The 72,089-nt window shown below is 33.9% G+C and overlaps 2 protein-coding genes, 1 long non-coding RNA gene and 1 pseudogene across 11 annotated transcripts; 1 reads left to right on the top strand and 3 right to left on the bottom strand.

Annotated features, from left to right (window-relative positions):
- Window positions 1–29,624: 29,624 nt before the first annotated feature.
- On the bottom strand, window positions 29,625–30,337 carry LOC146915249 (uncharacterized). The gene has a single exon (XM_085717720.1). It carries the CDS (start codon window positions 30,335–30,337, stop codon window positions 29,759–29,761), a length of 579 nt encoding a protein of 192 aa, XP_085573846.1. The 3' UTR covers window positions 29,625–29,758.
- A 2,411-nt stretch (window positions 30,338–32,748) lies between these two features.
- On the bottom strand, window positions 32,749–33,393 carry LOC146915248 (uncharacterized). Its single transcript, XR_015013280.1, has 2 exons — window positions 33,131–33,393; window positions 32,749–32,973 (listed from the first exon to the last, which is right to left on the bottom strand). It is a non-coding gene; the product is annotated as an uncharacterized LOC146915248 (long non-coding RNA).
- Window positions 33,394–35,358: 1,965 nt separating this feature from the next.
- On the top strand, window positions 35,359–37,918 carry LOC146915247 (uncharacterized). Of its 9 annotated transcripts, none has more exons than XR_015014528.1 (8): window positions 35,359–35,776; window positions 36,376–36,433; window positions 36,532–36,590; window positions 36,815–36,942; window positions 37,041–37,085; window positions 37,214–37,256; window positions 37,395–37,469; window positions 37,555–37,918. XR_015014528.1 is itself a non-coding variant. In XM_085717715.1 (8 exons), exons 5-8 carry the CDS (start codon window positions 37,197–37,199, stop codon window positions 37,817–37,819), a joined length of 324 nt encoding a protein of 107 aa, XP_085573841.1. In that variant the 5' UTR covers window positions 35,359–35,776; window positions 36,376–36,433; window positions 36,532–36,581; window positions 36,815–36,942; window positions 37,075–37,196; the 3' UTR covers window positions 37,820–37,918. The 9 variants fall into 9 exon arrangements, 8 of the variants coding, with proteins under 8 accessions (XP_085573841.1, XP_085573842.1, XP_085573838.1 ...); XM_085717715.1 differs by having other exon boundaries at window positions 36,532–36,581; window positions 37,075–37,256; window positions 37,555–37,584; window positions 37,661–37,918; XM_085717716.1 differs by having other exon boundaries at window positions 36,532–36,581; window positions 37,041–37,256; window positions 37,555–37,584; window positions 37,661–37,918.
- Window positions 37,919–40,621: 2,703 nt separating this feature from the next.
- On the bottom strand, window positions 40,622–53,183 carry LOC146915246 (uncharacterized; annotated as a pseudogene).
- Window positions 53,184–72,089: the final 18,906 nt, after the last annotated feature.

Raw genomic sequence — 72,089 nt, 5'->3', positions numbered from 1 at the left:
ATTTCATTCAACAATGAATAGTCACATCAACATTATTCATCAAGTATAATGGCTTAATGAAACAACATATACAAGTCCACAATTCCACATTGTCACAACATTCACCAAATTTCACAATTGCACATAATCACCAAATCACATTGTCAAGTATGACACGTTTCACGAACTTCAAGTGCATGCAATGTTCTATAAACTTCTACATGCATGTGGTACCAAGTTTGGATTCAGAGATAACTATTATCGATATTTCACTAACGTAATAATCAACACCAATTATGTTCTTCACCAACTAACTTAATAATCACCACCAATTACATTCTTCACCAAAGACTCAACATGAATATGATGCATGGACTTTCAAGTAAAGACTCGACAATGAACATATCGCCAACACTATGTTATACAATTTTCACCATCATAAAATATCTTCACCAATTCAACATTGAATTATTATGGATTTAAATCCATACAATCAACAAGTCATAATCGACAAAAGAGTCATCAACATAAATCATCATCAACAATTATCACCTCAAGGAAACAACATCGTCTCGCAAAGCAAAATCAACATAATAGACGAACAATCAACCCCATCATGATAACCAATATATTATACACTCATCAATCATTGATTTATCATTATTTCATCACATTATCATGATTACAAAGTCAATTGCAAATTATAACATTATGTTCTATCATTTTACCAAAGATTGTCTATTTTCACCAAAATTCATATCACTTTACAAAATCGTCTATTTTCAAGTACTTCACCAAGATAAGATATCACACTCTTACACATCCACAAATCTTTTCTGTTTACCTCCTAACATCACTTTAGTTCAAGAATAGCATCACCATTTCACAAATTTCGTCTATTTTGCAAAATTTTCGAACCCGATCGCACCAAACATGTCCCAAACACTTAGACCATCAATACACACACAAAAACATAGTTTTCTAACTCAAAAAAACTAAATTCAAATCACCTAAAATGACTTATTTCACAAAAAATCTTAAGCATAATGTATATTTGATGGAAGAGACAAATAGAACATATTGATGTATTTAATGGATATTTTTTCATTTTCTTAATGTTAAGAAGAAGACAAACTTAATTAGATTAAGTAGAATGTTTTTGTGTGACCTTTTTTTAGCATGATGAAGAGACAAACACAACATTGATGTACTTAATGGGTATTTTCCAGTATTTGCAATGTTAAGAAGAAAGTGAGATCTATAAATTATAAAGTGATAAATACATATACTACAGACAAAGGAGGGATATATGGCTAAAATTGTCAATTTTGTTTATCGCATGATTATCTTTCTTTCGCTATTTCTGGTTGCAACGAACGTTGACCATAAGCCATTTCTAGCCATTTAAATTTTTCTTTTCTACTTCATACACAATATATCATCTTATTTTAGTTACACTTTTTATTCTTTTTTTTTAATCATAGGGTGTAATCCATGTGTCGTTACTTGTGCTGATGATCTACTAAATAGGTGTCCCCCTGGTACGGAACCGATATGTGTGTATGGAGTGATTAAATGTATTCCGACAGGGCAGCGAACAAATCGTGTGCTTAGATGATTCTTCATTTATTGTCAGACCCAAGATAGTACACAAATGTTCTGCTACAATATTCCACGAGCTGTCATTTAGTTATTCTCTCACCACCCAATAAATAATTTTTTTCCTTTTTATAATTTCAAGAATTTTTAGTTTTATATTTACACTATAAAATAATGATAACGAAATGAAATAAGACATCAACAAATATTATTTAGATGATCTTCTTCTCTCTTTATTTGGGTATATCCCGCGAACCTCAATTCATGCATATCACATTTTCTTTCCCAACATACCGCTTATTATAATATCTTTAATAGTTATGTTTACAAATTATTTTTCTAACTTATAAGCCTATGATTTTATATATTTGTCATAATACTGTTACATTTATGATTTTTCTCATACTTCAATTTATATTTAATTTACATTTTAGTACTTTGAATAACCTTTTAGAAGTTGTTCAATTTATATTTCTTGTCATAACCCTATGATGAAACTTTTTTTGGTGATTTAAGATTCTTTGTTAGGACTAAGATGTAAGTTTAAACTATTGATGTAACAATGGTATTAAGAATTGTCATGTTTATTATATACTTTCATTCAAAAGTGGATATTATTCTTATAATATTATTTAAATATGGGATAAACTCGTATGACTCTACGAATCACCTTCATCTAGACAAAATAGTTTGCTTAAACTCTTGATATTACCAACCTTAAACACCATTAATATATAGAGATAAAAATATTCACATACTTATATTGATTAATAACATGAAAAGCTTTCACAGGGCTCTCTTTAGCGTCTCTTTGTATTAATTTGATTACCATCATGTCATTAAATTTGTAACACTCTAAACCCCGAATGCAATAAATCATGCAACTAAATCAATTATTCAAAAAGCTTAGAGGCTACAACTTCAATTTCAGAAAACATGCATATACTGATTTTCATAAAAACTCGCAGCGGATAATAATATCATAAGATCTGGACAACATAAAACAGAATCTCAACAAATCATGTCTCATGTCTTATAATATGTCACCAACAATATCTAAAATCTCAGACATAAACAGACAATAAGTCTTAGCAACAACATAAGTACATAGCACAAGTGTAAAAATCCCAACACACCTAATCAGAGCCCTGTCTAAGACTCCAAGAAATAGACAAGAGGTTGATCCAAATCTAGTTCTCAAGCAATAAGAAGTCAATCCTGCGTGCCGTCTACCCATTCATACAAACAGGCAGGCGGTTAACCAAACGACCACTGAGGTTTAGATAATATTCCACATAATAAAAGATATCATGTAAAAAGCATTCAAGGATTTCAAGCATAACATGCAAACATACCCATCATTCCTAGAATACTAACTTGATGCGAATATTATCATATTTCAATCATAGCATATTAAGCATATTCATTGTCAAGGTGAAGTAAACAATTTCTTAGATCATTTCATTCAACAATGAATAGTCACATCAACATTATTCATCAAGTATAATGGCTTAATGAAACAACATATACAAGTCCACAATTCCACATTGTCACAACATTCACCAAATTTCACAATTGCACATAATCACCAAATCACATTGTCAAGTATGACACGTTTCACGAACTTCAAGTGCATGCAATGTTCTATAAACTTCTACATGCATGTGGTACCAAGTTTGGATTCAGAGATAATTATTATCGATATTTCACTAACGTAATAATCAACACCAATTATGTTCTTCACCAACTAACTTAATAATCACCACCAATTACATTCTTCACCAAAGACTCAACATGAATATGATGCATGGACTTTCAAGTAAAGACTCGACAATGAACATATCGCCAACACTATGTTATACAATTTTCACCATCATAAAATATCTTCACCAATTCAACATTGAATTATTATGGATTTAAATCCATACAATCAACAAGTCATAATCGACAAAAGAGTCATCAACATAAATCATCATCAACAATTATCACCTCAAGGAAACAACATCGTCTCGCAAAGCAAAATCAACATAATAGACGAACAATCAACCCCATCATGATAACCAATATATTATACACTCATCAATCATTGATTGATCATTATTTCATCACATTATCATGATTACAAAGGCAATTGCAAATTATAACATTATGTTCTATCATTTTACCAAAGATTGTCTATTTTCACCAAAATTCATATCACTTTACAAAATCGTCTATTTTCAAGTACTTCACCAAGATAAGATATCACACTCTTACACATCCACAAATCTTTTCTGTTTACCTCCTAACATCACTTTAGTTCAAGAATAGCATCACCATTTCACAAATTTCGTCTATTTTGCAAAATTTTCGAACCCGATCGCACCAAACATGTCCCAAACACTTAGACCATCAATACACACACAAAAACATAGTTTTCTAACTCAAAAAAACTAAATTCAAATCACCTAAAATGACTTATTTCACAAAAAATCTTAAGCATAATGTATATTTGATGGAAGAGACAAATAGAACATATTGATGTATTTAATGGATATTTTTTCATTTTCTTAATGTTAAGAAGAAGACAAACTTAATTAGATTAAGTAGAATCTTTTTGTGTGACCTTTTTTTAGCATGATGAAGAGACAAACACAACATTGATGTACTTAATGGGTATTTTCCAGTATTTGCAATGTTAAGAAGAAAGTGAGATCTATAAATTATAAAGTGATAAATACATATACTACAGACAAAGGAGGGATATATGGCTAAAATTGTCAATTTTGTTTATCGCATGATTATCTTTCTTTCGCTATTTCTGGTTGCAACGAACGTTGACCGTAAGCCATTTCTAGCCATTTAAATTTTTCTTTTCTACTTCATACACAATATATCATCTTATTTTAGTTACACTTTTTATTCTTTTTTTTTAATCATAGGGTGTAATCCATGTGTCGTTACTTGTGCTGATGATCTACTAAATAGGTGTCCCCCTGGTACGGAACCGATATGTGTGTATGGAGTGATTAAATGTATTCCGACAGGGCAGCGAACAAATCGTGTGCTTAGATGATTCTTCATTTATTGTCAGACCCAAGATAGTACACAAATGTTCTGCTACAATATTCCACGAGCTGTCATTTAGTTATTCTCTCACCACCCAATAAATAATTTTTTTCCTTTTTATAATTTCAAGAATTTTTAGTTTTATATTTACACTATAAAATAATGATAACGAAATGAAATAAGACATCAACAAATATTATTTAGATGATCTTCTTCTCTCTTTATTTGGGTATATCCCGCGAACCTCAATTCATGCATATCACATTTTCTTTCCCAACATACCGCTTATTATAATATCTTTAATAGTTATGTTTACAAATTATTTTTCTAACTTATAAGCCTATGATTTTATATATTTGTCATAATACTGTTACATTTATGATTTTTCTCATACTTCAATTTATATTTAATTTACATTTTAGTACTTTGAATAACCTTTTAGAAGTTGTTCAATTTATATTTCTTGTCATAACCCTATGATGAAACTTTTTTTGGTGATTTAAGATTCTTTGTTAGGACTAAGATGTAAGTTTAAACTATTGATGTAACAATGGTATTAAGAATTGTCATGTTTATTATATACTTTCATTCAAAAGTGGATATTATTCTTATAATATTATTTAAATATGGGATAAACTCGTATGACTCTACGAATCACCTTCATCTAGACAAAATAGTTTGCTTAAACTCTTGATATTACCAACCTTAAACACCATTAATGTATAGAGATAAAAATATTCACATACTTATATTGATTAATAACATGAAAAGCTTTCAAGGGCTCTCTTTAGCGTCTCTTTGTATTAATTTGATTACCATCATGTCATTAAATTTGTAACACTCTAAACCCCGAATGCAATAAATCATGCAACTAAATCAATTATTCAAAAAGTTTAGAGGCTACAACTTCAATTTCAGAAAACATGCATATACTGATTTTCATAAAAACTCGCAGCGGATAATAATATCATAAGATCTGGACAACATAAAACAGAATCTCAACAAATCATGTCTCATGTCTTATAATATGTCACCAACAATATCTAAAATCTCAGACATAAACAGACAATAAGTCTTAGCAACAACATAAGTACATAGCACAAGTGTAAAAATCCCAACACACCTAATCAGAGCCCTGTCTAAGACTCCAAGAAATAGATAAGAGGTTGATCCAAATCTAGTTCTCAAGCAATAAGAAGTCAATCCTGCGTGCCGTCTACCCATTCATACAAACAGGCAGGCGGTTAACCAAACGACCACTGAGGTTTAGATAATATTCCACATAATAAAAGATATCATGTAAAAAGCATTCAAGGATTTCAAGCATAACATGCAAACATACCCATCATTCCTAGAATACTAACTTCATGCGAATATTATCATATTTCAATCATAACATATTAAGCATATTCACTGTCAAGGTGAAGTAAACAATTTCTTAGATCATTTCATTCAACAATGAATAGTCACATCAACATTATTCATCAAGTATAATGGCTTAATGAAACAACATATACAAGTCCACAATTCCACATTGTCACAACATTCACCAAATTTCACAATTGCACATAATCACCAAATCACATTGTCAAGTATGACACGTTTCACGAACTTCAAGTGCATGCAATGTTCTATAAACTTCTACATGCATGTGGTACCAAGTTTGGATTCAGAGATAACTATTATCGATATTTCACTAACGTAATAATCAACACCAATTATGTTCTTCACCAACCAATTTAATAATCACCACCAATTACATTCTTCACCAAAGACTCAACATGCATATGATGCATGGACTTTCAAGTAAAGACTCGACAATGAACATATCGCCAACACTATGTTATACAATTTTCACCATCATAAAATATCTTCACCAATTCAACATTGAATTATTATGGATTTAAATCCATACAATCAACAAGTCATAATCGACAAAAGAGTCATCAACATAAATCATCATCAACAATTATCACCTCAAGGAAACAACATCGTCTCGCAAAGCAAAATCAACATAATAGACGAACAATCAACCCCATCATGATAACCAATATATTATACACTCATCAATCATTGATTGATCATTATTTCATCACATTATCATGATTACAAAGGCAATTGCAAATTATAACATTATGTTCTATCATTTTACCAAAGATTGTCTATTTTCACCAAAATTCATATCACTTTACAAAATCGTCTATTTTCAAGTACTTCACCAAGATAAGATATCACACTCTTACACATCCACAAATCTTTTCTGTTTACCTCCTAACATCACTTTAGTTCAAGAATAGCATCACCATTTCACAAATTTCGTCTATTTTGCAAAATTTTCGAACCCGATCGCACCAAACATGTCCCAAACACTTAGACCATCAATACACACACAAAAACATAGTTTTCTAACTCAAAAAAACTAAATTCAAATCACCTAAAATGACTTATTTCACAAAAAATCTTAAGCATAATGTATATTTGATGGAAGAGACAAATAGAACATATTGATGTATTTAATGGATATTTTTTCATTTTCTTAATGTTAAGAAGAAGACAAACTTAATTAGATTAAGTAGAATCTTTTTGTGTGACCTTTTTTTAGCATGATGAAGAGACAAACACAACATTGATGTACTTAATGGGTATTTTCCAGTATTTGCAATGTTAAGAAGAAAGTGAGATCTATAAATTATAAAGTGATAAATACATATACTACAGACAAAGGAGGGATATATGGCTAAAATTGTCAATTTTGTTTATCGCATGATTATCTTTCTTTCGCTATTTCTGGTTGCAACGAACGTTGACCGTAAGCCATTTCTAGCCATTTAAATTTTTCTTTTCTACTTCATACACAATATATCATCTTATTTTAGTTACACTTTTTATTCTTTTTTTTTAATCATAGGGTGTAATCCATGTGTCGTTACTTGTGCTGATGATCTACTAAATAGGTGTCCCCCTGGTACGGAACCGATATGTGTGTATGGAGTGATTAAATGTATTCCGACAGGGCAGCGAACAAATCGTGTGCTTAGATGATTCTTCATTTATTGTCAGACCCAAGATAGTACACAAATGTTCTGCTACAATATTCCACGAGCTGTCATTTAGTTATTCTCTCACCACCCAATAAATAATTTTTTTCCTTTTTATAATTTCAAGAATTTTTAGTTTTATATTTACACTATAAAATAATGATAACGAAATGAAATAAGACATCAACAAATATTATTTAGATGATCTTCTTCTCTCTTTATTTGGGTATATCCCGCGAACCTCAATTCATGCATATCACATTTTCTTTCCCAACATACCGCTTATTATAATATCTTTAATAGTTATGTTTACAAATTATTTTTCTAACTTATAAGCCTATGATTTTATATATTTGTCATAATACTGTTACATTTATGATTTTTCTCATACTTCAATTTATATTTAATTTACATTTTAGTACTTTGAATAACCTTTTAGAAGTTGTTCAATTTATATTTCTTGTCATAACCCTATGATGAAACTTTTTTTGGTGATTTAAGATTCTTTGTTAGGACTAAGATGTAAGTTTAAACTATTGATGTAACAATGGTATTAAGAATTGTCATGTTTATTATATACTTTCATTCAAAAGTGGATATTATTCTTATAATATTATTTAAATATGGGATAAACTCGTATGACTCTACGAATCACCTTCATCTAGACAAAATAGTTTGCTTAAACTCTTGATATTACCAACCTTAAACACCATTAATGTATAGAGATAAAAATATTCACATACTTATATTGATTAATAACATGAAAAGCTTTCAAGGGCTCTCTTTAGCGTCTCTTTGTATTAATTTGATTACCATCATGTCATTAAATTTGTAACACTCTAAACCCCGAATGCAATAAATCATGCAACTAAATCAATTATTCAAAAAGTTTAGAGGCTACAACTTCAATTTCAGAAAACATGCATATACTGATTTTCATAAAAACTCGCAGCGGATAATAATATCATAAGATCTGGACAACATAAAACAGAATCTCAACAAATCATGTCTCATGTCTTATAATATGTCACCAACAATATCTAAAATCTCAGACATAAACAGACAATAAGTCTTAGCAACAACATAAGTACATAGCACAAGTGTAAAAATCCCAACACACCTAATCAGAGCCCTGTCTAAGACTCCAAGAAATAGATAAGAGGTTGATCCAAATCTAGTTCTCAAGCAATAAGAAGTCAATCCTGCGTGCCGTCTACCCATTCATACAAACAGGCAGGCGGTTAACCAAACGACCACTGAGGTTTAGATAATATTCCACATAATAAAAGATATCATGTAAAAAGCATTCAAGGATTTCAAGCATAACATGCAAACATACCCATCATTCCTAGAATACTAACTTCATGCGAATATTATCATATTTCAATCATAACATATTAAGCATATTCACTGTCAAGGTGAAGTAAACAATTTCTTAGATCATTTCATTCAACAATGAATAGTCACATCAACATTATTCATCAAGTATAATGGCTTAATGAAACAACATATACAAGTCCACAATTCCACATTGTCACAACATTCACCAAATTTCACAATTGCACATAATCACCAAATCACATTGTCAAGTATGACACGTTTCACGAACTTCAAGTGCATGCAATGTTCTATAAACTTCTACATGCATGTGGTACCAAGTTTGGATTCAGAGATAACTATTATCGATATTTCACTAACGTAATAATCAACACCAATTATGTTCTTCACCAACCAATTTAATAATCACCACCAATTACATTCTTCACCAAAGACTCAACATGCATATGATGCATGGACTTTCAAGTAAAGACTCGACAATGAACATATCGCCAACACTATGTTATACAATTTTCACCATCATAAAATATCTTCACCAATTCAACATTGAATTATTATGGATTTAAATCCATACAATCAACAAGTCATAATCGACAAAAGAGTCATCAACATAAATCATCATCAACAATTATCACCTCAAGGAAACAACATCGTCTGGCAAAGCAAAATCAACATAATAGACGAACAATCAACCCCATCATGATAACCAATATATTATACACTCATCAATCATTGATTCATCATTATTTCATCACATTATCATGATTACAAAGTCAATTGCAAATTATAACATTATGTTCTATCATTTTACCAAAGATTGTCTATTTTCACCAAAATTCATATCACTTTACAAAATCGTCTATTTTCAAGTACTTCACCAAGATAAGATATCACACTCTTACACATCCACAAATCTTTTCTGTTTACCTCCTAACATCACTTTAGTTCAAGAATAGCATCACCATTTCACAAATTTCGTCTATTTTGCAAAATTTTCGAACCCGATCGCACCAAACATGTCCCAAACACTTAGACCATCAATACACACACAAAAACATAGTTTTCTAACTCAAAAAAACTAAATTCAAATCACCTAAAATGACTTATTTCACAAAAAATCTTAAGCATAATGTATATTTGATGGAAGAGACAAATAGAACATATTGATGTATTTAATGGATATTTTTTCATTTTCTTAATGTTAAGAAGAAGACAAACTTAATTAGATTAAGTAGAATCTTTTTGTGTGACCTTTTTTTAGCATGATGAAGAGACAAACACAACATTGATGTACTTAATGGGTATTTTCCAGTATTTGCAATGTTAAGAAGAAAGTGAGATCTATAAATTATAAAGTGATAAATACATATACTACAGACAAAGGAGGGATATATGGCTAAAATTGTCAATTTTGTTTATCGCATGATTATCTTTCTTTCGCTATTTCTGGTTGCAACGAACGTTGACCGTAAGCCATTTCTAGCCATTTAAATTTTTCTTTTCTACTTCATACACAATATATCATCTTATTTTAGTTACACTTTTTATTCTTTTTTTTTAATCATAGGGTGTAATCCATGTGTCGTTACTTGTGCTGATGATCTACTAAATAGGTGTCCCCCTGGTACGGAACCGATATGTGTGTATGGAGTGATTAAATGTATTCCGACAGGGCAGCGAACAAATCGTGTGCTTAGATGATTCTTCATTTATTGTCAGACCCAAGATAGTACACAAATGTTCTGCTACAATATTCCACGAGCTGTCATTTAGTTATTCTCTCACCACCCAATAAATAATTTTTTTCCTTTTTATAATTTCAAGAATTTTTAGTTTTATATTTACACTATAAAATAATGATAACGAAATGAAATAAGACATCAACAAATATTATTTAGATGATCTTCTTCTCTCTTTATTTGGGTATATCCCGCGAACCTCAATTCATGCATATCACATTTTCTTTCCCAACATACCGCTTATTATAATATCTTTAATAGTTATGTTTACAAATTATTTTTCTAACTTATAAGCCTATGATTTTATATATTTGTCATAATACTGTTACATTTATGATTTTTCTCATACTTCAATTTATATTTAATTTACATTTTAGTACTTTGAATAACCTTTTAGAAGTTGTTCAATTTATATTTCTTGTCATAACCCTATGATGAAACTTTTTTTGGTGATTTAAGATTCTTTGTTAGGACTAAGATGTAAGTTTAAACTATTGATGTAACAATGGTATTAAGAATTGTCATGTTTATTATATACTTTCATTCAAAAGTGGATATTATTCTTATAATATTATTTAAATATGGGATAAACTCGTATGACTCTACGAATCACCTTCATCTAGACAAAATAGTTTGCTTAAACTCTTGATATTACCAACCTTAAACACCATTAATGTATAGAGATAAAAATATTCACATACTTATATTGATTAATAACATGAAAAGCTTTCAAGGGCTCTCTTTAGCGTCTCTTTGTATTAATTTGATTACCATCATGTCATTAAATTTGTAACACTCTAAACCCCGAATGCAATAAATCATGCAACTAAATCAATTATTCAAAAAGTTTAGAGGCTACAACTTCAATTTCAGAAAACATGCATATACTGATTTTCATAAAAACTCGCAGCGGATAATAATATCATAAGATCTGGACAACATAAAACAGAATCTCAACAAATCATGTCTCATGTCTTATAATATGTCACCAACAATATCTAAAATCTCAGACATAAACAGACAATAAGTCTTAGCAACAACATAAGTACATAGCACAAGTGTAAAAATCCCAACACACCTAATCAGAGCCCTGTCTAAGACTCCAAGAAATAGATAAGAGGTTGATCCAAATCTAGTTCTCAAGCAATAAGAAGTCAATCCTGCGTGCCGTCTACCCATTCATACAAACAGGCAGGCGGTTAACCAAACGACCACTGAGGTTTAGATAATATTCCACATAATAAAAGATATCATGTAAAAAGCATTCAAGGATTTCAAGCATAACATGCAAACATACCCATCATTCCTAGAATACTAACTTCATGCGAATATTATCATATTTCAATCATAACATATTAAGCATATTCACTGTCAAGGTGAAGTAAACAATTTCTTAGATCATTTCATTCAACAATGAATAGTCACATCAACATTATTCATCAAGTATAATGGCTTAATGAAACAACATATACAAGTCCACAATTCCACATTGTCACAACATTCACCAAATTTCACAATTGCACATAATCACCAAATCACATTGTCAAGTATGACACGTTTCACGAACTTCAAGTGCATGCAATGTTCTATAAACTTCTACATGCATGTGGTACCAAGTTTGGATTCAGAGATAACTATTATCGATATTTCACTAACGTAATAATCAACACCAATTATGTTCTTCACCAACTAATTTAATAATCACCACCAATTACATTCTTCACCAAAGACTCAACATGAATATGATGCATGGACTTTCAAGTAAAGACTCGACAATGAACATATCGCCAACACTATGTTATACAATTTTCACCATCATAAAATATCTTCACCAATTCAACATTGAATTATTATGGATTTAAATCCATACAATCAACAAGTCATAATCGACAAAAGAGTCATCAACATAAATCATCATCAACAATTATCACCTCAAGGAAACAACATCGTCTGGCAAAGCAAAATCAACATAATAGACGAACAATCAACCCCATCATGATAACCAATATATTATACACTCATCAATCATTGATTCATCATTATTTCATCACATTATCATGATTACAAAGTCAATTGCAAATTATAACATTATGTTCTATCATTTTACCAAAGATTGTCTATTTTCACCAAAATTCATATCACTTTACAAAATCGTCTATTTTCAAGTACTTCACCAAGATAAGATATCACACTCTTACACATCCACAAATCATTTCTATTTACCTCCTAACATCACTTTAGTTCAAGCATAGCATCACCATTTCACAAATTTCGTCTATTTTGCAAAATTTTCGAACCCGATCGCACCAAACACGTCCCAAACACTTAGACCATCAATACACACACAAAAACATAGTTTTCTAACTCAAAAAAACTAAATTCAAATCACCTAAAATGACTTATTTCACAAAAAATCTTAAACATAATGTATATTTGATGGAAGAGACAAATAGAATATATTGATGTATTTAATGGATATTTTTTCATTTTCTTAATGTTAAGAAGACAAACTTAATTAGATTAAGTAGAATCTTTTTGTGTGACCTTTTTTTAGCATGATGAAGAGACAAACACAACATTGATGTACTTAATGGGTATTTTCCAGTATTTGCAATGTTAAGAAGAAAGTGAGATCTATAAATTATAAAGTGATAAATACATATACTACAGACAAAGGAGGGATATATGGCTAAAATTGTCAATTTTGTTTATCGCATGATTATCTTTCTTTCGCTATTTCTGGTTGCAACGAAAGCTGACTGTAAGCCATTTCTAGCCATTTAAATTTTTCTTTTCTACTTCATACACAATATATTATCTTATTTTAGTTACACTTTTTATTCTTTTTTTTTTTAATCATAGGGTGTAATCCATGTGTCATTACTTGTGCTGATGATCTACTAAATAGGTGTCCCCCTGGTACGGAACCGATATGTGTGTATGGAGTGATTAAATGTATTCCGACAGGGCGGCGAACAAATCGTGTGCTTAGATGATTCTTCATTTATTGTCAGACCCAAGATAGTACACAAATGTTCTGCTACAATATTCCACGAGCTGTCATTTAGTTATTCTCTCACCACCCAATAAATAATTTTTTTCCTTTTTATAATTTCAAGAATTTTTAGTTTTATATTTACACTATAAAATAATGATAACGAAATGAAATAAGACATCAACAAATATTATTTAGATGATCTTCTTCTCTCTTTATTTGGGTATATCCCGCGAACCTCAATTCATGCATATCACATTTTCTTTCCCACCATACCGCTTATTATAATATCTTTAATAGTGATGTTTACAAATTATTTTTCTAACTTATAAGCCTATGATTTTATTTATTTGTCATAATACTGTTACATTTATGATTTTTCTCATACTTCAATTTATATTTAATTTACATTTTAGTACTTTGAATAACCTTTTAGAAGTTGTTCAATTTATATTTCTTGTCATAACCCTATGATAAAACTTTTTTTGGTGATTTAAGATTCTTTGTTAGGACTAAGATGTAAGTTTAAACTATTGATGTAACAATGGTATTAAGAATTGTCATGTTTATTATATACTTTCATTCAAAAGTGGATATTATTCTTATAATATTATTTAAATATGGGATAAACTCGTATGACTCTACGAATCACCTTCATCTAGACAAAATAGTTTGCTTAAACTCTTGATATTACCAACCTTAAACACCATTAATGTATAGAGATAAAAATATTCACATACTTATATTGATTAATAACATGAAAAGCTTTCAAGGGCTCTCTTTAGCGTCTCTTTGTATTAATTTGATTACCATCATGTCATTAAATTTGTAACACTCTAAACCCCGAATGCAATAAATCATGCAATTAAATCAATTATTCAAAAAGTTTAGAGGCTACAACTTCAATTTCAGAAAACATGCATATACTGATTTTCATAAAAACTCGCAGCGGATAATAATATCATAAGATCTGGACAACATAAAACAGAATCTCAACAAATCATGTCTCATGTCTTATAATATGTCACCAACAATATCTAAAATCTCAGACATAAACAGACAATAAGTCTTAGCAACAACATAAGTACATAGCACAAGTGTAAAAATCCCAACACACCTAATCAGAGCCCTGTCTAAGACTCCAAGAAATAGATAAGAGGTTGATCCAAATCTAGTTCTCAAGCAATAAGAAGTCAATCCTGCGTGCCGTCTACCCATTCATACAAACAGGCAGGCGGTTAACCAAACGACCACTGAGGTTTAGATAATATTCCACATAATAAAAGATATCATGTAAAAAGCATTCAAGGATTTCAAGCATAACATGCAAACATACCCATCATTCCTAGAATACTAACTTCATGCGAATATTATCATATTTCAATCATAACATATTAAGCATATTCACTGTCAAGGTGAAGTAAACAATTTCTTAGATCATTTCATTCAACAATGAATAGTCACATCAACATTATTCATCAAGTATAATGGCTTAATGAAACAACATATACAAGTCCACAATTCCACATTGTCACAACATTCACCAAATTTCACAATTGCACATAATCACCAAATCACATTGTCAAGTATGACACGTTTCACGAACTTCAAGTGCATGCAATGTTCTATAAACTTCTACATGCATGTGGTACCAAGTTTGGATTCAGAGATAACTATTATCGATATTTCACTAACGTAATAATCAACACCAATTATGTTCTTCACCAACTAATTTAATAATCACCACCAATTACATTCTTCACCAAAGACTCAACATGAATATGATGCATGGACTTTCAAGTAAAGACTCGACAATGAACATATCGCCAACACTATGTTATACAATTTTCACCATCATAAAATATCTTCACCAATTCAACATTGAATTATTATGGATTTAAATCCATACAATCAACAAGTCATAATCGACAAAAGAGTCATCAACATAAATCATCATCAACAATTATCACCTCAAGGAAACAACATCGTCTGGCAAAGCAAAATCAACATAATAGACGAACAATCAACCCCATCATGATAACCAATATATTATACACTCATCAATCATTGATTCATCATTATTTCATCACATTATCATGATTACAAAGTCAATTGCAAATTATAACATTATGTTCTATCATTTTACCAAAGATTGTCTATTTTCACCAAAATTCATATCACTTTACAAAATCGTCTATTTTCAAGTACTTCACCAAGATAAGATATCACACTCTTACACATCCACAAATCATTTCTATTTACCTCCTAACATCACTTTAGTTCAAGCATAGCATCACCATTTCACAAATTTCGTCTATTTTGCAAAATTTTCGAACTCGATCGCACCAAACACGTCCCAAACACTTAGACCATCAATACACACACAAAAACATAGTTTTCTAACTCAAAAAAACTAAATTCAAATCACCTAAAATGACTTATTTCACAAAAAATCTTAAACATAATGTATATTTGATGGAAGAGACAAATAGAATATATTGATGTATTTAATGGATATTTTTTCATTTTCTTAATGTTAAGAAGACAAACTTAATTAGATTAAGTAGAATCTTTTTGTGTGACCTTTTTTTAGCATGATGAAGAGACAAACACAACATTGATGTACTTAATGGGTATTTTCCAGTATTTGCAATGTTAAGAAGAAAGTGAGATCTATAAATTATAAAGTGATAAATACATATACTACAGACAAAGGAGGGATATATGGCTAAAATTGTCAATTTTGTTTATCGCATGATTATCTTTCTTTCGCTATTTCTGGTTGCAACGAAAGCTGACTGTAAGCCATTTCTAGCCATTTAAATATTTCTTTTCTACTTCATACACAATATATTATCTTATTTTAGTTACACTTTTTATTCTTTTTTTTTTTAATCATAGGGTGTAATCCATGTGTCATTACTTGTGCTGATGATCTACTAAATAGGTGTCCCCCTGGTACGGAACCGATATGTGTGTATGGAGTGATTAAATGTATTCCGACAGGGCGGCGAACAAATCGTGTGCTTAGATGATTCTTCATTTATTGTCAGACCCAAGATAGTACACAAATGTTCTGCTACAATATTCCACGAGCTGTCATTTAGTTATTCTCTCACCACCCAATAAATAATTTTTTTCCTTTTTATAATTTCAAGAATTTTTAGTTTTATATTTACACTATAAAATAATGATAACGAAATGAAATAAGACATCAACAAATATTATTTAGATGATCTTCTTCTCTCTTTATTTGGGTATATCCCGCGAACCTCAATTCATGCATATCACATTTTCTTTCCCACCATACCGCTTATTATAATATCTTTAATAGTGATGTTTACAAATTATTTTTCTAACTTATAAGCCTATGATTTTATTTATTTGTCATAATACTGTTACATTTATGATTTTTCTCATACTTCAATTTATATTTAATTTACATTTTAGTACTTTGAATAACCTTTTAGAAGTTGTTCAATTTATATTTCTTGTCATAACCCTATGATAAAACTTTTTTTGGTGATTTAAGATTCTTTGTTAGGACTAAGATGTAAGTTTAAACTATTGATGTAACAATGGTATTAAGAATTGTCATGTTTATTATATACTTTCATTCAAAAGTGGATATTATTCTTATAATATTATTTAAATATGGGATAAACTCGTATGACTCTACGAATCACCTTCATCTAGACAAAATAGTTTGCTTAAACTCTTGATATTACCAACCTTAAACACCATTAATGTATAGAGATAAAAATATTCACATACTTATATTGATTAATAACATGAAAAGCTTTCAAGGGCTCTCTTTAGCGTCTCTTTGTATTAATTTGATTACCATCATGTCATTAAATTTGTAACACTCTAAACCCCGAATGCAATAAATCATGCAATTAAATCAATTATTCAAAAAGTTTAGAGGCTACAACTTCAATTTCAGAAAACATGCATATACTGATTTTCATAAAAACTCGCAGCGGATAATAATATCATAAGATCTGGACAACATAAAACAGAATCTGAACAAACCATGTCTCATGTTTATAATATGTCACCAACAATATCTAAAATCTCAGACATAAACAGACAATAAGTCTTAGCAACAACATAAGTACATAGCACAAGTGTAAAAATCCCAACACACCTAATCAGAGCCCTGTCTAAGACTCCAAGAAATAGATAAGAGGTTGATCCAAATCTAGTTCTCAAGCAATAAGAAGTCAATCCTGCGTGCCGTCTACCCATTCATACAAACAGGCAGGCGGTTAACCAAACGACCACTGAGGTTTAGATAATATTCCACATAATAAAAGATATCATGTAAAAAGCATTCAAGGATTTCAAGCATAACATGCAAACATACCCATCATTCCTAGAATACTAACTTGATGCGAATATTATCATATTTCAATCATAGCATATTAAGCATATTCACTGTCAAGGTGAAGTAAACAATTTCTTAGATCATTTCATTCAACAATGAATAGTCACATCAACATTATTCATCAAGTATAATGGCTTAATGAAACAACATATACAAGTCCACAATTCCACATTGTCACAACATTCACCAAATTTCACAATTGCACATAATCACCAAATCACATTGTCAAGTATGACACGTTTCACGAACTTCAAGTGCATGCAATGTTCTATAAACTTCTACATGCATGTGGTACCAAGTTTGGATTCAGAGATAACTATTATCGATATTTCACTAACGTAATAATCAACACCAATTATGTTCTTCACCAACTAATTTAATAATCACCACCAATTACATTCTTCACCAAAGACTCAACATGAATATGATGCATGGACTTTCAAGTAAAGACTCGACAATGAACATATCGCCAACACTATGTTATACAATTTTCACCATCATAAAATATCTTCACCAATTCAACATTGAATTATTATGGATTTAAATCCATACAATCAACAAGTCATAATCGACAAAAGAGTCATCAACATAAATCATCATCAACAATTATCACCTCAAGGAAACAACATCGTCTGGCAAAGCAAAATCAACATAATAGACGAACAATCAACCCCATCATGATAACCAATATATTATACACTCATCAATCATTGATTCATCATTATTTCATCACATTATCATGATTACAAAGTCAATTGCAAATTATAACATTATGTTCTATCATTTTACCAAAGATTGTCTATTTTCACCAAAATTCATATCACTTTACAAAATCGTCTATTTTCAAGTACTTCACCAAGATAAGATATCACACTCTTACACATCCACAAATCATTTCTATTTACCTCCTAACATCACTTTAGTTCAAGCATAGCATCACCATTTCACAAATTTCGTCTATTTTGCAAAATTTTCGAACCCGATCGTACCAAACACGTCCCAAACACTTAGACCATCAATACACACACAAAAACATAGTTTTCTAACTCAAAAAAACTAAATTCAAATCACCTAAAATGACTTATTTCACAAAAAATCTTAAACATAATGTATATTTGATGGAAGAGACAAATAGAATATATTGATGTATTTAATGGATATTTTTTCATTTTCTTAATGTTAAGAAGACAAACTTAATTAGATTAAGTAGAATCTTTTTGTGTGACCTTTTTTTAGCATGATGAAGAGACAAACACAACATTGATGTACTTAATGGGTATTTTCCAGTATTTGCAATGTTAAGAAGAAAGTGAGATCTATAAATTATAAAGTGATAAATACATATACTACAGACAAAGGAGGGATATATGGCTAAAATTGTCAATTTTGTTTATCGCATGATTATCTTTCTTTCGCTATTTCTGGTTGCAACGAAAGCTGACTGTAAGCCATTTCTAGCCATTTAAATTTTTCTTTTCTACTTCATACACAATATATTATCTTATTTTAGTTACACTTTTTATTCTTTTTTTTAATCATAGGGTGTAATCCATGTGTCGTTACTTGTGCTGATGATCTACTAAATAGGTGTCCCCCTGGTACGGAACCGATATGTGTGTATGGAGTGATTAAATGTATTCCGACAGGGCGGCGAACAAATAGCGTGCTTAGATGATTCTTCATTTATTGTCAGACCCAAGATAGTACACAAATGTTCTGCTACAATATTCCACGAGCTGTCATTTAGTTATTCTCTCACCACCCAATAAATAATTTTTTTCCTTTTTATAATTTCAAGAATTTTTAGTTTTATATTTACACTATAAAATAATGATAACGAAATGAAATAAGACATCAACAAATATTATTTAGATGATCTTCTTCTCTCTTTATTTGGGTATATCCCGCGAACCTCAATTCATGCATATCACATTTTCTTTCCCAACATACCGCTTATTATAATATCTTTAATAGTTATGTTTACAAATTATTTTTCTAACTTATAAGCCTATGATTTTATTTATTTGTCATAATACTGTTACATTTATGATTTTTCTCATACTTCAATTTATATTTAATTTACATTTTAGTACTTTGAATAACCTTTTAGAAGTTGTTCAATTTATATTTCTTGTCATAACCCTATGATGAAACTTTTTTTGGTGATTTAAGATTCTTTGTTAGGACTAAGATGTAAGTTTAAACTATTGATGTAACAATGGTATTAAGAATTGTCATGTTTATTATATACTTTCATTCAAAAGTGCATATTATTCTTATAATATTATTTAAATATGGGATAAACTCGTATGACTCTACGAATCACCTTCATCTAGACAAAATAGTTTGCTTAAACTCTTGATATTACCAACCTTAAACACCATTAATATATAGAGATAAAAATATTCACATACTTATATTGATTAATAACATGAAAAGCTTTCACAGGGCTCTCTTTAGCGTCTCTTTGTATTAATTTGATTACCATCATGTCATTAAATTTGTAACACTCTAAACCCCGAATGCAATAAATCATGCAATTAAATCAATTATTCAAAAAGTTTAGAGGCTACGACTTCAATTTCAGAAAACATGCATATACTGATTTTCATAAAAACTCGCAGCGGATAATAATATCATAAGATCTGGACAACATAAAACAGAATCTGAACAAATCATGTCTCATGTCTTATAATATGTCACCAACAATATCTAAAATCTCAGACATAAACAGACAATAAGTCTTAGCAACAACATAAGTACATAGCACAAGTGTAAAAATCCCAACACACCTAATCAGAGCCCTGTCTAAGACTCCAAGAAATAGATAAGAGGTTGATCCAAATCTAGTTCTCAAGCAATAAGAAGTCAATCCTGCGTGCCGTCTACCCATTCATACAAACAGGCAGGCGGTTAACCAAACGACCACTGAGGTTTAGATAATATTCCACATAATAAAAGATATCATGTAAAAAGCATTCAAGGATTTCAAGCATAACATGCAAACATACCCATCATTCCTAGAATACTAACTTGATGCGAATATTATCATATTTCAATCATAGCATATTAAGCATATTCATTGTCAAGGTGAAGTAAACAATTTCTTAGATCATTTCATTCAACAATGAATAGTCACATCAACATTATTCATCAAGTATAATGGCTTAATGAAACAACATATACAAGTCCACAATTCCACATTGTCACAACATTCACCAAATTTCACAATTGCACATAATCACCAAATCACATTGTCAAGTATGACACGTTTCACGAACTTCAAGTGCATGCAATGTTCTATAAACTTCTACATGCATGTGGTACCAAGTTTGGATTCAGAGATAACTATTATCGATATTTCACTAACGTAATAATCAACACCAATTATGTTCTTCACCAACTAATTTAATAATCACCACCAATTACATTCTTCACCAAAGACTCAACATGAATATGATGCATGGACTTTCAAGTAAAGACTCGACAATGAACATATCGCCAACACTATGTTATACAATTTTCACCATCATAAAATATCTTCACCAATTCAACATTGAATTATTATGGATTTAAATCCATACAATCATCAAGTCATAATCGACAAAAGAGTCATCAACATACACTCATCAATCATTGATTCATCATTATTTCATCACATTATCATGATTACAAAGTCAATTGCAAATTATAACATTATGTTCTATCATTTTACCAAAGATTGTCTATTTTCACCAAAATTCATATCACTTTACAAAATCGTCTATTTTCAAGTACTTCACCAAGATAAGATATTACACTCTTACACATCCACAAATCATTTCTATTTACCTCCTAACATCACTTTAGTTCAAGCATAGCATCACCATTTCACAAATTTCGTCTATTTTGCAAAATTTTCGAACCCGATCGCACCAAACATGTCCCAAACACTTAGAGCATCAATACACACACAAAAACATAGTTTTCTAACTCAAAAAAACGAAATTCTAATCACCTAAAATGACTTATTTCACAAAAAATCTTAAACATAATGTATATTTGATGGAAGAGACAAATAGAACATATTGATGTATTTAATGGATATTTTTTCATTTTCTTAATGTTAAGAAGAAGACAAACTTAATTAGAATAAGTAGAATCTTTTTGTGTGACCTTTTTTTAGCATGATGAAGAGACAAACACAACATTGATGTACTTAATGGGTATTTTCCAGTATTTGCAATGTTAAGAAGAAAGTGAGATCTATAAATTATAAAGTAATAAATACATATACTACAGACAAAGGAGGGATATATGGCTAAAATTGTCAATTTTGTTTATCGCATGATTATCTTTCTTTCGCTATTTCTGGTTGCAACGAACGCTGACCGTAAGCCATTTCTAGCCATTTAAATTTTTCTTTTCTACTTCATACACAATATATTATCTTATTTTGGTTACACTTTTTATTCTTTTTTTTTTATCATAGGGTGTAATCCATGTGTCGTTACTTGTGCTGATGATCTACTAAATAGGTGTCCCCCTGGTACAGAACCGATATGTGTGTATGGAGTGATTAAATGTATTCCGACAGGGCAGCGAACAAATCGTGTGCTTAGATGATTCTTCATTTATTGTCAGACCCAAGATAGTACACAAATGTTCTGCTACAATATTCCACGAGCTGTCATTTAGTTATTCTCTCACCACCCAATAAATAATTTTTTTCCTTTTTATAATTTCAAGAATTTTTAGTTTTATATTTACACTATAAAATAATGATAACGAAATGAAATAAGACATCAACAAATATTATTTAGATGATCTTCTTCTCTCTTTATTTGGATATATCCCGCGAACCTCAATTCATGCATATCACATTTTCTTTCCCACCATACCGCTTATTATAATATCTTTAATAGTTATGTTTACAAATTATTTTTTTAACTTATAAGCCTATGATTTTATATATTTGTCATAATACTGTTACATTTATGATTTTTCTCATACTTCAATTTATAGTTGATTTCACATAGATCTGAATTCTTTTCTTTGTAATTTCGTCGTCTCAGTTTAGTGTTGTGTTGTTTGTCATCTTGTGCGGCGTTGTTTGATTTTCCATATTGTTGCGTTGTTCGTTTGATTTCTAAGATCAACTATTCAAACAATGATTTTGACGTCAAAAATTGCAGACCGGGATGCATGAATATCTCTCAGTCACTTTAATTTTATTACATTATTTGTAGGCATTTTGCTGTTGGATGTTATTAACTTGAATGTTGAACTTTATTCGCAGTTTCATCTTTTAAGTTGTTAGCGATGTTGAAGGATGTATTATATCAATTTAAATGAATGAATATCGCTTTGTTTTATAAATGATGGATTTCATTGTGTCATGAGATTACATTTGTCTTATAAATATATATAACCAAAAAAAAAAAAACAAGACAATTATTTGTTATTTATACATAAAAGAGTGAAGACCCAAATCCATCTCTCACAATTTTCTTCCGGGACAATTTAGTCCTGAATAATAATAAACCCAAATAATTCCTTACCATTGACAATTAGTCCCTTTGATTCATTTACATCTAACACACACATATTCGATATACCTACCATTTGTATTCTGTTATCAATAAAATTCAATCAATTGGACATATCATTTGTAATTCTCATATCACAATAAAGGTCATATTAAGTTAGGTTGTAAGAGACTCTAACCCCGATCTTAACATTAGTTCAAACCAATTTTTGGACCTAGACCCGATCAAATTCGATGAGGTTGAGGTTTAATAAACACGTAAACATGAACTAACACATCACTAATACATAAACTTTTTTTTAAAAGAATTCATCAACAATTCTTTTTTAATCATAGAACAACATCAATCAATATTAATTCCATTTCTTATATATTGTTCAAGTAAAAAAACCTGACCACACATATACCCAATATAAAAAAATTCATCTATCAATGGCAATAAACATGAATTGGAAATTCGTCTTATAAAAGTATCCGAACTTGGGTGTCTCTGAAAGAAAGTAATACCATGTAATTAGAATGAGTAATGATATTTTGACATCCATTTTGTAGAAACTCAGGAAAACTCAGGAAAAGACATGGAAAAATATGTTTGTATATTTTCTGAATAATGTCAATTACAATAAGGTGCTCCTATATATATTGTAGGATAGGAGACAAGAAATCAAGGAAAATAATTACACATAAAACTAATTGATCCTACTATAATTGAGATATTAATTACAATAATGAGAATATCATATAATATCGTAACATCCCCCCTCAAACTCAAGTAGGTGGAGTTGTGACCAACTTGAGTTTGGATACTAAAACGCGGAAGCGACTAGGAGAATGAGGTTTTGTAAACAAATCAGTTGGCTGGTCAAGAGTGCCAATGGAGACAAGGCGTAGTTCATGACGAAGAAGATGTTGACGAATGAAGTGACAATCAATCTCTATATGCTTGGTGCGCTCATGGAAAACATCATTGTGAGCAATTTGAATGGCACTGCGATTGTCACAATAAAGATCAACAGGTGAAGACTGAGATGTCTCTAAATCAGCAAGAAGCCAACGAAGCCACAATATCTCAGATGTAGTATCAGCAAGGGCACGATATTCAGCTTCTGTGCTAGAGCGGGCTGTCAAAGTTTGTTTCTTGCTACGCCAAGAAATAAGAGAGTCTCCAAGAAAAATACAAAAACCGGTAGTAGAGCGACGATCACTGGGATCACCTGCCCAATCTGCATCAGAGTAGGCTCTAAGAATCAAGGGAGATGTGACTGAATAGTGAAGACCATGAAACATAGTACCCTTGATATACCGAATGATTCGAAGAACAGCAGCATAATGGGTGCTCCGTGGGGCATTCATGAATTGACTAACTAAATGAACAGCATAAGAGATATCTGGTCGAGTAACTGTGAGGTAAATCAAGCTGCCTACAAGTTGACGATAAAGAGTTGCATCGTCAAGTAAAGTACCATCTTGTGGAGAAAATCGAACATTGGGTTCAAGAGGAGTGTGTTCAATTTTACAATCAGTTAGGCTGCTCGAGAGACAAGATCAGAAGCATACTTAGCCTGTGAGAGAAACAAACCATCAATGGAAGATAAAACTTCAAGCCCCAAAAAATAACTTAATGGTCCCAAATCCTTCATCTCAAAATGTTGAAACAAGAATTGCTTAAGCTCGACAATTCCAACAGAGTCATTACCAGTAATAATCATGTCATCAACATAAAGTAGCAATACTACAGTACCATTTTCTGTTTTTCGAGTAAAAAGAGCAGAATCATGAGGACTTGAAGAGAAACCAAACTGACTAATAGTACTGTGAAATTTAGCAAACCAAGCCCGAGGTGCTTGCTTAAGACCATAAAGTGCCTTACGAAGACGACAAACTTTGTTTTCCTGACAAGTATAACCTGGAGGAGGACGCATATAAACCTCTTCTTCTAATTCACCGTTCAGAAATGCATTTTTAACATCCATTTGTGTAAGTTCCCATTGGCGAGAGGCTGCAATGGCTAAAAGAGTTCGAACTGAGGTAATGCGCGCCACAGGAGCAAAAGTTTCTTCATAATCAATACCATACTCTTGAGTGAAGCCTTTGGCCACTAGACGAGCTTTGTATCGCTCAATTGAACCATCTGAATGTGTCTTGATTTTGTATACCCACTTGCATCCAACTAGAGGCTTATTAGATGGAGGATCAACAAGGTCCCATGTGTGGGTATTCTCTAATGCCTGTAATTCTTCCGTCATAGCTTGCTGCCAATGAGGATCTGCAGAGGCTTCCTTATAGGACTGCGGTTCATGAAGGTGAAGCATAGTAGAATAACAATGGTAATCACGAAGGTAAGAAGGTGGATTTCTTACCCTTTCAGGAAGCTCAGTAGTGGATGGTGCAGGATCAACAGTTGGAACACCATCATTTGAAGTGGATGGAACATCGGAAGGGGAAGCGAGCTCACTAGAAGAACCTGCATATGTGTCGCTATAAAAATAGTCAACATCTGGGTTAGTAAATAAAGGAGTGGATGTGGACGGGATTGAAACAAAATTTGACAAGGAAGAGAACATTTTATGTTCCCAAAAGACAACATGACGGGAGGTGCGAATGCGTTGAGAAATTGGATCCCAACATCGATAACCCTTATGTTCAATACCATAACCAAGAAAACAACAAAGACGGGCACGAGGCTCAAGTTTTGTATGTTCATGGGGTTGGAGGAGGACAAAACAAGCACAACCAAACACCTTGAGTGAACTATAATCAGGTGTAGTGTGGTAAAGACGCTCAAAAGGAGAGATATTACCAAAGACAGATGAAGGAAGACGATTGATAATGTGGACAGCGGTAAGAGAAGCTTCACCCCAAGCACGTTCAGGACAAGAGGATGAGATAAGCATGGCACGGACAGAGTCAAGGATGTGACGGTGTTTTCTCTCGGCACGACCATTTTGTTGAGATGTATATGGACAAGAGAATTCAGACAAGGTACCCTGCTCACCAAGGAAATCTAAGAGTTTAGAATCACGATATTCCATGGCATTATCTCGGCGAAAAACTTTAATGATTTTAGAAAATTGTGTTTGAATCATTTTTGCAAACTTAATGTAAATTTGAGGAAGCTCGTGACGATTTTTCATCAAGTATATCCAAGTAAAACGAGAATAATCATCAATAAACAAAACAAAATACCGAGAACCTCCCATTGTAGGAGTGGGAGCAGGTCCCCAAATATCAGAGTGGACAAGATCAAATGGTGAAGATGAAATATTAGTACTTTTATTAAATGACAAAGCTGGTTGTTTAGCCGTTTGACATGCAGTACAATCGAAAGACTCATTAGTTACCGATCCTAAATGACCTTGAGACACTAGAGGACGCAATTTTCCAATGGAGCTATGAGCAAGACGTTGATGCCAAAGCTGGATGGAAGAATCCGTGGAAGCAGCACAAATATTTTTGGAGACACGAGGAACATGTAGTTGAGTGAGCTCAAATAACCTTCCGATCTTACATCCAGTCCCTATGAGTTGTCCCGTCTGCTTGTCCTGCACACGACAACCGGAGGAAGAGAAAGTAAGTTCATAACCAAGATCACATAATTGGCCAACAGAGATAAGATTAAAGTTTAGTTTTGGAATGAGATATGTGTCAGGAAAGCTTAGATTAGATAAGGATATAGAACCCTTATGACTTACAGGCATAAGAGACCCATCAGCTGTGTGGATAGAGTGAGCAGTAATATTTTCAGATAAGGACGAAAAAAGATGGGATGAAGATGTCATGTGGTTACAACAGGCAGAATCTAAATACCATTTAGAATTACCTGGTGTGGTGGAAAGAGCTGCATGAGTATTACCGTTACCAGAAGGAAGAAGTTGTCTAAGGATGGACTCAAGGTCAGTGGCAGAGAAAGCACGTTGAGAGGCTTCTGAAGATTCATTGGCAGAGGAAACAGTTGCAAGCACCGGCCTAGAAGAATTAGGACGAGGTTGATTTTTGTTCTGATTAGGTCGTGGAGGACGAGTGGGGCAATTTTGAATCAAGTGCCCTGGAGTCTTGCAGTACCGACAACAGTTTGAAGCAATGTGACCTTTTTGCATACAATTACGACATTCAATAGTTGGGCAATCAGAGAAGGAATGACCAGATTTCTGACAGTTGCGGCAAGGCTTGGTTGTGTTGTTTGTAACTGCGAAGGCTAGATCAGCTTTGGGGCGGACAAGCTCCAACCTGGTTTCTTCAGACTTGAGACAAGGAAGAGCATTCTCAAGTGTAGGCAAAGGATTCTGGTGTAACAAGGATGCTCGGACTGGTTCATATTCATCCGTGAGAGCCATTAAAAATTGAATAAGGCGAACACGATCACGATGAGTCTCATATGTTTTCACATCAGTTGCATCTTTTAATGAAGGCTCACATGATGTCAATTGATTCCATATAACTTCCATCTGTGCTAAGAACTCATAAACAGGTTGACCAGTTTGTTGTTTCAAATTACTAAGATCCTTTAACAATTGATATTGATGAGATAAATCAGAAATAGTGTACCTTTGTTTCAAATGATCCCATACCTCTTTTGCGTTCTCAAAGCGCCCAAATTGCAGATGAATACTAGGAATGGAGGTATTGCGAAACCAGGTAATAATTTGATGGTTCTTGCTATCCCATTCCTCTAATTTATCAGCAAAGGCATCTGCAGTATCATCTTTACCTTTGGTGGGGCACTTTTTATCACCGGTTACATAACGCCAAAGCCTGCGACCTTTCAAGAATCCGCACATAGATTCAGCCCAATGGCTATAATTAGAGCCATTGAGAATAACTGAAATAGGAGGTGTGACTTCAAGTTTCTCCATTATAGAACAATATGATTCAATATGAATTGGGGAAAATTGACCGACAAAAAGAAATTGAAAAGATCTCACCAAAAATCCTTTCAATGTTGTTTTGATTAAAATTGGCCAAGTTGGAATTAGCCAAATTACTTTAGGACAAACTAACAATTGTTGTCGCAAACTAACAATTGTTAAAAGTGGAAAAGAAACTCAACAAAGTGGAACTTGTGAGGAAATAGAAACGTGAGCATATAAACAAACGAGACGGTGGCGGCGGTAATTTTTTTTTTTTTTTTTTTTTTTTTTTTTTTAATAAAGAAAAAAATGATGATGAGATAATATGTGGCACGGTGAAAAACAAATAACTTAAACACCACAGGAAAAAAATAGTGAATCGAAAGCCTAAGCTCTTGATACCATGTAGAAACTCAGGAAAACTCAGGAAAAGACATGGAAAAATATGTTTGTATATTTTCTGAATAATGTCAATTATAATAAGGTGCTCCTATATATATTGTAGGATAGGAGACAAGAAATCAAGGAAAATAATTACACATAAAACTAATTGATCCTACTATAATTGAGATATTAATTACAATAATGAGAATATCATATAATATCGTAACACATTTGATGACCACTTTGTTGACAACCTTGTTTTTTTCACTTCTTATTGGTCAAAAACAACGGAGAGAGAAAAAGGAAGAGAGAGGATAACAACATCATGTGAGTATGACAGAGAAAGTTGTCCAAAAGTTGTCAAAATATCATTTCTCAATTAGAATATGGTTTCAACATAAGAGATGACAACACATTTTAACACATATTTTCCAACACACTTTATTCAGTTGGTTAAACTTCACATAGAATCCACCAAATTCATATCGGCCCCTTTAATTTTGGTAGATCCCGGTGTGTGTTGAAAAATAAAAAATGTGTGTTAAAATCAATTTATCGAATTGTCTCCACATATAAATTTATGTTCAAGGCTTACATCTTCCTATATAGATCAACTCTTCAACAAAATAACCAAGACATAACTATAATTTAAATCCTTTAAATTATTGCGATACAAGCCAGCACCTCGATGATTAGCTCTTTGAATTACAAATAAAGCTATCAGCAACCCAGAAAAAATATAGTCAGTAAAAGAAATGAATTGAAAGGCATAGGAAACATAAACAACAAATCGGAAACAACAAATTACAAAAAAATAAATAAAGGAAACATGAATGGAAAAAGCTAAAACAAAATTAACCCATCTGATTTTATTTTATTTTTTGTGTTGAAAATTGATTAACCTACCCCAAACACACCACATCCACAAAATCCATTTTGCAACTAAACATAAAAACTTTGTCACTAACCCTAGTTTTTCTTCATTTTCAGCAACACCGACATTATTACTACTACTACTTCTCTCCGTCATCGTCACCGATTCCAACTTAAAGCGAGTCGATTCAGACAGTTTGTTGTTGTTAGAACCGTTCTTATTTTTCTTCTCTTTTCTTTTATTGGTTGTTTGAGAGACGAAATCTTCAAAATCATCGATGATGTTGTGAATGACTCGGTGATTGGAAGAAGAGTTCCAACAAACCCAGTAACTCTTGTAGCAACGGAAACAGTTGCAATGGAAGAGATGAGGGAAATGGTCACCGACATCGTTGATTTTCTGGCTGCCGTTTCCATTGAAAGAAGAAGAAGGGCATGAAATGAGGTAAGCTAAGATTTCTTGGTCCTCTGGTGATAGAGCAAGGGTGAGAGTGAGTATGGCTGATGGAAGGAATGATAGTTTTTCAGGTATTGTTGGCGGCGATGAATAAATCATTCCCTTTTGGTATGATTTCTTCATTTTTTGTTTACCTTTTCTTTTGATTTTAGTTTTTCAAATCAGAGTTTTGACGATGAAGAAAAGAAGGTTGTTGTAGAAATGAAATTTGTAAGGGGTGTTTTTGTGGAATGCGGCACTTGGTGAGTTCCTTCACCTCTTGATTATTAGGGTTTTGTTTACGTGGGAAGCATGCTAAGGTATTGTAATAATTATTTTACTAGACTTTTGACCCGTGCGACGCACGGGTCTTGTTGACTATAATAAAGACCAATGAATAATCTTTATCCTGTAAGATCATTAGATCGATCAATAAACGCAAATTAAAATATTAGTGATACCATATTACGATCAAATTTGTCTTACTATGTCCTTCAATGACACTTGAATCTTATCAAATTTTACATTTTAGTTTTGAAAAACTAATCAATTAAAGAATGTAATTTTATTTTATCACAATATATTATTGGGGGATTATCTTCTCATTTTTATTTTAAAAAATTATAAAGAAAAGGATAAAAAAAATACAATATTATATTGTTGCACATGTCAATTTTATTTATTACTTTTATAGTTAAACATCAAAATTGACTTGTGATAATTGTTTTAAATTTCTACTAACATGAAAAACAAAGTCACTTCAATTAATAGAATTTCTAAATTACACATACAACTCTAAAAAAAATAATTACACTTTAATATTTACTGAAAATAATAATATATTTTTCCAACCAAATACATATCATATCCAACCAAATAGAAGAGATCTTATACAATTGATTAATTATTTTGAAGATGTGTGCTTGGTTGAAGAGCTATGTATTTTCCAAAGGGTATTGCAATAGATGTAATTTAATGCAATTCATGGCTCCTAACAAAATTTTTTGAATTTCAAATTGAAGAAGTGTTGGAAGGAAATAATACATAATTAGGGTTAACACTTAGCAATTAATGTGAATCATTTGGAGGGAATTTTCTAGGTTTAGTTGTTGGAAAAATTAGGGTAGCTGAGTTTGCATGGAAATTAGGGTATTCTATTTGTAAACATATTAAATAAGTGAAACAATATATATATATATATATATATATATATATATATATATATATATATATATATATATATATATACAAACGATGACACAACATGATAGAAATGAAAAACTCATAAGTGAGGAGAAATATTAGGGATTGCTGCATTTTAGATGGAATTTGTTAGGTTAAATTGTTGCTAACCTAATGCAGCATTTTAGAGGGAAATTATTAGGTTAAGTTGTTGCAGACCTAATAAAATTAATAAATAAAGATTTCTTTCAAAAAATAAAGTGTACAAAATATTGTCAAAAAAAGGCATGAAATTGGTGCGATGCATTTTTTTAGTATTAAATAAATATACAAAATATTTCTTTCAAAAAAAAAGTGTACAAAATATTGTCAAAAAAAAACACATGAAATTGGTGCGATGTTTTTTTTTAGTATTAAATAAGTGTACAAAATATTGTCAAAAAAAGGCAAGAGGATATGAATGAAATTGGTGAGATGCATTTTTTTAGATGGAATTTGTTAGGTTAAATTACTGCTAACCTAATACAACAAATGAGCGGGAAAATATTAGGTTAAATTGATGCAGACTTAACAAAATTAATAAAAAAGGATTTTATTTTATTTTGAGAAATTGTCATAACTATTTAGAGTTTTTACGGTACTCTTTTGAGAAATTGTAATAATTATTTAGTGTTTTTATGCTACACTCACAAATTGAAATATATCAGTTATTTCGAACCTCAGACCTTGCATATGTTATGCATTGTCTTACCAACTGAGCTAACACTACTAGAAATGTTGCAATTAGCCAGGGAATTATGCCAGGAGCAGGAAGCCCTGGTAAATTTGCCAGGAGCATGACCCTCGCATAACCCCTGGCTACATTTGCCAGGAGCAACTTGTCATAACCCCTGGGAACACTACTACAAAAATGGGCTTATATAGCGCTTTATTTTTTGCTTTAGATAGCGCTTTTGAAGCGCTACTGTAAATGGCGCTGGTAAAAGTAATATAGCGCTTTTTTTTTCTGTACAAAGCGCTAGCTAAAGCATGGTTTATATAGCGCTTTATGTCAAAAAGCGTTAGCTAAGAATCTCCTTAGATAGCGCTTTCTATAAAAAAACGCCATCTAATACAGGTTTAAAGACAGCGTTTTTGTTTTAAAAGCGCTATGTAACAATATGTTTAGATAACGCTTTATAAAGAAAAAAAAAGCGCTAGGAGAAGCATTTATTTTATTTTATTTTGTTGTCAATTTTTTTTTCCTTTGCAGATAGCGTTTTTTTATTAATTTAAAGTAAAATATATATAAAGTCAGAAATTTAAAGGGAAATATATATAATTTTGGCACATTATAATTGGGACTATTATTTATCAAATAAAACTTAATCATATCATAAAAAATGTATGTATATATATCATAAAAGTCAGAAATGTATAGCCTCTAATATGGTAACATAGATATCTCTAGGAGTTACAACTAATTAGTTAACATAAAGATCAAAATCTTCTATGGTATCATGCAGTCTTCATCTATCTTCTTGATCTTATCAACATTTTTATCCAAAACAAGCAGGCAAATCATCATTCATTTCCAAATTTCGTTCACTCTCCTCTACCTGAATATATACCAGAAAACACCATTAAGCAATAACACTATATTATATTAAAGATAAATTCAAAGTACTACCGATCATGTGTACAAATTAAAGCAATATTATAAATTAAAACAACTACCACTTCTATTGCAAATATATTTAGAAACATGAAACCCACCTTATCATAAAAATATCATATCACTTTTAGGCTGAGCATGAACTGACACTATTCTTCTTGGATTTCTTAGTTTATCTTTTGAGTATGTCACACACTTGAAATCATCAATGTACTGCATATATTATAACAGAAAATATATGGAGCACATAGCTCATCTGGGTAAGTAATTGTGGAGTACAAGACTCATCCATATGAAGCACATAGCTCATCTAAAGCACATTTGATAATAATGAGAATAATTTTCATTATAACTTCCATCTTAAAATCACATTGAATATTAAATTCTATTAATTTGCTCTATAATTCCTCAAGAATATATACCTACAGTACATAAATTCATGATGCATATAATAATTTGTTTATAATCCTACATCAATAATCATGCATCGTGTGTATAGTATATAAGCTTATAATGATGAATTAGCAATAACTAGCAAATGATGAATATGCCTCCTATATACGGTACTTTCAACGAGAAAAAGAAGTATACATATACACAGTGCATGGACCTTAATACTAGGCTAGATAGCAGCGAGGGCATAGGTAGGTATATCATATCGTATAAACAACAAAACCGAAGAACATATTCATAAGGACAGCAACCTAAATCGAATAGCATGTATATAACCAATTCATGGTTCATCATCTAAAATAATATATCAACACCTCATCAAAATAATTGTATTTCATAAAATCCTCCAACTAATAGGGTTAGGTTTTCATCAAATAAATTATACCAATAAATTGTAACTCTTTCAAAAATCGATATATACCATGGAAGAGTTAAAGGGTGTGATTACTCACCTGTTAAAATCTAGAATGAATTGAAACTAGCGGCTGATTTTCTCGACACCGACCAAAGCATATTTTCCTCTTGTTTCTCTTCTTTTTCTTCTACGTGTTTTGATAGCCAAGTAACATGTCTTTGGTTTTATTTATAAGAGTTCTTTTTTTTTTTATAAGAGTGCTTTATATAAATCCCAATAGATCCAATTTACATAATACTAGGTAACTAACTTCCTTTGATATTAATTTTAATTTTTATAGTATAACAACTATAGTTATCCATCCCTATTAGATAGTTGATTCAGTTTCCCAATTAAACGATATGCTTCAAATTGGATTTCAAATGATCATTTCCTATAGTCTAGCTTCTACTATTTATTTTATTTATAGAACCGATTCTAAAATATAGCTATAAAATAATAAAATGTAAACTTAAATTATCTTTTTCTTTTTTTTGAAAGAAAAAACTTAAATTATCATACATTGTCTCATGTTAATTAAAATCATCAATATAATTAAATTTGAACTGTTAAATTACTATCTTAATTTTTTCAAAGTTTAATAATTTCTACTCCTTGGTTTTGGGATGTTACACAATTCGTACGTTTTCCGGCCAGCAAGGTAGAGAGAGCTGTGAGGGAGAGAGTGATGGAAGGGGATTAAGGCCAGCGATTTTTGGAAAAAGGGAGTTGATTTATGGAACGTGAAAACGTGAGGAACGTGAAAAAGCTGTGTGAGAACTTGAAGCCAATTTTTTTTTTTTGACGATATGATTTATGGAAAAGTAGGATTTAGTGGGACCAGGACATTTGATTTGTTTTTTTAGTTTGGATTTGTTTTTTGGAAAAAGTTTGGATTTTTTTTTTTTTTTTGTAAAGTTTGGATTTAGTTTGTTATATATATATTTTTTTGGTACATTTGATTTAGTTTGTTATATATATATGATAAAAGAATTAAATAAAGGTTTGTACCAAAAAAAAAATTAAAAAAGGTGTGTTTTGTTACTGCAATTCATTTTTCATAAAAATTCAAAAAATATTTGAAATATGCTATGCAGGGGATCGAACAGGGACCTGTTAGTTAATGTACATTAAATCACTTTATAAAATGGCGCTTTTTTTAACCTATAAGCGCTATCTTTCTCAAGCATACAATGGCGCTTTTTTTAACCTATAAGCGCTATTTAAGGTTGATTTATATATAGCGCTTTTCATAAAAAGCGCCATATACGATTAATCATGTTTTTTATTTAAATAACTATTATTTTTATTTAACCTATACTGACGCTTTCAATACAAAGCGCTATATATACTTAAAATGATAGATAACACTTTTTCAAAAAAGTGCTAGCTAAGACCTCCGTGTTTTAATTTATAGCGCTTTAGTGTTAAAAGCGCTATTTATGAGGCGCTATATTTTCCCAATTTTGTAGTAGTGGAAATTGAAAGGGCCCACACATAATGATTCTTTTCTCTCATTTTTCTAGTGGTCACATGGACCACATAACCTTTCCCTTGTCTCTCTCTCTCTCTCTCGTCAGACTCCCCTTCCCCCTTCTAATTCATTTTTCATTTTTACTCTCTCTCTCTCTCTCTCTCCTCTATTGAAATAAGAACAAAGCCTCCTCCATTAAACCACCACCACCCTCATCTTTCCGGTGCTGTTTCGGCTGCCGTTTTCACCAATCGAACAAAGTAATACCATTTTCTTCATCTCCTCGACGAGAGCTTTCTATTGGTCCAATTAGTTTCACCAAAAGAGAAACTTTTCGCGTCACCCATTTTTCTCCCGCCGCCGTGCTGTCATCAACAGCCACCGCGCCGGAGTTGCAGCTTCATTGTTGTATTCTCTTTTTTCATGGTAAGCCACCTCTTCTTTAACATACTCACTTAATTCTTTAATTTATCTTTTTTGTTGATTGAAGGTCAAACTTTATTCTCCTTGTTTAAGTTGAGAAATCTTTTATTTTGATATAGATTGAACTACCTTGTTGTTAATTTCATCTTCATGCTCAATTTGTACACTTAAAAGCAAAAAGCCTGAATTTGTATTGAACCCTAATTTTCCTCCCTCTTTCAAATACGAATTTTTGCATTAAATTGTGTTGATATTGATCATAAATATTGTTTCAGGTGGTTTTAATTATGTTTTTCTTGTAGAAAGTTCTAGGCCACATTTTCGAAAGAAAACTCTAAACTATTTCTCTGTTGAAGTGTGATTTTTGTAGTAGCGTTGACATAAATGTTATAATTGTTTAAATTCAGTTTGATTGCATTTTTAACCTTCCTGTGTATTCTGTTATGTGTTGTCTTCTTCCTCCTCCTTTCATGTAAGTTTCGGTGATCAAAATTGTTTGAATCTGTTCTATGCGTTATCATTTCTCATTTAGCGTAACGGATTTGATGCGGTGAAGTTCGATTTGATTCTGATTGGAGTTACGTTTTTTTGTTGATTTTTAGGTCTGAGTTCAGAGAAATGTTCAAGAAGGATAATCCTAGCAATAAATCTGTTATTGTGGTGTGTTTTGTTATCTAATGTTATTGTTCTTGAGTATTTTTGTGAAATTTGAACGTTGTTTGAGTTTTCTTATGTGATTTTCTGTGAATTTCAATTAGGTTTGGCAAAGCTAGTGGAAAATAATGGAAATCAATGCTTGATGCTGCGAGTAATTTGGGTCTGTTTCACTGGAAATTTTTTATATAAATACTAAATCGTGTTTTTTGATTTTAATATCAATTTATGATTATGTGTTTAGATTTTGATAATTGGTAAGATTTAGAGTAAATTTAGGAAACAATATTGGATGCTTTCTAATTGCAGCAATATATCATCTTGTTCTTCATGTATATGAATTGTATTGAGTTGATACATGTTCTATGTACATTGTGATAATTATAGGACTCCTTGAACTGTGCAAATGACTTGTTCAATTATCAAGTTCTTTGGAAAACTGTTCTGAAGATATGAAGTTTGTTCGCGTTAATGATGATAAAACTGGTGCGGCATTTGACCTTGTTGTCCCAAAGGTATGACCAATTGTTACTGCTTGTGTGTGGATTGTTTACAATGTGGCACAGCTTTGTACGTCATTCTTGAGTGTTGAAGTTTTGAAAAATCATTGCAGGTCGAAGTTATTGATACCGTGAAATCGTTTGCAGTTTCAATGCAGGTACTTGTTAATATCTGAAGTCTAGGAATGACATAGGAAGCATTGAAAGCTATTTTGTCCAATACGTATAGATTACCCAATTTGTTGCTCTGTGCCAAATGTCAAGAATGCATGGTTTATCTTGTCAGGAAAGTTGGGCCAGATGATTTCAAAGAGCAGGAAGCTGTTCAGGTGAGTATTTCTTCTAATTCTTTTTTGAATTGACTCAAATTATATAGTGTGATTTGTGATTTGTAATATATCTTAATGATTGCCAAATAATTATGCAATGATTTCTTATTGTGCTAATTTTTCTTGTAACATTTGAAGGTGGTGGAATCTCTAATATCACTTGATGGAAAATTGAGCAATACAGAATACTTGACAAAATGTATCATTTTAAAGGTATATTTTGAAATCAATGATAGGCCATTTATCATTATAACGCTAGTTGAAACTTAACATTGTTGACTGAATGAATATTGTGCAGGCTTTGGATCAAATCTGTCAATGCCCAAAAGTGAGTGTTGACAAATTTATAGATAAAATTATGCCAATGTTGATTGCATGCGCTCAGCCGCTTCTTGACTTAACAGGCGAGGAGACCAATGATGATAGGTTTGCCATTATATTTTAATGACACTAAAAGAGATACAACTTTCATCATTGTGCAAGCTCTGACTCAAGTGCTGAAGACGGTATTTGGTTATCGTTCTTACTTCTTAATTTATCAGTTTATACATGTAGGAAACTGATTTCTTGCCAATGTGAAACACATGCAAGAAACTGATAGGGATTTGTCTACATTAATATTGAGGTTAATTGTTTCAGTACTATCAAGATTCAGGATTCTACATCACTGATTAATAATATTTGCAGTTCTAATTTTTTTTGAGTTTTACTTGAACTCAACATTAAATTTTCACCCCTTTCTCCACACTTTTCACGCTATACTTTTGCTTGAAATTTTCACCTAATGGGTTAAAATTGATTCTTGGATGCCCAAATGATTTTCTAAAACATAGCATTCTGTTGCACAAATCTCTCTCTAAAACATAGCATTTGGCCAACTGTTTAATTATTTTTCGAAAAAAAATTAAAACTTTTTTTAAAATTATTTTAATTATTAAATTTTAATATTTTAATTTTTTAAACAAATAAAAAACATTTTTTTTTTAAAAAAAAATCGTACACAATTTGCCAGGGGTTAACCCCTCGCAATGTCCCTGGCATGTTTTGAAGATGACTGATGTGATGTCTGCAAAAGCCTGCATTGACCAGAATGTGTCATAAAAGCCTGCAATCATGCAGACACAATTTGCCAGGGGTTGTGCCAGGGCCTATGCCAGGAGCGCATTTTGCCAGGAGCTAAACCCCTGGCAGGACAATTTGCGATGAGCAGATTTGCTGGTGATTCTGCTCCTGGCAAAACCCCTGGCAAACGTCCAATTGCCAAGGCTTTTAGCATTTTACCAGGGCTTCTGCCCCTGGCAAAATGCAACATTTCTTGTAGTGTAAGCTCACGGGGACACATTAATGATCATTTTTATGAATAATAACTATTCGTCGATTTTTATTTTATTACGACATATCATTTTATTAAAAAAAATATCATTTCATTGTTTATAAATATTGTGATAGTCAAACGGTCAAGGCAGTCCATATGCTTTTTTCCACTAAAAATATTAAAAGTATCATATTAAATTTTTCATTTTTTTGTTAAAAAAATTCAGTATTCACTATCATAAATGATAAGAAAAATGAAAAAAAAAATTTACTACAATTTTTTATAAACAAGATTTAGTTATTATAATTGTTAAGGATAGAAAATAAAGATCGGCCGGTGCACCAAGTACCAACTCACTCAAATTTTGAGTGTAGTGTAGAAATTGTCTAATTATTATTATTGTTGTTGTTAAATATTTTGTGAAATTATTATAATAAATTGAATCAAAGGCCCACAACTATGTAAAATAATATATTGAATGTAGACTTAAATATGCAAATGATCCTTGCAAATATCACTCATTTTGAATTTAGCCGGTATATGAAAAAAATAAAATGGATCATTATTGTTTCCTAATTTAATAAATTATGGATCATTTTTTTGAATAAAAGTTATTCGTCGATTTTGTAAAAAAAAAAAATCTATTTGTGGATCTTTTTTATTTTAGGAAAGGCTAAAATGCACTTTTGGCCCCCTAAGTTTCGCCCGGTAGCAATTTTGGCCCCTATTAAAAAAAATGACTTTCCAGCCCCCTAACTTCACCCCCTTTTGCAACTCGGTGGCCCCCGTCAATTTTTACTGGGTCAATGGCCATGTGGCGGACAGATCAGTAAGTCAGTGCCCACGTGGATTTTTGAAAATTTAAAATTAAAAAAAAAATGAATTAAGAAAAAAGGTGGCACGTGAGGAGAGAGGAGAGGGATAACTGTAAGATTTTAGGGTTATTAAACCCCAAAGTCCATTGTTCTTCTCCGATCCATTGTTCTTCTCCGCTCCTCCATCACTCTTGTTCCATCTCCTTCATCTCCTTCATACTCGTTTCATCGATCCATCCTTCATCTCCTTCTAGCCATATCATACTCGTTTTCTTCACCATCCTTTCCTTCGCCCTTAATCTTGTCCAGAAAAAACGAAAATGGGTGGTGAATATGAATATTCTTCTTCGTCTGGTACCACAACTCCATTGAAACGCAGAACAAGCTTGGTATGTGACTGTGGTTCTGAAGCTCCATTAGTGACTGGTTGGACTTATGATAACCCAGGTAGGAGATTCTATTGTTGTGGGAGGTATTTTCAGAGAAGAGAATGCAACTTTTTCAGATGGTATGACCCTGAAGTGTCTGAAAGACAAAAGAAGATTATTCGAGCTTTGTTGAAGAAGAATGATGAATTGCAGGAAAAATTGAAGAAAAATACTGAAATGCAGGAAAAATTGAAGAAGAATGATGAATTGCAGGAAAAAGAAAGAAAGCTTGCAATTGCGAAGGCTGCCATAGTTGTTTTAGGAGTTATGTTGTTGATCTCTGTTTGTTGTAACGTGTTTAAGTTGGTTTGATGTAGTGATGAAAGTTTGTTGTAATGTGTTTATGTTGGTTTGATGTTGTAATCGTGTTATGAACAAAGTTACACTTTAGTTTAATGTGTAATGATCTACAATATGTAATCATCTGTGTTGGAAAATGAATGGATTGATTAATGTTGGTTAATATTTGTTGTTTGAAATTTGTTTTTCATCTATCTATACCAGAAGAATAACTTAGCATATAAAGCAAGCATAATAATATAGCACCATGATATAAGTGACCAAAGTGGGCTTAATCATAACATAAGAAGTCACCATAACAAACTAAGAAGTAACCATAGTGTACTTAGGCATACAAGCAAAAGATGTAGCAGTAGTGTACTTAATAGCAGTAGTCACCATAACAGGTTAAGAAGTAACCATAGTGTACTTAATGATACAAACTTAATACCAAACCAAAATAAGTAACCAAATTGTATTGTTAAAGATTACAATCCAAAATAAAACCATAATAAGCAAACTTCCTCTTCACACTTTGTTAACTGACTGCTGAGTCCCAATTGGTTCCACATCATCAAGCTTCCTCTTCACACCAACTGTCCTAACCTTCCTAGGCACAAGAAGTGTAGCATCTCCCACAATGTGTTTTGCTATTTTGAATGGTGAGGCTTTCTGAACTGAGTTGCTTGCAGCCTCTACTGATATGCTTGCAGAAGATACAAAAGGTGCAGATGCAGGTGCAGAAAATGCAGGTGCAGAAGATGCATGAAATGCAGAAGTAGATGCAGTAATGTGAGCATTTTCAGAAGTGTGAATTGTAGCAGCAGGTGCAGCAGATGTTTGTGCAGTTGTTGTTGATGCAGGCTGAGATGTCTGTCCATTAGCAGCTTGTGAGGTTGAAGCAGCCTTGGCTTTTTTCTTTGCAACAGGCTTCTTTTTGGGCCTCTGAGTATTGTTATCTCCAGCATCAGGCTGCTCAACTTGGGGATTGTCCTATAAACATACAAACAAATATATATTTATACATATATATCCATATCAGACAACAAATATACAGACATAAACATCAACCCCATTTTTTTACCTTATTTCCACCTGCTTGTATCATCCTCTCAGCAGCAATTTTCCCTTTGCAAGTTCTCTGATTATGCCCAAGCTCTTTACATCTTTTACACCTAACAGTATCCTGGTTCCTCTTTGCCAATCTAGTACCTGAAGCTGATGGCACCTCATCATTGTTCTTCCTTCTTAGTTTTTTTGGTCTGCCAGCAGATCTTCTCACATAAGGGGGTAAAATAGGCTCACTGTCTACTATTGGCCATAATTTTGGACCATTTGAAGGAAGGATGAGATTGTCATAGGTACCTAAGAAAGTTGATTTTCTGTTACAACAATGAGACATATCAGATAAACAACATAACATATTGAAAAATCAATTGCTAACATAACATATTGAGACATTATACTTACCTATACCAATGTGCAACATAGTCATCAGGATTTTGATTGTTAAAGCACATACAAGCAATGGCATGAGGGCATGGTATCCCAGTAAGTTCCCATCTTCTACAAGCACAAGTCTTCTTACTAAGCTCAACTACATAACTATCAATACCATTGGAGACAGTGAAATTTGAATAATCTCTATCTCCACACCAATGTGGGGACCATCCATCGGCCTCTTATTTCAACACATCCAGTCTCTTCACTATCATTGGACAGATTTCACCAGGATACCTAAGCATATAGTCTCTAAGTCTGACTATACTATTACTTAGGTAGAATTTCAGACCCTCAACTAAAGAAATGATGGGCATCTCTCTATACTCTAAGATAGAACTATTAAAAGCTTCACACATGTTGTTAACCTGTAAGTCACAAAATGCATATTCACTATACCCTGCCCTTGACCACATACCTGGAGCATACTGATTCATTTCTGCCCAAGCAGGTTCACTAAGCTTCTTCAAATTTTCTGAAATTCTGGGAGGCTAGCTTTCATGTGTTTTATACGATGTTATGATCAGAATGTCGAGTAAAATGTTTTAACATCGAGCTAGCATAAAACAGACAGATCAAGGTAAATATAACAGATATAGAATTTTAGCACGTTATTTATAAGCTGTTTTTATGTGATGTTTCAGTTCCAGATCCGCAGAAAGCAGATGTTCCGTTTAATGTTTAACATCATTCTGGCAGTAAGCATAAACAAACAGCAAAATAAACGACAGGGAAGTAAAAGGCACAGTGAGTTTGTTGACCCAGTTCAGCACAACACGCTTACATCTGGGGGCTACCACGCCAGGAAGGAAATCCACTAGTGTAGTCCATATTCAATAGCTCTCAGCAAACTCCTCGTTTACACTATATGACCTAGGATCTACCCGTATAGACTTCAACCTAGGAACTCCTAGATCTGAGATCCCATCTCACTATCCTAATGGTCAGTCACTGCCCCAGTGACCTATCAGACCTCAAACACAACAAAATGTAGAAGTTACCTTCCAACACAATCTACCTAACACCTTGTTTCACAACTTTGGTGTAGTACACAATCTACCTAGCTCCTTGCTTCACAGCTTCAGAGTAGTGAACACAGTAACCAGTCCTAGACTTGCATCACAAACGATACAAGAGAAGAACACACAGGGAAGACTACTCAAAACCCTAAAAATCTATTCTTTTACAAATCGATGATTTTGATACATTACAACTCAACTAAAGGTCCATCTCGATGCATCAAGGTGATACAAAGAGAGGCTCACAAATAAAGCACGAGTTGAAACCCTAACAGACTCAATCCATAATTCTTGAATTGGTGAGTAAACTAGGGTACAAGTCTTCCTTATATAGCCTCTCAAAGCATGGGTATTTTCGTAATAGGCTAAACATATATTTGTATCAAATATTCTCATCAGAAATATGTTGAAACAAATATTCTTCAGAAAATATATTTTCTAAAATCTGTTTTGAAAATATATTTTACAAGTATGGTAACTCCTAAAAAGTAGGAACATTTTTAGGAACTTCCATATACACCACCAAGGAAATCTAAAATATTGTTTATATTTTAGAAACAAATCTTCCAGTTTATTCTGGACAATAACGCGCTGCTTGGTGAACAAGAAATAAGGCGTGGTTTCCTTACTGAGATAAGGATTGCGTGAACCAAACCACATGAACCGGACACACTGAACCATGCCAAGATGTTGGAACATTGTATCCAACATACACGAGTATTTGTTTTAGCAACTATGTAGCCAATACCGAAATACTCAACAATCTCCCCCGTTGGATTTATTTGTTGTTAAAACAAATCTTAGACCATTCAGACAAGGTAGAGAGATACCACAAATACATTTCTTCATCCGCAACCATGAAGAAAAGTAACTGCAAAATGGACATGTTAAATCATCATCCAGCACATTTATCCAGCATCTTGCAGAGATGCCTAACCTCATGTTAGAACATTGGTTCTAACTTACAGAATATGGATATTTGTTTTAGCAATAATGCAGCCAACACAAATACCCAACAATCTCCCTATTTGGCAAATTTTTGGCTAAAACAAATTAAGGCCAATACTTATGAAATAGAGGGATACAAAGATACCATTCCTCCAAGAGCATGAGAACACACCAATGAAGAAACAACTAGCACACAGAATCCAAAGAGACACCATAGATACACTTCCTCAAGTCATCACGAACACATATTCAAGAAGAAGAAGTAGCAGACAGTATCACTCTAGAAAAAGCAAAAGTGTGCATACATAGAATACCTCACGAATCTTCAATCACAGCTTCAGCTGGCAGATGTATTACACTGGATCAGAGACATGCAGCAGTGGATCAGATCAGTAGCATCGTCTCCAGAGCTAAGGAAAAATAAATTCCTAAGCTACAACTAGGGAACATAAGTTCTTGTACAGAAAGAGAAACAAGTTCTCTCAAGAGCAGAGGAAAAATAAATTCCTATGCTACAGTCAAGGAAGATAACATCCAACACAGAAGTGGAGAGAAGCAAGATCTCTCAAGAGCAGAGGAAAGAAACTAAGTTTCCAATGCTACAGACATAGGATGTTCCAACATCCTTTAGCACATCAGACAGGAGTACCTGCTACACATAGAAGCAAGGGAAAAAATAAATTTCCCATACCTACAGAGTACTGTCACCAACCAACCATAGAAGCACAGAAAACTAAATTCCTATACTCACATGTGACAATCTTGGATGCCTTCAGAGAACTATCACCAACAGCATATAGAAGTCATGAAACACAAATTCCTTAACTTACAAGTGATAAACACAGATGTTTAAATTTCCGACTCAACATCCTTCACCCAGCTTGGTCTAGCACAAGCACACATAGAAGTATCACTCCCCCTAAATATATGAATTTATGAGTGACTCCTTACAGGAATATTCCATTACTCCCCCTGAATACATGCATACAGATGCATAGACAGATAAGATTCAGGATCTGGACATAAAACAATCAAGGAATATTCACAAACTAGCAAACTATCAGCAGATATATGCTAGCAGACCTATCAAAGATCACACACACAACCTAGACTTTAAGAAGTCATCCAGACATGTTCCATAGTATAAAGAAGTAGCAGGGAACATGTACACTTAGAATTCTAAAAAAAATTCTCAGAATTACATTAAGATGTTGCAACTTAAGTGCCAACATCTGCACAGAGTCTCACAGACATGTTCCAACCTTTGATTGAGAAGTTGCAGGGAACATGTACATCTAGAATTCTATGAAAAATAAATTCTCAGAATTACATCAAGATGTTGCAGCTTCAGTGCCAACATCTGCACAGGGTCTCATAGATATGTTCCATCCTTCTATTGATCAGCTTCAGGGAACATGTACATCATCTGAGAAAAATAAATTCTCAGAAGCATCATAGAGATGTTGTAGCACAAGTGCTAACATCTACACCAGTCTTCTTAGACATGTTCCAGTATTATAGAGAACATCAGCAGGGAACATGTACAACAGAAATTCTGAGAAAAGAGAATTCTCATAGCAGAACTTCAAGATGTTTCAGCTACAGTGACAACATCTTCACAAACTCTCAGAGACATGTTCCAACTTTATAGTGAACATGTACAATATAAAAGTACTGAGAACAGATTCTCAGAATCATTAAGATTATCAAGATATTGCAACATGAGTGCCAACATCTACACACCATCTGCCTGAAATAGTTGCAAAATAAATGCAACACCAAAGAATACTAGAGAATACAGGCATAACTGACATACAACCAAAGACATAGATACATGCAGAATAGCATATATACAGGTATACAACCAAATACAGGCATACAACCATACCATTTTTCTCCCCCTTTTTAGCCACAAAATATGCCAACAAGAAAATAAAGTACTTTCTCTGTCATCTGCACTGTCTGCCTAGTCAGCATCACAATATCCAATTAATTTGGAATTTTCACTGTCAGAGTATAGAATGTCATAGTCACTAGTCCCATTGATGTGCTTCAGAATCCTTTTCACTTGAGTCAGATGACTCATCTTTCAGCTCAGCTTGCTATCTGGCACAAACCTCTACAGCAAAGGTTATATCAGGTCTGCTTGCAGTAAGATATAACAGACTTTTAATCATGCTTCAGTACATGATTTGATGCTTGAAGTGAGATATAACAGACTTCCAATCATGCTTCAGTACATGATTTGATGCTTGACATGAGATATGACAGACTTCCAATCATGCTTCAGTACATGATTTGATCAACATCAACCCCTTTTTCATCTTTTAACAACTCCAAGTGAGTGGCGGCTGGTGTTCTCTTATGACATGTATCGTCCATGCCAAACTTCTTTACTATCTTTGCATACTTACTCTAGGAAATAATTATGGTGTCTTCCATCTGTTTGACTTGTATACCAAGACAGTAAGTCAGTTCTCCCATAAGTCTCATTCCAAATTCAGATTGCATTTGATGAACAAAATGTTGGACCATCTGGTTCGACATTCCTCCAAACACAATATCATCTACATATATCGGGGTTATCATAAGTCTCCCCTTTTCTTCTTTGAAAAACAAAGTCTTGTCATTCCCTTCTTTTCTGTATCCTTCATTGATCAAGAATTTTGTAAGTCCTTCTTAAGTTCTTCATGCATATATACTTCAGGAGGTACCAGAAGTCCACAAATTAGAATAATACCATATCGTCCAAGAAATGCACAGAACCAGAAGGCCAATCAAAGTACAGAATACGGTAAGGAATATAGACAAAGGATGTGTTACAGGAAGAACTTCATGAGCCAAAATGAAATTTAGACAGATGAGATGTTTCAACTTCATTGGGCACATCAGTATGGCATCAGGAAAAATATGAATGTTCCAGAGTGCATACAGATAGAATACTACCTTGCAACATAAATGTAGAATTGACAGAACATAATACTTTCAACAATCTACTGCCTAAAGATATCAGACCTGCCCCATCTCACTATCCTAATGGTCAGTCACTGCCCCAATGACTTATCAGACCTTAAACACAACAAAAAGTAGAAGTTACCTTCCAACACAATCTACCTAACACCTTGTTTCACAACTTTGGTGTAGTACACAATCTACCTAGCTCCTTGCTTCACAGCTTCAGAGTAGTGAACACAGTAACCAGTCCTAGACTTGCATCACAAACGATACAAGAGAAGAACACACAAGGAAGACGACTCAAAACCCTAAAAATCTATTCTTTTACAAATCGATGGTTTTGATACATTACAACTCAACTAAAGGTCCATCTCGATGCATCAAGGTGATACAAAGAGAGGCTCACAAATAAAGCACGAGTTGAAACCCTAACAGACTCAATCCAAAATTCTTGAATTGGTGAGTAAACTAGGGTACAAATCTTCCTTATATAGCCTTTCAAAGCATGGGTATTTTTGTAATAGGCTAAACATATATTTGTATCAAATATTCTCATCAGAAATATGTTGAAACAAATATTCTTCAGAAAATATATTTTCTAAAATCTGTTTTGAAAATATATTTTACAAGTATGGTAACTCCTAAAAAGTAGGAACATTTTTAGGAACTTCCATATACACCACCAAGGAAATCTAAAATATTGTTTATATTTTAGAAACAAATCTTCCAGTTTATTCTGGACAATAACGCGCTGCTTGGTGAACAAGAAATAAGGTGTGGTTTCCTTACTGAGATAAGGATTGCGTGAACCAAGCCACATGAACCGGGCACACTGAACCGTGCCAAGATGTTGGAACATTGTATCCAACATACACGAGTATTTGTTTTAGCAACAATGAAGCCAATACCCAAATACTCAACATTTTCCATAGCTCTCTTGAACTCAGTCATTGTGGTTGACCTAGCACATTTCCATAATGCTTCCTTTAACTGTTCACCAACATGTCTTTTCTTAAAATTCCCATACAAGTGTTTAACACAAACCCTGTGATCCACATGTTCAGAAAACCCAGCAATTGTATTCACCAACCCCTTCAACATTAATAAACAGCAATCAATCTCTAACTAACAGTAAACAACATATAACATAAGCATAAAACTAAATTATGATGCAACAAAAAACACATACCTTTTGCTGATCAGAAATGAAAGACCATCTCTTGTACTGAATTCCATTCAAGTCAGAAAGTAGCAGATCAAGGAACCAGTCCCAAGAGTCTTTTGTTTCAGCTTCAACAATAGCAAAGGCAATTGGCATCATCTGGTTATTACCATCCTTCCCAACAGCTGTTAGCAACTGACCCCCATATCTTCCCTTTAGGAAACATCCATCAAGGCCTATCAGAGGCCTACAACTTGTCACAAAGGCCTTCTTGCAAGCATTGAACACACACATACATTCTTTCAAAGACAGGACCCTTAGCTCCAGGTTTGCACTTAATTGAAACTGTGCTACCTGGGTTACTTCTTAGCAACTCTTCAACATAACTCCTCAAATGAGCATACTGCTCTTCAATTGCACCTTGTATCATCTCTAAAGACTTAACCTTTGCCCTATATATCTTAAACCTTGTCAAGATAACCCCCCACTGGTTTTTACAAATTGTACCAAGACTCTTAAGGGTTGCATTTGGTGTGTGTTTTAGAATTGGAACAAACTTCTCAGCCAACAACTTTGTTTTGAACAACCTAATCTTAGAATTCCTAGAACACTTGTGAGCAGAATTGAAACTAGAAAGCACAAAATATGACTTTATGTCTAACCTACTAAATCTCATATGAAATGGACAAGTAGGAGTACACTTCATAATATCCTTTTCTTCTCATTTTTTTTCAGGTATATGTTTTTCCTAACTTGCAAAGCATGTTCTTTAACAGACTTCCTAATTAACTCAGCATTAGCAAAAGTCTGACCTAATTGGTACTTCACAACATCACCTTCAGAATACTTAAACTTCCTAGATCTATTCTTACCTCTTTCACTGTTAGATGAGTTTAGGCTATCAAGATCTGATGAATCTCCATCTTCATCTTCAAAGTCATCAATAGTTGTTTCAACCTGGTTCCTTGATGACTCAACAACAATCAATCTGTTATCTGCACAAACTTCAAAAGGCACAACAGCAGTTGGATTTATAGTTTGTTCAGGCAAGACATTGGTCCATTCCCAACCTTCATCATACTCACTATCATCCAGAGATCCATCTGCACTTTCAGATTCTTCTTCAACTTCAGCAAATGAAGCATATCCATCTTCTCCTTCAGCAGCATATTCAGGATTTGTTTCATATTCAGCTTCATCTTCATAGTCTTCTTCTACCACTTGAACATCAGAATCATATCTGTCATCTAGACCTGCTTTTGCTTCTCCTTCCACATAGAAATCAGCTACTGACTCACCTTGATACTCATTGATGAAGTTAACAATATCTTGATCTGTCTTTAGTACCCTAAGACCATCCTTCGAATCTGCACCAGGACTGACATACCGCAACTGATATGAACCCTTCACACCTATCTCTCTAACAAGCTTATCCAAATCCTTTAAATTGACATAATCTATGGGCCATTCACCCCCAAACTCGTATATCTCACCTTTCTTATAGGCAACAACAAGATCAGATATAAAATACCCTTTGTGGTTGTAACAGCCCGTTTTTCGCTAGAGTTATTTTATTATTTATTTATGTGTGTTATATGTGCTCTTATGTGATTAATTGCCTCTGTGTATTTTTGGTCGGGAATTGTAGAATTCAGTGTTAGAGGGGTATTTTAGTCATTTTGGACTTAGGGGTATTTTGGTCATTTTGAGAGTAGGGGTAATTTTGTAACTTTGCTGAGGATTATTTTTAATACTTAGTAAGAGTGGTTATTTTACTAAGTGCTAGGGAGTTGTAGTAATTTATTTTTGATTACTGGTAGTTGACCGTTAGTGTTACATTTTACCGTTAAGTGAGTAGTAACATTTATGGGTTAGAATAGAAATGGGTTAGGCCGATTAAGGTGTGGTGAGTTAAGACCAATTAGGTGAACCTATATAAGCTCTAGTTGGTAGAGGGAATAGGGTTTTGCCAACATTTTCATTTTCAATTGAGAAGAGATAGAGATGGAGATAGAGAGAAGACAAGGGTTTGGAGAGGAGATCTAGAGAAGGCTAGGGGGAGGTCAAGCTTCAAGGATTGGAGCTATTATTGGAGCTAAAGTGAAGCCTTAGTTGGTGTTGAGAAGAATTAAGGTAAGGGGGTTAGGCTTTAATCATAATCCTTTAGTTTAAATTCTACCCTAATTCTTTGCATAATTGTGGTTAAGTGCTTAATTTGATTTTGGTTGTAGAATTTCGTGCTTAATTTTGTTGACATGATTATGTACATGAATTGAATGTTAATTGTGTTGTTGTTGTTGAATTTGTATGTCAAAATGGGTAGATATGAACATATGATAAGTTTTTGTATGAAATTGATGATGAATGAAGTTGTGGTTGTTGAATTGTTGATGAATTCATATTCAAGTGTTGTTGTTGTTGCTTTAACATGTGTTGTTGATGAATTGATGCAATGAGTATCATTGAAATGATGAATTATGATGAGATTTGTTGTTGTTGTTCAAATTGGTGAAGTTTATGTTAAGTTGTTCATGTGAAGGACCCAAATGAAATTTTGAAATATGAGGTTGTTGGCTATGTTTTTGATATTGTTGGTTGAACTGGACTTGGTAGAATTTCTATTTTCATGTGGTGGTTGTGTTAGTCGAGTCGTTTGGGAGAAAACGGGTTTTTCGTGTGAAATATCGATGTTTAAGCGTTTTTGCAAAAGAAATGATTATGTGAGGTTTGGGAGAAATGATTTTGGGATGGTTGAAACTTGAATTTTTCTGTAGATTATGATAGAGATATGTGTTAGGAGAATGTAGGCGAAAACGGCATCGGAAACAAATTACGGTTTGGTTTTTATGCGCGAAAACGTGAAGGTTAAAAAAAATCTGCAACTGTTCACGCGTTACTGTTTCAGAAGCACTGTTCAGAAGCGCTACTGTTCATACAGCACGCCTGTTCTGTGTTCTTGCGTCTTTTTCTCACAGTTTTGTTTTGATTTGGCTTTCGACGTAAACATGAAAGTTGTAGAGAATTTTGTTAGCTTTCGAGAGGCTTTGGGTTGATTTGAAAATGATTTTTGGTTTGTGAGTTATGAGGAAAATACTCCAAGGAGGTCTTAGGGAAATTTTACGAAAATTCCACATAACTATTTCTAAGTCAACCCAAACTATGTGGAATGTTTCTTAACTTCAAACTTATGTTCTCTAAGTTCATTTAAGGTGTTTAATGGTATTTAAACTATGGTGTGATGGATTCAACTTGCTTTGATTTGAAAATGAAAATTTCTTGAAAAGTGATAAAGTGAGACGAACTTCGTGATTTTCATGATTTCGTCGCATTTGGTCGGTGAAACAAAATTGTATCCTCTACTGTACTTATAAGTAGCCTAGAGGTATACTTAGTTGAGGCATTGAATCTTGTTTACTTGGTTTTGTTTTAATTGCTTCAATTATTTTAAAATGGTGAAACTAGAGACGAACTTGTCGAAAATAATCTTGAAGTCCAATTACTTGGCAAATCTTTTGTGGATAGTTCTATATGGTTAATTGAGGGTATGTGGAAGATGGTTGATGACTGGATATGATGTTTATCATGAAATTATGTGTTGTGCCATTTTACTTGGTTTATGAAAAGTATATGGAATTGTTGTGATATTTGGTAAGTTGATGCGTGTGATGATGACTCTCATGTGAATTGTGATTGTTGAATGTGTGGACATGTATACTTGATAATGCAATTGTTGTTGTGATAGTCAATGTAATTGGAGGTGTACTTTTACATTGGTGATTTGTAAGAGAGGAGGTGAACTCTTACATTTGTTATGTTAAAGTTGTGCATTGTCGGGTCCTTGTTGTATGTCCATGCATCATGATCATATTGAGTCATATGTGAAATGTAAGAGAAGAGGTGTTCTCTTACATAGGTGATTCGTAAGAGAGGAGGTGTTCTCTTACATATGATGTTCTGTTGGCATCATGGGGTGACGGCCTAGACGTTGTTGGTGACGGTACCGCATGCATCTAGAAGAGTCTAGAACATTGCATGCATTTGATTAGTTGATGAGTTGTGTCGTATTTAAATATGTGACTTGGTGAATTGTGCATTGGTGAAATTTGGTGAACGTTGTGATTATGTGGATTGGTGTATATGTGCATTTGTGGATTTTGTTGATGGTTGTGAATAAATAATCTATGCTCTAATTGCGTGTCTTCTCTATTTGTGCTTATACATTTGGTGAATCAATTGATGATAATTATTCTAATAATAATGATGAGGTGAGATTTGTATATGTATATATGTATACGTGGTGGTGATTTCCTATGATAATGATGATTGCTTGCTTATAACTTTGAAATGATGGATTGTACTTGTTGAATTAAGCATGCTAGATGAGTAATGAGGTGAGTAGTGTTTTCATTAATTGAGGTTGATAAATGATGAGCTTTTGTTGATGACTTGATTAAAGATTAGATATGTCTGTTATGCTATGATAATAATGTGATAGCTTGAGGTGCAATTAATGGGGGACAATGATCATATGATGCTAGTATTCTAGGAGGGATGGTTATGTATATGGATATGTATGAATCCTTGAATGCTATGTTTTTATATGTTGATTATGATTAATGTAATGCTTACCCCCAGTGGTTTTTGTAGCCTACCTGTCTGTATGGATGGGTAGACATTGTGCATGAGTAGTTGCTTGAGGTGAGTGCTTGGATAGCGAGAGCTTTCTCCGTTATCGTCTGGTGTCGTAGCTTAGGGCTCTGATTAGGTTGTAGAGTCTTGCTATGTCTTGTTGGTTTTATTTTATCTTGTTGAGATTTGTCCACGTGTCGGACTTGGAGTATTTTTGTATGACGTTGTATTTTGACCATGGCATATATATTTGGGAGATGTATGAATTATATTCCGCTGTGACTGTTGAGATATTTTATATATATATATATATATATATATATATATATATATATACATGTATGTTTGGATTTTGAATTTTGTGTTAGACGCAGCGTCTATTTTTTGAATATTCATTATATTCGCGTGTTTTATCGCTTTAATAGAAATAGGGCGTTACAGTGGTGGAACCTTATCTTCAATGAGTGGTTCTCAGCAACCCTAGCAGAAATGAAATTCGATTTTCATTATAAAATGCAACAACAATAGCACATGCAATTTTGTTGTATTCAATACACTACACCAACCCCTTTTTTTAGACATAAATAGGTACAAAGGTATAAAAGACAAAAAAATTACCCCTTTAACCTAACAAACACAAACAGACAAAAAAAACATAAACAAACAAAAAAAAAACTTACTTTGAGACATTGCTGTCGGGAATCTTGTCATTCATAGCATCTATTCCGGACCCAGAAGCATTTTCACCAACCTTTTTCTGCGAACCAGCCTTCGAACCACCTTTCTTCTTCTTCGAACCACTATTTCGGTACCCAGCTTTCTTCTTTGAACCGTCATTCGAACCGCCCTTTTCCTGCGAATCTTCGACCCATTTCATCGTACTCACCAAACCAAGCAAAACCCTAACTTAATCGTTTGAAATGGTGTTCGTTTGAGAGAGAAAGGGAGACTGGAAGATAAGATGAAGATAGGGGGTGAATATGAAATCCTAACTTTTCACCTTCTATTTCTATCTCCTTCCTCAATCACGTGCCATCGTTTTTTTTTTAATTTCTGCTTTTTTTTTTTGATTTTAATTTTAATTAATTAATTGCCACGTCAGACAAGTAAGTGGCCACATGGGCATTGACCCAGTCAAAATTGACGGGGGCCACCGAGTTGCAAAAGGGGGTGAAGTTGGGGGGCTGGAAAGTCATTTTTTTTTAATAGGGGGCCAAAATTGCTACCGGGCGAAACTTAGGGGGCCAAAAGTGCATTTTAGCCTTTAGGAAAATATCAAGTCATAAAATAAACATTATTTTATTGTTATAAGAAAGTCAAAATTGCATAAACAACCAGATACAGAATGATACGATTCATAACTATGTGAATCATATCCAATCCCCTAAAAACACAGTTTTTTTTGGAAAATCTTGACTCCCAAGAAACTCCTTGACACAATTCTAATCCTTGATAACATGGGACACGGTTGTTGATAACCTTATATCATATATTTACCAGGGTTCTTTCACAATTGAGCTATTTAATAAATAAAAACATCGTCAAAACTTAAACTAAGAGGCAATCCACAACCATCCCCCTTGCACTCCCAAGTGATTTTTCATTACAATCACACAAGAGTAAAACTTCTCAAACACACAAGTTTGAGACATCTCTGCGTCACACAAGAGGACTTATACAATCAAATTTTACAACAAATAAGTTTGATTATGTTTACACTGTACTCATAGAGTGGTAAACTAAATTAAAGCTTAAGTAACTTCTACCACTAATAAATTTGATTGTTTACACTTTGTACTCATAGAGTGGTAAACTAAATTAAAGCTCAAGTAAATTTTGCCACTAATAAATTTTAAGATATGAAATTTGTAAGAATTTTTTATGTGTTTATGCACTTTTAAATTTGACAGAGTTTTGACACTTGTAAATTATATGAAGTCTCTTGTTATTCTTCAAATTGCTTAGTTCAATTTTATATAAAAGTATAATAAAGTCGTTGGTTGAAGACTGTCAGCGCATCATAAACGACCTTGTGAAGCTTTAATCAATTTTAAAAACCTTGCCTATAATGAAAAATGTCGTTGAATAGTACTATATGGGTCCTTTGCTTCTTTGGGAACGATTTGTTACATTATCTTTTCCATTGATGTTCTTTGTTTGTTTCTGCACGTGGTTAGAAGAATACAAACAATACGATTAGAACTTGAAAGTGATGTTCCTTCATAAGATGACAAAACTTATAAGACTCTTCCATAATGTTGATGTGTCCTCTAGAACTTGCTTTCTTCAGAGTCTGATTTCATCAAAACGTGTTCTCATCGGAGTCTTCGATGCTTGATGCATCCTCTAATCAGATCTTTGACCTTTTTTTTTTACCTTTATTTAGATCATCTTTAAGACTTCAGATGTCTTCATATCTCCTTCTGAGTACCAAAATGCTTTCCTTTGTGTTCAAAGCTTAATCTATCATAACCTAAACTTGACTTTGAAGTCAGAATACAATTATATGTTGTTCCTCCAAATTATTTTCTACATTTTCATCTGGTTCAGGGCGCATAACGTAGACAATCTCGGAGGCAACAAAGGAAATTTTTTTGGTATTCAATAGGTTTCTCGAATTCTTTTGACGATCCAATCCCTTATGTGTTATCTTTTTATTGTCTTCGCTAAACTAAAGGTTTCTTCGTTTGTACCGGTTTCTTACCTTTGTCCACCTTTTCATCTTTTTGAGCTGGTACTTTTTTCTTACATGTGTCCATCTTGCTATCTTTCTGAGGGTGTAACCAACTACAAGTAGAAACATGGTGCATGATGACTTGACAAGGTGAACAAAAAATTGGGAGCCACTCATAAACTACATCAACAATAAATGTGAATCCTTCCATATTATCCATAATTTTGTCAAATATACGAGCATAATGACTAAATGTGCAGTTCTCAGTCCAACTTACAATATATCAAGTGGTATACCAATCGAACTAGCAATCATGAATAAAGTTTGACTCCTCTAATATTATTGGGGAAACTCCATCAGGGGTATCCAAACCTGTGAGCGTGTCTGACGCTATGTGTGTGCAATGAAATCCTTCATCCATTAAGAAAGATTCATGACTCCCGACTTAATGTTAATTGTGCCTATTGGCGAAGCCAAAGACTTATCCTTAAAAGTTGCAAAAGATAATTCATGAAAACCCAGTCCGAGGGAAATTATCGTCCAACGCTCGGCTGTTGACCAATGCTTTCATGGTTTCGAAATGATATCCTTGGAATGGTAGGATTTGTCTTCTTTAATCAAAAAGATGTAAATTTCAATGTAAATTTCATTTACATCATTAATGCATTTGATATACTCGTCCTTAATAGTTTCAATGCATAATGCATCTCCTTCGATCACTGTCAATTCTAGAGAATCAGAAATAAAAACCTCCTTTGATGAAACCTGAAGTCCATGTCCAGGTCGCTACACAAACTAACGAAACGTTGTCGGTGCTCTCCAATACAAATGTGCCCGTCAATACGCTGAGCTGAAAGGTATGTGATTATTGTGAATCAGCCTTTGCAATACATTGGCATCATCATGGCAGCGATATCACAAGTTTATCAAACTCATGAGCAACAAAGACAATTGATATTCATATCAAAACGGTAACGACGAGGAGTAACCACCGTGGGATAGCTAAGTTGTTCCGCTAGGAACCACCCTAATAGAACACATTCATCTCTAAATTATTGTTTAATAGTTTAGATGTTATTTATACTAATATTATGTGAATATATATATATACACACACACACACACACACACACACACACACACAAATTGTATTTTGTGGAGATTTAGTTTTTTTTGACAAAGTGCAGATTTCGTTATAACTAAGTAGAATATGAATTATCAAGGGAAAAAAAAATAGATTTTGAAATTTTAATTTAGAGGACGTTTGTTTTGTAATTATATGAAAAAAATTAATTTTTTTGAAAAATAAAATCAACCTTAAATGTTTGTTTAATTAAGTAAATGGTCCCTATAAATATTAAGAATTTCGTTTTTGGATCCTATAAATAAATCACACTTTTTTAGTCCCTATAAAAAGTGTGATTTTTTATGTAATAAAATGGTCGCACAATTATCATTGATTTGCTCTAAATTAAATGCATGATACTTCTTATGCAATAGAGTACAAGAAAAACCTAAAGTCTACTAGAATTTTAGATTTTTCCATACATTTTTTTTTTTTGACCAAAGATTTTTCCATACATATTAGTGTATTGGAGTTATGTTTTTTCCTGATTTTCAGTTGTGTCTCACTTATTCTCTCACTACGTTTATCTATCTTACATTCAAGACACTGTCTATAAATTGATGTTGTTGAAGACCTTTTTCTTCATACCAAAGGGCTATTACTTTACATAGAGCTAGCACCTTTATATGAGAGGATCCATGGCTATAAATATGTGTGGTGAGCTTCTTTTGAAAGATGGTTTCAATTTACCTGTTGGATTCACATTTGATCCAACTGATCATGAGCTTGTAGATTATTATCTAACGAGGAAGGTCTATTACAAACCTATTCAAACTGAACCATTGAAAATGTAGTATAACAAATATTTGGGCATCATCTACGGCATCAATTTGAAACATGTTAAATTCTAGAATGTCATGAAGTGGAAGAGGTTATTAGTAGACTTTCCTCATAAGTTAATAATATACAAGCTCATTATCAGTTGGATCAAACATGAATCTAACAGGTAATTTGGAACCATCTTCCAAAATAAGCTCAACAAACTTATATACAACCATGAATCTTGTCAAATAAAAGTCTTCGCTTTATGTGAAGTAATAGCTCTTTGGAAGAATATTTGAACGCATCTTCAAGGACCTCAAGTTATAGGAAGTGTCTTGAACGTAAGGGAGACAAAATTTAGAGATAGAAAATGTGGCACACAGAGAAAAATTAGGCAATTATTCTTTATTTTATTTACCGCATCCGAAGGGTAATGCAATTTATTTATTAGAGTAGTGATAGTTGTAAAACGATTTTGTTGTATAAAAAATCACTCTTTTTGCGTGGATAAAAAATTGTGATTTTTTATAATAAAAATAAAATTCTGAATACTTATAGGGACCATTTATTTAATTAACCAAACTCTGAAATTTGATTATATTATTCAAAGAAATGTAATTTATTTTAAAAATAAATGTATCAAACATCCTATAAAATTGAAAGTATAATTTTTGTTTTGTTTAGAGAGTTCATATTCTAGTTTGATACAACTAAATCATAAGAAAATATATTCACAGAATATAAGTATGAACAACATCAAAACTATCTCTTAAAAAAAAAAAACAAAACTATCAACATTAACTTAAATGATCCAAAACACCAAAGAAAATAATATGATATGCATATCAATTTATATAATGAAAATGAATATAAATAAGATTGGAGATTTGGTATTAATGACATACCTTTTGTAGTTCGTTGACTTGGTAATAGAAATCAATGCTTATTTTCATAACAGAATCGCCAATGTCATGTTCAACTTAATCATAGTCAATTGTTTATTCAAACCGGGATCGATCGAGAGGACATAGTATCTTGATTAGAAACCAACTACATAGTTCGGTCAACTAATCAGATCAAGAGTGTCGCCAACCCAATGTTTTCATAAAATCAAATCGAAAATAGATTTAATAAATTCTACTTACAAACCTAGTTTGTTTACGAGTTTGATAGTATAATAATACGGTAGTAATTGTCGGACTGTAACACCCATACCAGACGTATCTAGAAAGTCTGGCACGTGCGTTAATATTAGTACCGGATACATTAAAATATACAACATAAAATTTTCCCGAATGAATAATATATACATCAAGTCACGTTCGTATAGATCATAATACAATACATTCTGAAGGTGAGAAAAACACAAGAAGGGGGGTTGAATTGTGTTTTGAAAAATTCTTCGTTTCTCCTAAAAACTGAACACACTGATCAGAAGCTAGGTGAGACAGCTTCTGAAGTGATAATCAGAATCTAAATGCAGCGGAATAAAACAGAGAGAGAGAAGAAGAACGACACAAAGCAATTATACTGGTTCCTTCCACAATCCGGAAGTAGTCCAGTCCCCCTTGCACTTCCAAGGAGATTTCACTATGAGTAATATCTGATTACAAATGCTCAAGCACACAAGCAAGAGACTTCCAATGCTCAAGCACACAAGCAAGAGACTTCCTTTGCTCAAGAACACAATCAAGAGACTTCCTGCTCAAGCACAACTGCAAGAGACTTCCTAACTAAACAAAATTACACAGAAAATTGTTTAAGGTTGAACACTTGATATTCAATCAGAGGTGCTCACAATACAAATCAGATACAGACTCAATGGACTTAAGAATTTCTAAGATATGACTTTGAGACACAGAAATTCTAAGTGAATGCAGAACAATTTCAGCAGAGGTTTGGTACTTGTGAAAATCTTGTGAGTCTTTCGTTCAGCGTTCTTGCATTACCAAATCTCTAGGTCTTCACTCCTTTATATAGAGGTGTGAAAGAGACGTTGTGAAATTGCCAGCGCACCAAAGAGTCGTTATTGAAGCTTGATCTTTCACCAATGATCTTTTGCCTGATTTGGTTGTTGTCCTATGAAGAACCAATTTGAAATCCATTCCTTATCCAAAGGAACATATATGCAGGCGAGACCGTATTCTGGAGCTGTTTTCTTGTCTTGAAGCGTGGACACAAAACAGAGTAGTGGAGAACGTGGTTGTACAATTCGTACAATAGTACAATGTCAACGCTTTCGTCCAAATTGCAAGCACATGCCTTCAAACGCCTTTGAAATGACCGTTGCAATGTTCCACTAATTTTCTGCTATGTTTTCGAATCCAATAGACAGCTTTTGCAATGATAATTCTTCAATTCTTGAATCTTTTGCAAATCCAGTTGAGATTCAGCTTCTGGTGAAATGACTTCTGATGAGGCAGCTTCTGATGATGCAGCTTCTGATGATGCAGCTTCTGATGAAGCAACTTCTGCAGCTTCTGATGGTGCAGCTTCTGATGATGTGGCTTCTGGACCTCTTGTCTTCAGAAGCACTGTTCTTCAGGAGCAGCTTTACTTCAGGAGCGCCATTTCTTTCAGGAGCAGCTTGACTTCAGGAGCGCTTTGCCTTCAGAAACATCTAAGCTTCATTTTCTTTTGCTCTTTATTTGCTCATTCAGAACCAATGATGATGTAACTTTATAATTATGGTCCTGTACACTTGAACAAATATTAGCTAGTCCAATTTACAATTTTTAATACCTTGTTATCATCAAAACTCTTTAAGGTTCATTGTTAAACACATTTTGTTCCAACAATCTCCCCCTTTTTGATGATGACAAACAAAAGTATTTAAAATTGATCAATTGTTGTTAATCTAATTAACAAGTTGACTTTGGGGTTCTGAGGTTTGTAAGCTCAAAGTCTGAGGTTTGTAAGCTCAAACTCCCCCTGAGTCTGATAGTCTTTAAGGTGAGGTTTGTAAGCTCCCCCTAAGTTCTATCCAGGTTAATTAAATTCATTTTTCGCACAATAAAAATATCAGAGCTTTTTTAAAAAAAAAAAAAATTGAATCATTGAAAGAATTAACTTATAGAAAAGAAGAATGGTTCAATTAATTTTACTTGAATTTTGATACTTCTTCGTTCGTTCATAGCTTATACCAATAAGGTCAAAATGATAGAAGTTTTTCAAAAATTTCAAATGCCATTAATGGGGCTCAGAGCCTTTAAATACTTGTCACATATACTCCCCCTTTTGTCATTATCAAAAAAAATGAGATAAACAAATAAGCATAAAAGACAAAAAGATTTGAGAAAAACTCAAACAAGAGAGTATACAAGAAATAAATTAAATAAAACAGATCAAAATATATGAGCATGAATATCCAATTATCAGAAGCAGCTAAGCAGTCAGAAGCAGTAAGCATTCAGAAGCATAAAAATAAAACAAGATGGTTTCAGAAGCAAAGACTAAGAATTTAAAACAAACAACAAACAAAATAACACAAAGGTGTGCAACTAAGGGTTGGTTTGTTGTTGTTTCTTCATCTCCTCCATTTCTTCAATTTTCTTCTGCAACAGTTCTTCAAGCTGTTGTTGCCTCTGGAGAAGAGCTTGTTCCCTTTCTCTAGCTTCTAGCTGCTGCTGTGCCATCTGTTTCTTTAGAAGCTTACACAACCTTGCTTCTCTGGTCAAGTAATCCGTTTCTAAGAAGAAAGGCTGGTTTGCCAGGAGCAGTGTAGAACTTCTTACTCTAAGACTCTGATTCAAATGCTCCATTAGCCTTCTGACTGAAGCTTGCTTGACTCTGATGCATTTAGCCTTGATATCTTCAATAAGCTCAGCTGCCCGGTTCTGAAGAGATGCCCAGGAGTCTTCATATGCACTTGTGAGATCAATTGTCCTTCTTTGATCCACCAGATTATGCAATTGACTAAGGATTGTCAGAAGCTCAGAATTAATATATCCAGATTCCAGGATGTTTGTGGGTGGTTGTTCAAGGGTTTCAAGATCAGAATCACTGATTTCCAGGTCTTGAACAGGGTTAGGAACTGGAATGGTAAGGTGTGTTTGTGTGTTTGAAGATGAAGGCTGGTCAGAAGCAATGTGTGTGGTAGAGGTTGAGGCTTGAACATTGACTTGAGAGATGTCAACATCCATAGGAGTTGGTTCTGGGGAGTGTTCAATTTCAGTTGGTGGTTGTTGTGGTGAAGTTGATGTTTGAGTGTTGAGTTGGGGGTCAATGGTAGCTATTGGTGATTGTGGGGGTGATGTGGGTTTATGTGGTTCAGGTGTGTGTTGATGGGGGTTTTCTGAAACAACATTTTCAGAAGCAGCTGCTTCTGGAGTTGTTTCAGAGGCCTTTTCTGAGGTAAATTTGTCTATAGGTAACTCACCTGAGTAGTGGAGAGCAAGATTGTCTAAGACAGAAGTGTCTTCTATTGGTTCAGGTACTGATGGTGAAGAAGGTGAAATGGGGATAGAGGTGACTGGAATCTGGATTACCTCAGCTGCAGGGCCAGCTTCAGAAGTGATCTTCTTTGGACCAGCAGCTTGAGGAACTACTTCTGAAGTTCCCTCTTCTGGAGCATCTTCCATAAAAATCATCATTTCTTCATCCTCATTGTCTTCAGTAGACTTACCAGTAATGGCTCTTACTTCAGCCAATTTCTCTTTGAAGTACCTATCACAATCTTCCATACCCAGAGCCTTGAGCTTTTCATCTCTTTGATGATTGTATTGTGCTTTTAGATCCTTTTTGTCTGAAATAAGATCAGAAGCACGTTCATCTGCCATCCTTTTCCTTATTGGAGTCATCTCAACCATAGGACTCACAAGTTGAAGGGGAGCCTTCTTCTTCTTTAGCTTAGGATCAGCCTCTTCTTTCTCTATTTCTTGAAGAGCTTCCTGCAGCTGCTCTTCAGTGATTACTAAATCTGCCTTACCTTTTCTTCTTTTCTGAGGAATAGAAGCAGCACCAACCTTCTGCATCTTTCCTTTATCCTTGATAGAAACAGGTTTAGCTTCAGACTTAGCAACTTTTTGCTTTTCAGATTTAGCAATAGCAGCTTCTGACTCAGTACTAGTTCTAGCCCTCTTTCCTTTAGTAGGAGCAGCAACAGATTCTGAACTAGTTCTGGCCCTCTTCCCTTTAGGTGCATCAGAAACAGCAGCTTCTGACACAGCAACTGCCTTGGCCTTCTTGCCTTTCCCTTTAGCAAGAGCAGCTTCCTTCTGAGAACTTGCATCATCCTCCAAGACGTACTCAGCTACTAATCTAGCTAAGTGTTCAGGATTACTTTCCTTAACTAAGGAAGGAAAGTCCCTGATAATCTCAGATTCTTCTGTGGTCATCTCCAACCACTTCTCATCTTTAGGAGCTGTCTTGAAAAAGTGCATTGAATGCAAAGTCTTGCTACTGATAGTCTTCTCTGCAGTAGAAACTTCGAAGCATTTATCAGAAGCATCCCTTGTTCTTCTCAATAAATCCAGCACTCTCCCTTGATAAAAGATCTCAGAGAGCAATCTTCCATAGGGCACTTGTTTCCTTCCTTTGACTGTGCCTTCATTAATAGCCCAGCAGAGATGATCCAATACATATCTTGGGAAGTTTATCTTTTCCAGATTGGTCATGAAATAGATTGCTAGCTTCTGTTGGTTGTTGGGTTGATCAGACCCACCTGCTCTTTGAAAGAAGCAATCGTTACTGAATTTCACCAACATTCTGTTGTGAATCTCCATTTCAGAAGGCTTAGCATCTTTGTTACCACCCAGAAGAGTGTTGTAGTAGTTTTGCAGCAGGACATCATCCTTTTTAACTATTTCTTGAAATCTTCCTTCTGCATCCATTCTACAAGCTTTAGCAATTATCTCCTCTGTGATGATTACGGGAATACCCATCACTTCAGACCTTATCTCAAGGCTACTGAAGGAAGTGGGATTCAACTCAATCTCCTTCTTTCCTTTCTTCGACCCAGCTGGTTTATCTGCTGCCTTCACAGGCTTTCTATTGACGATTTCAGCCCTTAACCAGAAATCTTTGACCAAGTTCACATACGTTGGCCCATTTAGCATGTTGAAGTATCCAGACAGTTTCTGAGTTTCTACATAGCCTTCCATGTCCACTTCGTACTTCTTGAGTGAAGTGAAGTCCACTGGCGATTCTACTTGGACGATTAAGGATTTCCATGGAATATCCATAGTCTTTTCTTTGTAGATGGACCCAGATTTTGATACGCTTTGCTTGTTTGATGTAGATTCTGAAACTTTTGAGCTTGATGATGCCATTTGATGATTGACGAAGATTTGAAGAAGATGAAGATTTTAGGGTTCTAAGGTTGAGAGAATGCGCTTACTTCGCTAGAGGTTTGAGAGCAAATGTGTTTGTTGTGAGTGAGTAGTGTGTGAATTGTCAAAGTGTTAAAAGTAAAACGATTGCAATTCAAAAGAGACAAACAAACATAACATTAATGACAAAATTGGGGGCGCGTGAAAAGTACTTTCAAAGCTATTAAATCATCATTACCCTTTTAGTTATACACCAACACATACAGGCCACGTAAGAAGTTCACAGAGTAACTACCAAGTTAGTGGGCCAGAAGTTACTTTTTAAAAGGTAACTTCCAACGTTTCCACTAATTCAACTATTCAGAAGCAACAAATCCAGCTTCTGGACTTCAGATGCTGCGTCATCATCAGAAGCGAGTTTTCCTCATAACCTCAATAAAGAGCTTCTGATGGACTACCGCTTCTGAACTGACTTCAGAACCTAAAACCCTATTCAGGAGCAAGCAAGCATTTTAATCAGATACAAAGTGCATGTTCAAATTTTTCTTTATAAAATCAAATCTTTCAACAGTTAAAGGCTTAGTAAATATATCAGCCCATTGATTTTCAGTATCAATGAATTGTATATCTAAAATTCCTTTTTGAACATAATCTCTAATAAAATGGTGTTTGATTTCAATGTGCTTCGCTCTTGAATGCAAAATTGGATTTTTAGACAAACAAATAGCAGCAGTATTATCACAATAAATGGGAATACTGTTAGCAGTTATCTGATAATCTTCCAACTGATGTTTCATCCAGAGTAGTTGTGTACAACAACTTGCAGCTGAAATGTATTCTGCTTCTGCTGTAGACATAGCAATAGTTGTTTGTCTTTTGCTATCCCCGGATATAAGATTATCACCCAGAAATTGACAATTGCCACTGGTTGACTTTCTTTCAATCCTATCACCAGCATAATCAGCATCACAGAAACCAATTAGCTTATAATCTAAGGATTTCCTATAAAGGAGTCCAAGATTAGTTGTTCCTTTCAAATACCTGAAGATTCTCTTGACAGCAGTCATATGAGATTCTCTAGGATCTGATTGGAATCTTGCACACAAGCATACACTGAATAAAATATCTGGCCTAGATGCAGTGAGGTATAACAAAGAACCAATCATACCTCTATACAGCTTCTGATCTACTTTAGCTCCTTCATCTTCTTTGCTTAAGTTGCACGTAGGGTGCATTGGAGTGTTCATCACTTTACAATCTTCAAGTTTGAACTTCTTCAGAAGCTCCTTTGTGTACTTTGATTGATGAACATAGACTCCATCTTTGCATTGATTGATTTGAATGCCCTTCCTTGCAAAGAGATGCATTAGTAGAACCAAATATTATATCATCAACATATATTTGCACAACAAGAATATCTTTCTCAAGGGTCCTTCTGAAGAGTGTAGTATCAACCTGTCCTCTTTTAAAATCATTTTTGATTAAGAAATTACTTAGTCTATCATACCACGCTATGGGAGCTTGTTTCAAGCCATATAGTGATTTCTTCAGTTTAAAAACATGGTCAGGATATTTAATATCCTCAAATCCAGGAGGTTGCTTGACATACACTTCTTCTTCTATAACACCATTTAGAAATGCACTCTTGACATCCATTTGATATAATATTATGCCATGATTAACTGCATAGGAAAGAAGTAACCTGATTGCTTCCAATCTTGCAACTGGAGCAAACGTTTCAGTGTAATCAATGCCTTCTTGTTGACTATACCCTTGTGCAACAAGCCTGGCTTTGTTTCTTGTTACTTCACCTTGCTCATTCAGCTTGTTTCTGAATACCCATTTTATTCCAATAATGTTCTTGTGCTGAGGTTTGGGTACCAGATCCCACACATCATTTCGTTGAAATTGATTCAACTCTTCTTGCATAGCTAGGATCCATCCATCATCTGAAAGTGCTTCATCAACTGTTGTAGGTTCAATCATTGAGATTAGTCCAATCATTGACTCTTCTTGTCTGAAATGTGATCTTGTTCTTCTTGGACTATCTTTGTTTCCAATGATTAGCTCCTCAGGATGTGAAGACTTGTGTTTGAATGTGTTTCTGGGAGGATCTGCGTGATGTGAGCCATCTTGTGCTTCATCAGAAGCAGCTTCATCTTGTGCTTCTGATGTGGGTTCAGCTTCTGGACTATCTTCAGACTCAGCTATCTGATCAGGTTCTGGAGTAGCTTCAGGAACCTGTATCTCTGCAAAACTTTCACCTTGCTTTGAAGTTTTATCTTCAAGCTCCTTGTCATCAAATTTAACGTGCATAGATTCTTCAACACAGAGTGTTTCTGAATTATACACTCTGTATGCCTTTGACCTTTCAAAGTAACCTAAAAAGATTCCTCTTTGGGCCTTGGCATCAAATTTCTTTAGGTAGAGCTTGTTGTTCAGAATGTAACATGTACATCCAAATTGATGAAAGTAAGAGATATTGGGTTTTATTCCTTTAAAGAGTTCATATGCTGTTTTCTCCAAAATAGCTCTAATATAGATCCTGTTTTGAACATAGCATGATGTATTCACTGCTTCTGCCCAAAAATGTTTTGGTAAATTGTTTTCATGAATCATGGTTCTGGCCATTTCTTGTAAAGTTCTATTCTTTCTCTCTACAACCCCATTTTGTTGTGGTGTTCTAGGAGAAGAGAATTCATGGAAAATTCCATGTTTTTCACAAAAAGCTTCAAATGGCTCATTTTCAAATTCTCCACCATGATCACTTCTGATTTTCAAAATTTTTGATTCTTTTTCAGATTGAATTTGAGTGCAGAAGCTACTGAATACATCACATGCAACATCTTTACTCTTTATGAATTTCACCCAAGTCCATCTGCTGTAATCATCAACAATGACTAATCCATATTTACTTCCATATAAGGATGCAGTACTCACTGGTCCAAATAAATCAATATGGAGTAATTCTAAAGGTCTTGAGGTTGAAACAATGTCTTTGGTTTTAAAAGATGATTTCACAATTTTCCCTCTCTGACATGCACCACAGAGTGCATCTGAATGATAGTCAATGTCTGGTAGCCCTTTCACAAGTTGTAACTTACTAAGCTTAGAGATTAACCTCCAGTTAGCATGTCCCAACCTTCTGTGCCACATCCATTTCTTATCATTCACTGATAGTAGGCAAATCACTTTCTGATCAGCCAGTTCAGAAAAATTGATTTTATAGACATTGTCAACTCTCTTTCCCTTGAACACAATGGATTTGTCTTCCTTGTTGATTACTGTACAGTTGGGTTTTTCAAAAAGCACATCATAACCATTATCACAAAATTGACTAATGCTCAAAAGGTTATGTTCAAGACCATCTACCAACCATACATTATTAATTGAGGTAGAGGAATTACCAATAGTTCTTGTACCTATGATCTTGCCTGACTGGTTGCCTCTAAATTTCACATTTCCTCCCTCTTTCATTGTTAGGCTGAGGAACATGGACTTGTCTCCTGTCATGTGTCTTGAGCAACCGCTGTCTAGGTACCATGATCTTTGCTTTGGCACTGCTCTTAGACATACCTGCATCATTGACATTTTTAGATTTAGGTACCCATTGTTCTATGGGTCCTAGAAGGTTAGTACTTAAGGCTTTACTCTTCACTTCTTGTACCTTGTGCTGTGAGTTGGGTTGCTTCTGATTAACCATCACCTTAGGTTTTGGTACTTCAGAAGCAGTAACTATCTTCTTCTGAAACTTAGACTTCAGAACCCCAGATTTTGGTTTCACCAGACTCTGAGGAATAGGTTCTGATCTTTTCAGGATCCTGACCTTTGAAGTCTTGGAATCAGATTTGATCATAGCCTTTGACTTAGAGTTCTTTGGCGTTGAAGTAATCTTAGCCTTAGGACTAGAAGCTTCAGGTTCTGATTGAACAACAGTTTCCAACTCAGCCCCTTCTGGTACAAAGAATGTTTTCAGACCTTCCTTGATGCATTCACAACAAGATTTTAGATTGGTTTTCTCAAGTTTCACTTCTGGAAAACCAATTCCTCTGCCATTGTTCTTGTAAATGCTATAAATCATAGAAGCTACTCTGCTTCTGTCAATGCCAGATATAATAAAATCTTCAAGAGCAATTTCATGGTTACTTAAAGGTTTTTCATTACACTTTTCTTGTAGCTTCTGACATAAGAACCTGAGCTGATCTTCATATGTTTTACACATGAAGTCAAAGCCCCTAAGTCCTTGTTCAGAAGCTTTCCGATCCAATAGAGTTGATTTTTGCTGTTGTACCAAATCAGCATATTTTTCTTTTAAATCCTTCAACTCATTGGTTCTTACTTCAAAATGTGTAAGAAGTTCTTTAAGTGACTCAACAAGTTCATCTCTGAGAATTTTGGAATATACCTCGTTTTCATCTTCTGAGTCTGAATCTGATCCAGCTTCTGAAGTTGCTGTTGCTACCAACCCAACAGCTACCTTTGCATCTTCATCAGCTTCCTCTTTATCAGATCCAGATTCACCACCCAAATCATCCCAGGTTGCCATTAAACTCTGCTTAATCTGCTTCTTGAGTTTGCTTGGTTTGAATGTAGACCTCTTTGACTTGTCCTTTGACTTTTCTCTTTGAAGATCAGGGCATTCAGCAATGAAGTGTCCAGGCTTCTTACAGTTGAAGCATCCCTTCTGATCTTCTTTCTTTGAGCTTCTGGAGTTACCCCTTCTGGAGAGAAACTTTCTGTTCTTCTTGGCCAGATATTGAAGTCTGTTTGAGAGCATGGCCATTTCAGCAGCATCTGGTTCAGAATCTGAACTTGACTGTTCTTCCTCTTCAGATTCAACTACTTTGAGAGCTTTTGATGACTTGCCTTTGGATGGAAGAGCTATTGATTTACTCTTCTTAGTAGACTCATGTTCATTAAGACTTAACTCATGAACTTTGAGAGAACTAACAAGATCTTCGACACTTAAAGTGTTTAAATCTTTAGCTTCCTCAATGGCAGTCACCTTTGGTCTCCATCTGGCAGGTAAGCTTCTGAGTATCTTGCTTACATGATCAGAAGCAACATAGCTCTTCTTTAGAATCTGTAGCCCAGAAACTAAGGTTTGAAACCTTGAGTACATTTCCTCAATAGTTTCATCATCCTTCATCTTGAATAACTCATACTGATGTACAAGCAGGAGAGCCTTTGCTTCTTTGACCTTCTTGCTCCCTTCATAATTTGAACAGAGAGAAGCAAACATAGCTTTAGCAGTGGATTTGTCACTCATCTTCATGTATTCTGCTTTGGGTATGGCAGTGACAAGAGCTCCTCTGATAATATGATGCTTCTTGTAAAGTTTCCTCAGTTCTGGAGTATGTTTCTTTCTATCCACAGCAGCTCCTTCTTCATCAAGGACTAAATCACCAACACCATCTTCCAGAATATCCCATAATTCTTCATCTAGGCTCATGATGTAACTGTAAAAGTTGGTCTTCCACCAAGAGAACTCTTCAGCATCTCCATTGAACTTTGGAACTTTTCCAACACTGGATTTCTTACTATCACTATAATCATGTGAGACATGTTTATAGCTAGTATCACTAGGACCAGTAGGAGGAGGAGTAGACATGTTTTTCTCAGATCTTTGACTGTTGCACGGTTAACTGATACACAACAGACCAAGGCTCTAGATACCAATTGAAGGTGAGAAAAACACAAGAAGGGGGGTTGAATTGTGTTTTGAAAAATTCTTCGTTTCTCCTAAAAACTGAACACACTGATCAGAAGCTAGGTGAGACAGCTTCTGAAGTGATAATCAGAATCTAAATGCAGCGGAATAAAACAGAGAGAGAGAAGAAGAACGACACAAAGCAATTATACTGGTTCCTTCCACAATCCGGAAGTAGTCCAGTCCCCCTTGCACTTCCAAGGAGATTTCACTATGAGTAATATCTGATTACAAATGCTCAAGCACACAAGCAAGAGACTTCCAATGCTCAAGCACACAAGCAAGAGACTTCCTTTGCTCAAGAACACAATCAAGAGACTTCCTGCTCAAGCACAACTGCAAGAGACTTCCTAACTAAACAAAATTACACAGAAAATTGTTTAAGGTTGAACACTTGATATACAATCAGAGGTGCTCACAATACAAATCAGATACAGACTCAATGGACTTAAGAATTTCTAAGATATGACTTTGAGACACAGAAATTCTACGTGAATGCAGAACAATTTCAGCAGAGGTTTGGTACTTGTGAAAATCTTGTGAGTCTTTCGTTCAGCGTTCTTGCATTACCAAATCTCTAGGTCTTCACTCCTTTATATAGAGGTGTGAAAGAGACGTTGTGAAATTGCCAGCGCACCAAAGAGTCGTTATTGAAGCTTGATCTTTCACCAATGATCTTTTGCCTGATTTGGTTGTTGTCCTATGAAGAACCAATTTGAAATCCATTCCTTATCCAAAGGAACATATATGCAGGCGAGACCGTATTCTGGAGCTGTTTTCTTGTCTTGAAGCGTGGACACAAAACAGAGTAGTGGAGAACGTGGTTGTACAATTCGTACAATAGTACAATGTCAACGCTTTCGTCCAAATTGCAAGCACATGCCTTCAAACGCCTTTGAAATGACCGTTGCAATGTTCCACTAATTTTCTGCTATGTTTTCGAATCCAATAGACAGCTTTTGCAATGATAATTCTTCAATTCTTGAATCTTTTGCAAATCCAGTTGAGATTCAGCTTCTGGTGAAATGACTTCTGATGAGGCAGCTTCTGATGATGCAGCTTCTGATGAAGCAACTTCTGCAGCTTCTGATGGTGCAGCTTCTGATGATGTGGCTTCTGGACCTCTTGTCTTCAGAAGCACTGTTCTTCAGGAGCAGCTTTACTTCAGGAGCGCCATTTCTTTCAGGAGCAGCTTGACTTCAGGAGCGCTTTGCCTTCAGAAACATCTAAGCTTCATTTTCTTTTGCTCTTTATTTGCTCATTCAAAACCAATGATGATGTAACTTTATAATTATGGTCCTGTACACTTGAACAAATATTAGCTAGTCCAATTTACAATTTTTAATGCCTTGTTATCATCAAAACTCTTTAAGGTTCATTGTTAAACACATTTTGTTCCAACACATTCATCCATACATAAAAATACATCCTTAATGTCCATATCGTCCTGCAGCTTTACGAACGAATCCTTGAAGTAATATCCATCCGGCTCCGAACATGCATAAACCTCCTGCTTATCTGAAACAAATAAGGATTGGGATGAGACATAATGTCTCAGTGAGTTCCCCTAAATCCTAGGCTATAGGTAACCTCAAGGGAAAACCTACGGTCACCACGTGTCTACATTACAACCTGACGGTTGATTATACGTGTGTGGGGACTTGTAAACTTAGACGGTAGTGCATACTAGAGCCGTCATAGTCATATCTTACTTGTTATAGGCTTCTCACCTATACATGTCATGGCGGTTGAGGGAACCTAAACCGCATTGCCAAGTGTACGCTATACGTAACAAGGCCTAAACATAAATAACATAGCATATTCATGACATGATTCTAATCCGGACGATTAGGGAAACCTAAGGTCGTCACGGGCATAGCTTTCTTTACTTGTCATATACATATCTTGCTTTCGTCTAATAGCATTTCATGCTCTTATTCTTAAACATAAACGTGCATGAATTCATTCTTACATAAACATAACATAAACATATCGTGCATAAACGTATCTAAGTTCATTCATTAGGTTAGCGTTGAACAAACAGTTATTATCTTGATTCATTTTATGGATAGTCCCGGGTGGAGTAACCCCGAGATCAATCCCATACATGACCGATGTACGTACATCGGACTCCCTCGGTGTCGTGCGGGTCCCTTGCGGCTTAAACCGTTCCCCTTAGGTCGAGAACCTCCCGTATCCCCCTGGCGTGGATAACAAGAGACACGAGCACCTACATCTTGTTACTCAGTGACATGCGGGTCCCTTACGGCTTAAATCGTTCTCATAATGAGAACCCCTTGTATCCCCCTGATGTGGATATCAAGAGACATGTCACCTGCACTTATTAGTCATAGTCTTGTCGTGCATATAAGTTAACATATACATACTTATTCATATGCGAAGAGAATACATTTCGCGTCTTATCATTCTAGGGAAACATATCCTATACTTGTCATACTTATCATTCATGCTATCTTTCTATTTCTCGACTAGCTAAGCCGAGGCTCTACGTTCATTCCCTTTCTTAGTTCATTGCTACCCCATCATGCTTAAACTCTCTTGAGCCATCCTTGTAATACATGCTAAGATTGCCATGATTATTGATGCAAGGATCATTGGATGATGTGTGCAATTTTCAATAATTTCTAAAGACCGAAAGTGCCGAAAACCCAATTCCAAGCCGTTTATAAATCCTATGATTTGACAAAGCCAAGTTTGTTCCAGTAGAAAAATAAGTGAAAACGGTCAAAGAACACTTCGAAACGATCGCTACGGACCCCCACACGACTGCCCCCAAGCACCCGAACACAAGACAACGCGGACGTTGTCCTGTCTGGGGCGCCTGGCGCCAGGAGTGGGGTGCCTAGCGCTAGCTCCCTGTGTGTGGGCGCCTAGCGCCCTTGTACAGCACAGCGCTCAGTAGCTTGCGTTTTTGCGTGTTTCGGCCGCGGGTTTTCGCCATTTTCGACCCAAAACTCGTCCAATTCGACCCTGTAATGCATCAAATCCATCCAACAACATATATAGACTTATTTAAACATATTCCATGGCAATTATAACATATAATCATCAAGAATTACTCAAAAGAACATTAGGGTTCTAAACCCCTCATAAACATAAATCAAAACTTTCTAGCATGAATTTTCACAACCAAAGGTAGGTAAACTATCTATGGAACTCACCTTATCATGTTTGCTTGCTTTTCTTCAAGTTCCAAGCTCAAACCCTAGCTTCCATTTCAT

The sequence above is a fragment of the Medicago sativa genome, chromosome 6 (genome assembly GCF_051527215.1).
Source record: "Medicago sativa cultivar Bolivia chromosome 6, Bolivia_mono, whole genome shotgun sequence".
NCBI classification, from domain to species: domain Eukaryota; kingdom Viridiplantae; phylum Streptophyta; class Magnoliopsida; order Fabales; family Fabaceae; genus Medicago; species Medicago sativa.
This window is presented reverse-complemented; position numbering and strand designations above follow the sequence as displayed.

What these genes read in the sequence shown, in the direction of transcription:
- LOC146915249 (XM_085717720.1), bottom strand. Translation starts at nt 30,337, where the DNA reads ATGAAGAAATCATACCAAAAGGGAATGATTTATTCATCGCCGCCAACA.
- LOC146915247 (XM_085717717.1), top strand. Translation starts at nt 37,197, where the DNA reads ATGGTTTATCTTGTCAGGAAAGTTGGGCCAGATGATTTCAAAGAGCAG. An exon ending in CAAAATGTATCATTTTAAAG is followed by an intron (nt 37,470 to 37,554) that starts GTATATTTTGAA and finishes AATATTGTGCAG; the next exon opens with GCTTTGGATCAAATCTGTCA. An exon ending in AAATCTGTCAATGCCCAAAA is followed by an intron (nt 37,585 to 37,660) that starts GTGAGTGTTGAC and finishes TTGACTTAACAG; the next exon opens with GCGAGGAGACCAATGATGAT.